Here is a 70,406-nt window from a genome sequence, read left to right as displayed (position 1 = left end):
CCCTTCTAAAGCAGGGATGATGGCAAAAGATGAAGAGTGAATGCTTATCCCTGAGGTCCTTATTATCCAGAAAAAAAATAAGTATGAAAATAGCTACACAAAATATAAGGAGGTAAATTGTATTCTCATAGGAGTTCATAGAAGAATCCCTCTTGGGTGAATAGATATTTTTCAGCGAATCTTCCCTGAGAGGACAACATCCAATAGGGTGTATCCCTTCAGGACATGCAGCCCCCAAAGCCAAGAAAACGTTGGCAGCCCCAAAAGCCCAAGAGAAGGATGTGAAACAATGTACGAGGTAGGGAAGAATATTTTTAATCTAGAAATGTAATAAGGAGAAAAACAAAGAGAGGATTGATCTAGTCAGGAGGTCAGGAATTTTGCTATATGTTCCCCTCCCCATTAATCCTTGGGATGGGTCAACTTTCCTGCAAAAAAACAGCGAACGAGCTAAGTCTTTTGTCTGGTTTGATGTCATGGGAAGATCACAGCCTAGGACCTATACAGAGCAAGGGGATCATGACAAGGTAATACCTCAGGAATGTGCAGAAATTGTCAAGAGGCTTTGGAGTGCCAATGCAGTGGAAATTAATGCCTAGGGTCTGTGAACTGCAATGACCATGGGAGGGTCTTCAATAGGATCTGGAAAAGAAGAAATCACTTCACTTTAAGACCTGTAGGGGCTTGTGCAATGGGGGCTGCATCAAGGAAATATTCACAAAGGAGGTAATCTTTGAGTTGAGGTTTGAAAGTTATTCCAAATGAAAAGAAAAAGAGAATGAACAGAAAAGAGTCGGATCCACACCTGTTAGAATGGCTTAATCCACATCAATGATGACACCCGATTCGGGTGAGGATGTGGAGCAGCAGGACCTCTGGTTCATGGCTGGTGGGAATGAAAAATGGCACAGCCGCTTTGCAAGACACGTCGACACTTTTTCACAAAACTAAACTTGCTCTTAGGTTGCGGGGAAATGACAGGCTAGAGGAACCCACCCTATAGTAACTGCTCCCCAAGATTCAATCATAATGGCATGTAGCTGCCTGATGGGGGAAAGCCTCAGAAGGTGACTCAGAGAGCCAGCAGCCAGGTGAGACCCAGAAATCCGGGTTTTTAGGATAGGAAGAGAATGAATCAAAGAAATGGACTGCTGCAGCATCAGGTGGGCAGTGAATGGCTCAGAGTGGGAGGGGAGGCTCCCCAGCAACCATCTGAAAGAACGTTTCCCAGCGAGTTTAAGAAAAGCAGGCTCTGCTGTCCAGAGAGACCACAAGGAGAGCAGAAAAACAGGCCCAGATACTTTGAAGTGTGGGAGTGTGTCCTGGCACTTCCCAGCGGATGCAGTGAAAATAGGGAATCAGTGCCAGCTGAAAAAGTCTTATTGTTCAAACTTTCTGTGTGGGAGATTTTTTAATTTTTTAATTTTTAATTTTTAATCTCCCACACAGCAAAGTGAAAGGCACCTTCCTATGAAATTGGCAATATGAACTCTGTGGTCAGGAGCCAGGACAACAGGGGTTTAAGTGAGCTAGGTCCGAGTGGGGTAGAAAGCTGCTATCTTCGCATCCCACCCTGGGCCTAGGCCTGTCCCCCACACTGGGAAGCCACTGGTGGATCTGCTGGTGAGACCTGGGCACTTCCCACATACCTCTCCCTAGCACATGGAGGGAGGCTCTCCAAACAAGGGGTATTGTGCAGTCCAAATCAGAATATAGGCTACCCAGGTGACAGGGCTGGCCTACTAGAGCCACACGAGCACGTCTAGATATCAAAACAGTGATACCCAGCCTGACTTCTCTGAAACACGGGTCTCTCCCCAACACTCGCTGGCAGGCAAGAGGAGGCACAGCTCAGCAAACAGACTCCACTAACACGTTTGGCCAGTTTGGGTCAGAGTTGAAAAAAAAATTACACAAATTATAATTGTATCTCACAAACCTCCTCATAGCTGGGGGACTCTAAAATCAAAGCCCTGGGGAAAAAAAAATAGAGTCTCCATTTTAAATACCTCAGCAAAGGGAAAACTGAATCTTTTTGATCGTTGCCTCACGTGCTATTTTGTGCACTATTCTGTTGTGTCTTCCCTCACTATTCGGTTTTTTTTTTTCATAATTTTATGGTTTTATTTTCAATTAACTGGATTTTTTTCTCTGTACCTCTCTTCTTTTTAACCTCCATGCCTTCCTTTCTCATTCATTCTTCTTTCCCCCTTTTATCTACTGTCTCCCTTCCCTCCCTTTTCTTCCTTTGTTTTTTTTTTTATTTCCCTCTTCTTCCAATATAATTTAGTATTAATATACCATCAGTAAGGCTTACCTTTTCAGCCTATTTTATGTTATTTCTTACCCACTCTCTCGTGGGTTAGTAGAGTTAAAGGGCAACCGGTGAATAAGTATTGTAAATATATGTTGGTTTATGGTTTGTCCAACAGATTAGATCAAGTAGAAGATACAACCTCAAACTTGAGTGCAAGATAGATAGACCTGAGCATTCAGACGACACTAAAGAGAAATATTGAAAACTATGATCAGAATATCCCAGAACTCTGGGACAACATTAAGGAATTTAAGGCTCATAGGTATTGTGGAAGGATCAGAGACCCTGGCTAATGCTATTGATAACCTACTCCATGACATAATAACAGAAAAACTTCCAAACCTTGGAAATGAAATGGACATTCAGATGCTGGAGGCATTCAGAAGCCCAAATAGACAAGACCAGAGAAGAATCTCTCCACGACACATTATAATTAAAATGCCAAAAATCCAGAACAAAGAAAATTTTTTAACTTACAAGAGACAAATGCCAGGTCATATTTAAAGGAAAACCCAATTAGAATATACAAAATTTTTCATCAGAAACCTAAATTCCAGGAGGGCTTGTCATGGTGTATTTTAAGCCCTGAAATAAAATAAATACCAAGATTTCTATATACAGCGAAGCTATCCTTCAGAATTGAACAAGAAATAAAAATCTTCCATGAACTAAAGGAATCCATGACTACTAATCCAGGATTGCAGAATATGCTTAAAGGAATTCTATTCACAGAAGAAGATAAAAACAACCAAGAGAGCTCGGAAAGGAATTAATCTCAGGAAAGATTAAAATTATTATACGAGTAGATAAGCAAATGAGAATCAGGATTGAAGCAAACATTGGAAATAAATCAAAATGACAGAAGAAAATAACACTGAATGTAAATGGCCTCAATTTATTCCAAGGATGCAGGGGATGATTCAACATATACTACTAGTCACTAAACATAATACACACATAAAAAGAACCAAAGTTACATAATCATCTCAATAGATGCAGGAAAAGCCTTTGGAAAAAATTCAACACTCTGATAAAAACCCTAAAGAAACCAGGGAGAGAAGGAAGCAACTTGCTTCAACCTCATAAAGGGTATATATGACAAATCCAGAAGCCAACATCATATTTAAAAGGGAAAAACTGAATGGGGAAAAGCTTTTCTTCTAAAATTAGAAACAAAATAAGGATGTCTATTCTCACCACTTCTACTCAATCTAGTACTTTAAATGTTAGCCAGAACAATTCGGGAAGAAAAGGAAATAGAAATGATACAAGTAAGAAAGAAAGAAATCAAATTGTCTTGTTTGTGGATGACATAATCCTATACACAGAAGACCCTAAAGCTCCAGAAAAAGACTTCTAGATCTGATAAATAAATTTTAAAAATTAACATACAAAAACTAAGAGATTTTCTATACACCAATAATAAATTTTCTGAGAAAGGTATCAAGATAATTCCATTCACAATACCTTTCAAAAATAAAATATTTAGGAATAAAGTAAACTAAAGAGGTAAAAGATCTGTATAAGAAAAAGTATAGAACACTGAAAAAAGAAGTAAAAGAAGACACCAGAATTAATATTGTTAAAAATGGCCATACTACCAAGAATGATCACCAGATTCAATGCAAGCTTTATCAAAATACCAATTATATTCTTCTTAGATCTAGGGAAAAAATTATAAAATTCCTGTGGAAGAACAAAATACCTAGACTAGCCAAATAAATACTGGACAAAAAGAGTAAAGTTAGAGTCCCTTATAATATCCAAGCTCAAATTATACTGCAGAACCATAGTAACAAAATACAGTTTGGTACTGGCATAAAAACAGACACATAGACCAATAGAATAGAAGACACACAGACAAGCCCACATAGGTATAATCATCTGAAATTTGCCAAAAACTTATTTTGGAGCAAAGGCAAAGGGTTCCAGGAAAACTGGATATCCATATATAAAAGAAGTTTGAAACTAGAGTCCTATCTCTCAACCTGCACAAAAGTCAAATCAAAATGGACCAAAGACCTAGGAACAAGAACAGAAATTTTGCAACTGCTGGAAGAGAACATAGGGGACACACTTCAACATTTAGGCATAGGCAGTGACTTACAAGGACTCCTCTAGCTCAGAAATTAATACAAGAATCAATAACTGGAGTGACATCAAATTAAAAGCTTCATCATAGCAAAAAAGAAACAATTAACAACACGAAGAGAGAACCTTCAGAATGGGAGAAAATGTTTACCAGTTACTCTTCCAACAGAATTCATGAACAACTCTAAAAACTCCATGCCAACCCATCCATCCATCAATCAATCAATCACTCAATCAAAAGAATTGGCAAATGATCCAAACACACATTTCTCAAAAGAGGAAATACAATGGCCGACAATTATTCAGGGGGGGAAAAACTACACATAGAGATGGGAGAAGACCACATGCCCACTGAGAGGTGGGACAAATGAAAAACAGAGTGTACAGACAATGGAATATTATTCACTCTCAAACAGGATGGAAATTCTGAAACATGCTACACCATGAATCTCCAGCATATTATGTTAAATTAAATGAGTCGGTTACCAAAAAAAAAAAAAAAAAAGAAACACTGTACGATTTCACTTATGTGATATTCTTAAATTCCTAGAGACACAAGTAGAATGTGATTTCCAGGGCCAGAGAGGGGGAAATGAGCAATTGTTGAATGGAAATAGATTTCAGTTTTGTAAGAAGAAAAGGTTCTGGGGGTGGAGTTATAGTCAGTGGTAGGAAAAAAAAAAACAAAACTAAACATACGCCTACCACACGATCCAGCAATCATGCTCCTGAGTATTGACCCACATAAGCTGAAAACTTAACGTCCACATAAAACCTTCATGTCAATGTTTATAGCAACTTAATCTGTAATTGCCCCAAAGTGGATAAATAAACCCCTTCAATAGGATAAATGGATAAATAAACTGTGGGACATCTATGCAATGGAATACTATTCAGTGCTAAGACTAAATGAGCTATTCAACTATGAAACACATGGGAGAATCTTAAATGTTATTGCTAAGTGAAAGAAACCAGTCTGAAAAGTCTACATACTATATAATTCAAACTACATGACATCCTATAAAAGCAAAATCATGGAGTCAGGCATAGTGGCTCATGATTATAGTGGCTCACAGTGGCCCATAATCCCAGCAGCTCAGGAGGCTGAGGCAAGAGGATCCCAAGTTCAAAGCCAGCCTCAGCAATTTAGGGAGGCCCTAAGCAACTTAGTGGGATCCCATCTCAAAAGACAACATATAAAGGGTCGGGGATGTAGTTCGATAGTTCAATCCCTGGTACCCCCCGCCAAAAAAAAAAAAATGGAAACAATAAAAAAAGTGCTTTGCCTACCATGCCCAAAGATGCCTGTAATCCAACACTGACATACAAGCTGATAAATTAAAAATAAGTAAAGTTGCAAAACTAGAGAGACACAGGACAATGCTGGAGACCTAAACAGCAGTCAGCTAGTTTCAGAGAAAAACCTTCCTTTTTAGATAAAAGGAACATGCATTGGTTCCACTTCCACTTCCTCTTCATGCTACAGATCTGATGCATAGAGCTACAACATACCAAGAGAATGGAAGAGACAATAATCTTGACATATCTGAACAGCATTTTAACCAATGTTAGTAGCTGCCTTTCTGCAAGAAGAGTAAGCTCTATTTAATCAAGCCAATATTCATTGAGGTTTCCAAAACTTGAAACCTAGAACATTTCTAGCTATCATGTGATGCAATAGACTGCAGTAAGCTCTTATATAGGCCACCCCAAAAGAGGTACATACATGGTTCATGGATGGCAAAAGGACATAAATTGCAAATTCCACAGTAAAAGTGGGAGCACTTCTTTAATCAAGGATCACTGACCTTGGATAGTTGGAATCTTAGTCCTCGTTTGAATCACAGTGGACCCCATAGGTTTGCAGACTTTCCTGTACTGGCTAGTTCTGTGATAACTTAGTCTTCTTTGTATTCTTTTGATTACCTAGTTAATAACTCTTGAGCTAGTTAATAACTCTTTATGTTAAATTTTTTCTATTCAAATAAATGGCATTTCTTTTTCTTTTTCTTACTGGACCTTTTTTTCTTCTTCTTACCTGATACAAAAGTTGGTGCCAGGAGTGGTCCCAGAAAGGAGACTTCCAAAAAAGGGATTTGGGGGCTGGGATTGTAGCTCAGTGGTAAAGCACTTACCAGGCATAGGTGAGGCCCTGGGTTCAATTCTCAGCACCACATACAAATAAATACAACAACTAATAAAAAAAAATTTTTTTTTAAAGGGGGATTTGGTGGTTGGGCATGGTGGTACATGCCTGTAATACCAGCAGCTCAGGAGACTGAGGCAGGAGGATCCCAAGTTCAAAGCCAGCCTCAGCAAAAGCAAGGCACTAAGCAACTCATTGAGACCCTGTCTCTAAATAAAATACAAAATAGGGCTGGGGATGTGGCTCAGTGGTTGAGTGCCCCTGAGTTCAATCCACAGTACCAATAAAAGTGGGGAGGGGATTTGGTGATTGCTTTGGTAGAGTCCCTGAGTTTGGACACAGTATTAAACAACCTGTCAAAAGGAAACAGGACACATTGCATGCAATTGCATCACAGTTGTGACTTTGGTTTTTAATAAATCACCTACTGAAACAAATGGCTTGGGAGCCCAGGTGGTTGCGTGACTCTTAGGACAGTCATGATGATTATCAGGGCCTCTAAGGAGGACACCTTCTCCTTCTACACTGTAGTGCTTTCAGACAGAAAATGATAAACTCAAGATCTTAACGTCTAAGGTAAAGTCATAATCAGAAACCTATAGAAGAGTTAATGAAAGCTGTAAACAAATCATTTATTTTCTGTATTCACTGGTTTGTATTGCCCCAAATGGGATATACTAGATGTAATTATAGGGTTGCACAATTAAAAAGTCAGTTAAATGATTCTCATCTGGGGGTCGGGTCTTCTTCCAAGCTCACTGTTCATTTTCTTCTCGTATTTTCCCCAAGCCCCCTCCATCTTCAATCCAGCAACGGCAGGTCATATCCTTTTTACATTTTGAATTTCTCCTACTTCTCCCTCTACAAACATCTCTCTAACTTCTTTCCTGCTCTCATCTTGGGAAAATGCTCTGCTTTTCTAGGGTTCAGGGGATTGTATTGGGTCCACCTTGATAATCCAGGATACTCTCCCTATCTTCATGTCAAATGGCTAGCAATTTTAATGATATTATGTCCCTTTTGTCATGCAACATAATATACTCATGGGTATGGTACCAGGGCTGGAGACCATGGAAGATGGTCTGCCAATCACAGTACTTATAAAACACTGAGTTGATTACTAACTCCTAGTGACACAAAATGCCATGGGTTTACCAACGAAAGTGGTGGCTTGCAGTGGCCAGGGAAGATTGGATTCAAATCCCCATTTGAATCATAGTGGACGCAGGCTGGTTACCTAATGTGTGAATTTCTAAATTGGAACATCCATATTTGACGAATGGCAGAATTCCCACACTGGCACTGTGGCCTGAAGAATAAAGTTCATATGGTAAGAAAGGCCAAGAAGAAACACCCCAGAAGTGCTCCTCAATACAAGGATAGTAAAGTCAAAATTATACTATAATTTGGGGGGAATTGTGAAGATGGATGCCATTAGAGGAGACCTGAAAACAGTCAGGATAATGATACCATCTTCCCATTTAGCTCAGTTGTTTGTCCCATAGAGAAATCACTCAGATCTTGGAGAATAATAGAATAATTGCATATCATTCACTTAAACTGATTCAGGTGGTGACCCCAATTGGCGTTGATGTTCCAAATGTAGCTTTTTTGTCGTGCGTTTGTGTTTCTGCAGCAGCCTCCTTGAGTAGCTGGGATTACAGGTGTGTGCCACCAAAGCCCAGCCAGGTGCAGTGTGTTTAATGGAACAAATTAATACAGCCCCTGACACCTGGTATGCAGTCATTAACATGAAGAATGCCTTTTTCTCCATCTCAGGACAACCAGGATACTTTGCTTTGACCTAGTTTGATCAATAGTACCCTTCCAAGTGATTGCCTCAGGACTACGTCAACTACCCTTCTCCGTCTTAATAGCCCTGGAAGAGATCTTAATCATTTTGACATTTCACACCACATGGTAATCCTTCTGCTACAGTGATGGCATCAGGCTGATTACATCTCATGAACAGGAAGTAGCAAGTACATCAAATGTCTTAGAAAAGCATATCTGAACTCCAGGATGAAAGAAAAAAAATTATAAAATTTAAGCTCACCACCTCAGTGAAGTTTCTTAAAAGCCCAGTTGTCTGGAAAATGTTATGACCTATTTCCAAAGACCAAAGAAAAGAATGCTGTCCCTTAGAAAGCACAACTCCTGCTGGTCTTTGGGTATTCTTGAGTGTGCTGTTTCAACCTATTTAAGGATGATTCAAAATGCTGCTGATTTTTAGGGGGAACAAGAGTTAAGGGAAGGCGCTGAGGACAAGCCCAGGTACAATGCAAACTGTTACTTCATTTTAGCCTTCCAGGCCAGCAGATCCAGTGATGCTCCAAGTGTCTTGAAAAATATAGTTACCATATGTAGCTTCTGGTAAGCACCAGGAGAAGAATTCCAGAGCAGACCTATGGGGCTTTCGAGAAAAGCCTCTTCTGAAAAGAACTACTCTCCTTTCAATAAACTACTTCTTGCTTACAAGATATCCAGAATTTCTGGAACAGACAGAATGACCCACAAGCTGAGCTTCTCATGATGAACTGGGTGTGCACAAGAGCAATGCATCCCAGTGGAAATATTATACAAGATGTGAAGCTCAAGCATATCCAAATGCTTCAAGTAAGTTGAATGAGCAGTGGCCCAAACTCTTTTGCCACCACCCTTAACCACATTGTCTCCCCTTCCTTGATTCACATACTTGGTTTCACAGGTAATTCCTTATGAGCAGTTTGTGGAGAAGGATAGTTTCTAGATGATAATACTGGAAACACCTGAAAATGGATAGCTTCATTATTACAAACTCATTCAAGAGTGGCCCTGAAGAGCAGTTGGGGAGGGAAATCCTCTCAGTGGGTAGGACTTCAAATGATATTTTGGTTTTCCAAATTGTCTGGATTAAAAGATTCCCAGAAATACAGAATTCACAGCAATTCTTAAGTAACTGCTAGTGGTTCTGTTGGACAACCAGAGACTCGGGAACAGGATTACCATCGTGGTGTCAAGGAGGTCTAGGGAAGACATTTGAAAATGGATGGTAAGGATATGGAAAACAACAACCCCCCAGGGGAGAAGAAGGACAATGAGTCCCAGGGAGAGAAGGAAAACAATGGGCTTTGAACTTTCACAACTACTCCCCTTGACCTGGGCTTTGAACTTGCACAACTGTTCTTCTCCCTGATTGCCCAACCCATGCATTCTGCTATGATTCAAGTCTCATTTAAACCCTATAAAAATCAGACCCCTCTTGTAACCAGTTGCCATATTCTCTCCTGAAAATGTGCCCCCCTGCCGCAGTGCTTAATAAAACATCATTGGTCTGTTGAGGTCTGTCCCCGTTTGTTTTTTGTTTTTTTTTTTTTTGCTTTCAAATGGTTCTCATGATGGACACAGAGTATGAAGGTACACTTGTTCCTAGTGAATGTTCTTAAAAGGCAGCCCCCAGCAGAAGAGGCTCCCAATAATCAGGTAGACAAAATGGCATGTTCTATATATTTCAATCAGCCCCTCCCAGTCATATCTATGCTTGCTCAGTGGACCGTGTACAAACTGGCTATGTTGGCAGTGATGAAGCTTATGCTAGGGCCTCACAACATAGATTCCCCCTCCTCATTGTTGACCTGGATTCTTCCATCAGTGAGTATCTGCCAAAGACCTCTGGGTGGACCAGCTACACAGCTTCTGGTAAGTTGATTACATTCACTCTCTGTCATTATAGAAGAAAGAGACACTTGACTTAATTGGAAGAGTCATTCTGGATACGGACGTGGGCTGAGAGCACCATCACTCCTAGGCTTAAGAGATGCTTTATCTTCCATGATGTGATTCCATATAGCATTGATTATGATCAAATAGTTTATTTCATAGCAAAAGAAATGCAGCCATAGGTCCATATCTGTGGAATTAACTTGTCTTAACACATCCATCTGTATCCCAAAGCGGCTATCCTCATGAAAAGGCCCAATGGCCTCTCAAAGACTGCTGCGGCACCTGTGGAGAGGTGACACACTGAAAGGATATGGTTCTTTGCAGGGTGTAGAATAGGCTCTGAATCCAAGACCAGCATAGGAGACCTTATTTGCCACAGCCAGATTGAAGGGTAGAAGTGAAAGTAACTGCTCTATTACATCTAGCAATCCAGAAGCAGATTTTATTTTTCTTTTTGCTTGCTTTTTTGCCCCACAACTTTGTGTTCTGCTGATTTTGAGGTCTCGGTTCCTAGGAAGGTAAGAGGCTTCCACCAAGAAGGAAAACAATGAGTTAGATGTTAAGACCTCCACCTAGCCATTTGGGGGCTCCTGGTGTCCCTGAACCACAGAGAAAGAAGGAGGTTACTCCACTGGCTTTTGATCCTGACTCCCAAAAGAAAGTTGGGGTTTCTGCTACACAATGGAGGAGAAAGGGCTGTATCTGGAAACCAGGGTACTAACTTGATGCTTGGTAAAAGTTAATGGGAAACTAACACCAAAACAGGCAGAGCTTTTTCAGGAGTGAAGGTTTACATCATCTACAAGGTTAAGAACCCCAACAGCAGGAGGTCCTGACTAAAGGTAAAGAAAGTATGAAATGGGTGTTAGAAGAGTTATAAATATGGAGGACAGCCTCAGAACCAACCATAGAAGCAAGGATTGGACAAACTGAATATATTCCTCCTTGTGCATTTTGTCTTCCCTTTGCTCCACATGCTGGATCACAGACTAAATTAACTTCCCTTGAGCCTAATGTTAATACTTACATGCATCCTGTGGAACAGGTTTTGTTATCTCGGTTTTGTAGAGGAGTAAATCAAACCTAAAAGAGGTTAAATAGTTTGTTTCTAGTCATTCAACACATAAGGAAAAACTGAAATATGAGCCAACACTGATCCCCAAACTCAGGTAGAGACAATGAAATTAAGGAACTGGAAGTCAAGACTAGTGTGGGGAGATTCAGATCTAGTGATGGCTCTTTGGGAAGCCGCAGGGTTGACATTTTTACTCTGTGCCCTTGGGTACTGAGCTTTGAAAACCCCATTGCAGCTCTGCAGCGGCTCTGCTCGGCTTTGCCGCTAGGGGGCGAGAGAGGAAAGCCGCAGGCCTGGAAGAGGACACAGGGACTTTTTCCTTCCTTTTTGCTTGGTTCTGCTTAACTCTAAGCCAGTGGGTTGTCATCCCAGTTACACTGCTTCACTCCAGCAAGTGCAGACTCTTGCCATGGTGACCCCGGGATTCAGTCTGCAGTTTTCTCAATACTCCTAGAACAGCTTTGTTGCGCCCTCTGTCACCAGCTCCAGCCAGCCTGTCCTCCTCTGTACAGGGCAACCCCTGTCCCTCTTGACGTTTGTGAAGCTTTACTGACTTTCCTCTTCCCTTGACAGGTCAGGCTTTGAAGCTTCCCTTTCAAACGACTACAGCTCCTACATTCGTGATACCTTAAGGTCCTTTCAACCCTTTCTATCACCTAGCTAACTAGCACTCTTCATATAAAATTCATTCAGACCCAATAATGGGTGTGGTACTTGTCTCCTCCCTGGGTCCTGTTATACTCTTATTACCTTTAAAATTGAAGATTATTCAGTGAACAATTTGTTTAGACTTTCTGCTTAGGGACTCTGATTAATTACGGTAGTTGGATATGGGTAGAAAATATGAATCTCTGGGGGCTTTGGAGGGTGAAAGCCAGAGAAGCGGAACATTTTGGGTCAGACAGAATCTGGTTGAGAAAGTAGGAAGCTCAGCACCTTGAGTTCTGTGATTACAAAAGTTCCATCAGTTCCCTCAGAATCCTCTTTGGGAAGTGGGCTATCCCAGGGAGACTTGATCACTAACATTCCCCCAAATCGTAATTCTAATAGAATCAATCTGCTTTCCATCATGATTATTCAACACTTTTTAATATTAGCAAAACTAATATTAAAAGCCCAAGGATACAAAGGGACTTGGAAAACTCTTGAGGAGAGAAAATGTGACTCATCACGTCACCTAAAGCATGAAAGCTTTGGGTCAGTCTGGAGATGTAAGAGGTAAATAAAATCATTTTGGTGAGATTGAAAGAGACTAATCCAAAGCAGTAAGTTTTAGTACATGTAGGGTGTATTCATTTCTAATTACATTCTTTTTTGGTTTTATCAGTACTTTATAGTTATATATAATAGTAGGGTTTGTGCTGACAAATCAAAAAAATGCATATAAGATACTTCATTCTTTTAAAATTCTGTTCCTGAATTACAAATATGAGACATAGAAATAGGATTGATACACTACATAACCCTAGAAGTCAAAGTTCCTGTCTTTTCATGGAGCTAATAGTTAAAATACAAATTTTAAGATTTTGGCCTTCTTGAATTTTTAACGTAGTATTTATTTTTGTTGGATGAGACAAATCAAATCTTTTCCCAAAAGGATGAGAGGCACTTTGGTCATAAGGGGGCCAGAGTAAAGAACTATAATTACATTTTCTATAATTGGTATTAACTTGTTCAAAAGATGTACACCTGGAAAAAATCCTAGTGGGTTAATAATATTGTGGGATGAAGAAGTGAAGTAACTCAGGATTTCCAGAGCAGTTGAGGTCAGGAAGCATTAGGAAGTTGGAGAAGAGTGAGGAATGACAGGGTTGGAGATCAAGAGCTTAAAGCAGAAAGAATTCAAGGTTCTCCACTGGGATGGGGGACAATATAGTAGAATTCTAAAAATAGCATCAGGAAACTCTGAGATTAGTGTTTTTACACTTTCCTGCAACACTTGTTGTTTTAGTGATCCAAAGAAATCAGAGTGAAAGAGAACTACACAGAGGTTCAGAACAGAAATGAGAGCTCAAAACGGAGGTAATAATAAACTCTCGTTTCATGCGTTAACATGATTACTAAGCAAAAATAAATCTATCTTGTTATGTTGTATTGAGTATAGCTTGTACACTCTGATCACCCTAAAGATGCTTTTCACTGAGGGAGGATGGAGGCAGGATTCGAAAAGTCATCAAAAGAACCAAATTTAAATCACTGGCAGACTGTGACCTTAAACAATTCTTGTGTCTTCTCCAGAGTTTTTGATTATTTATCAAATAAAGGGTTCCAGTACCTCCAGTAATGCTACATCAAATGAGATCATTAATAATCGTTTTCCTGACACGTAGTAGGTACTCAATAAATCATTTTTTCCTATACATCCTCTTCATTCAAATATGTCTTTTGGAGCAGAAAACCTTTGGGCTATTGAGAGGGTAGTAATAGCCAGATAATCATGTGTGGAAAATAGCTGAGGAAACAGGAAGGAGATGGCTCACAGGCACATTTCACTCCACTTGGAGGATTGGTCCATCTTTATCCCACACATCTACACTCCTAAAAACCCAAACAGTCAATATGTATGGGCCTTTTCCCTCATATCGTGCCCCTTCCTTTCTGCTGTCTTCTTTCTTTGCATACTTCTTCCCAACTGACCAAGAAGTCAAATTTCCTCTCAGGAACACAGACCAACTACATGCTGTTCCATTACCTCCTGTTCTCCAGTTAAAATGTCCAACTGCATTTAAAACATATTTCATCTCCATATAAATCACAGATATATATATACATATGTGTGTGTGTGTGTGTGTGTGTGTGTGTGTGTATTTTAGTGGCACTGGGGATTGAACCCAGGGCCTTGTGCCTTCGAGGCAAACACTCTACCAACTGAGCTATGTCCCCAGCCCTAAATCACAGATATTAATGAGAAATACAATATGGGGGGAAATTCTATCCTCAAGCTAATAGAGAAGTGCCTCCATAATAAATCCTACAGGGCATTTGTGATCCCCAAACAGGCCACAGATGGCAGAAGGTACTAGAGAAGGACAGAGTAATCATGAAGACTCTTTCCCAGGCAGAAGACTTTCCAGGTCTAAGAGATTGGAAAGCTAAATTCCTGAATTTAACCCCAGATCATCTCATTGTTGGAGAATACCTGGAAATGACAGAAGAGCTCCAGCTTCTGTTGGCTTATTTAAAATAACTACCACGCCTACTAGAACCTTTTACGGAGCCCTTACCATGTTCCAGGCACTGCATTAAACATTTTAATGCATAATTTAATAAATCCCTTAAACACCCTGTTGATGCGATCATCGCATTAGCCATATTCACAGCGGAGCTTCCTTGCTTTAGAAAAACATATTCCTTGACCACCCGGGGTTCAGAGTCCTCCTCTTGGGAGTCGAGCCCCTCTGTCTACCTTTAATCTCACGTGCTTGTTTTTCAGACACTATCCACTGCTTCTCGAAGACAATCTGTTCCTTTCTACTGTGTGTATTTATTGCTGCTGTTCCTTGCCACTGGACTCCCTTTCCCACTCCTCTGCCTTGTTTTGGAGACCTGTGTACCCTGTGAAAGCCAACAAATGCCAAGATATCTGTGTGAGCACCTGTGAGCTGCTTGTCCTTGCATGTCCTGAATCTCCTCCCAGTGCAAGGCAAATGGCAGGTGCTCGGTGAAGACTGGCTAAATGAACCAATATTCTCTCCTGAAAAGTAATCAACAATCGTGGGATGATAGGTTAACAGACAGTGATTCAGAACACAGACACCAAGGCCAGATGGCCTTGGTTCAAGACCAGTTTCACCATTTCCTGGCTATTGACCTTGAACAACTTACCCACTCTATGCCTCAGTTTCCCTTATCTATAAAATAGATGATAACTTTAATACCAGCCTCATAAAGTGGTTGTGAGATTTAAATGACATAATACATGTAAAGCACCGAGAACCATATCTTTTACATAAAAAATGTTATATGAATTTGCTGTTACTATAGAGCTAACTATATATTTAGTAAACTAAACTCAAAATATATTAAGTTATAATATCAGTTAATGTTTAAAAATATAGTCTCTTAAGTGTACTACAGAATAACTTTAAGTTTGTATATCTTGATATTAGATTTCACATAGTAAATAGCTAAAAATCCATTTTCCCAGTGCTGGGCATATATTAGGTACTTAAATTTTATTGAATGTCCACTTCCCACCAAGTTGACTTTACATATTTTTTAACTTTATTTAAATATATCATTCTTTGTTACAGTCTATATACTCTATAATGTACAATAATATGTAAGAACTAAAATGAAAACAGAGGGTTCCAGCCAGCAGAAGCTGCTAAGCAACAACTTGCAAAAGGATTCTATGTGTCATGTGACAGAACACAGGTTGCAAAGAGTTCCTGTAAGTCCACATGAGACAGGGTAAAAGAGTTACACACCTACTGCTATGGTGAATACAAGCTGTCCTCAAGTAGAAAACACCACTACTTCCATTTTAAAGGAATCCAACTTGAGGGTAATTTTCAGTGCAAGATAATAAGGTGGCCAGAGTCTTATCAGATTTGACTATATCTGCAAAACTGGAAAAACATGTTCTGACGCAAAGGGGGGAAAAATCCAAAGTCCACCCTTTAACCAAAGCCCAAGATTCTTTCCTTGCATGCCTGGCCAAGAGCAAAGTGGTCATTCTGCAATAGAGAGATGGATGTCAATGACAGCCTGATACCAGACATGCTTTCTTTCCATTATATAAAGGAATTCACCAGCAAGTTAAAAAAGATCATGTAATTCAGGAAATAAAGACCAAACGTTTTTACTCAAATGCACTTTTATTAGGATGACAAACTTGAAAGGTTTCTACATCCTGCTTGCGGGAAGGATGAAGCACTGTAACAGGCTTCAAAAACCTGGAGTGGCCTTGGAGTGGGAAGCCTCCTAACCTCCCCGCTGACTCAGGAGATGCTGCCGGGGGAGGGTTTGCCCAGCAGCAACCCAGAAATCCACTGAGTCATTGGGAGATGGGTGTCAGAAAGGCACAACAACAAGCCTGAGTCATGCACATAAAAGGGATCATCTCATTCTCAGCCCAGGAACCGCGCGGTAAGCAAAATCTCCATCTCCCTGTTGGAGCTTCCCAAGTCTCCACTGCAGCTCGGCTCCCCTGTGGGCTTCGGGTTGCTCACCTGGTAGGTTCCCAGGGGACTCATCATCAACACTGTCTTTCCCATCCCTGATGACAGCTTTATTTCTCAGGCCCCTCTCACCTCTGAGCAAATTGGACCTGGACTTGATCTGTGGGCTGTGTGGCCACACATCCCCTCCATCAGCATGACATCACCTCTAGGATCAATAAAGTCTCTGAGCTCTGCCACCTCTTATCAGTTCATGGACCACTGGCATCGCCACTCATCCTGTCACCTGGGCTCCTCCTATCTCTCGGCCTGTTTCCATATGGGCTCTGCTGCACTCCATTTTTCCTTACACTGTGAATCACATCACTCCCCACTTTAAGTCAACCAGGGTGGGAGGAATCACTTCCCATGTTCTGTGTTATAGTAGGATAACTAGAGTTGACCACAAGTCATTGGAGATGTCCAAATAACTAGGAGGGATGATTTAGAATAGTCCCAACACACATGAATGATGTATAATCCAAGGTGATAGATCTGCCAATTGCCCAAGTCTGATCACTACACATTGAAGACGTATTGAAACGATACACTGTAAGCCAGGCACAGTGACGCACACCTGTAAAACAAAGAGCTCAGGAGGCTGAAGCAGGAGGATCTCAAGTTCAAAGCCAGCAAGACCCTTTGCAACTTAGTGAGACCCTGTCTCAAAATAAATATAAAAAGGGGCTGGTGATGTGGCTTAGCAGTTACTCACCTTGGGGTTCAATCTATGGTACCTAAAAAAAAAATAATACACTGTACCCCCTACATATGTACAATTATTATGTTGATTTAAATATATATACATATATATATTTAAAATTTTTTTAAGCATCCAGTGGATTCTTGCCTTTAGAATAAAATCTAAACTATGTACAAAAACTACTTGCCATCTGCCAGCCTCTTTGACCTCACCTCCTTTCTTCCAGCCACCTGGCAAAGATACCCCCAGTCACCCTAACCAAAGTAGGCACATCCCTGCCCTACCTCCCTGTCACTTTGACACATTACCCTGTTTTATTTTATTCTAAAGCTCTTATGTACACCTTTGTTTATTATTGTTTTCCCCTCATCCTGACAATAAGGACCTTCTCTGAAGAGTTGATGCTCTATGCAGAGCAGCCTGGCATGCTACTGGGCATTTTGTTGAATGAAATAATAAATGAAAAAAGAAAAAGAATGAACATAATCTACAATTATATTTAATGGAATTCCAGTAAAATACTGATTTTATTTGTAAGCGTGAGCCCCTGCTGTTTGGAGAGCTGGCTGGGTGACTTTAGAATCAATTACTCAGCATCTTTACTTTCAGTTTCATCACCTGGGAAATGAGCATAGTAAGAGCATAGTAATCTTATAAGAGCATAGTAATCTTACAGAGTCCTGAGGCAGGAGGAAGGAGCAGTACCTAAATACTGAGCACTATACCCAGCACATGCTATATATTCATTTAGTGTTAAGTGTTAGTGGAGGATTGGTGTTCCAGTAATCTTAAAAACAAGAATATTAGTTTTATTATGGAAATTAATGTACCACCAGGTAGTGGTTCCCCAAAACTGAATGATGGGATGAAAAATCATAGCTAAGTTTTTCTTCTCATCCCCACCAAACTACACTACCCTCCAAGATACCATCACACCTGCCTCTTCAGTCCCCTAGAATACCCAAGAATCTTGTCAACATTATCTCTGTGTTTGGGTGTCTCCTTGGTACAGCAGATGGTTTTAATTAAGAAAAAGAGCACAAAGATCAACTTCCTTTATGGTCTCAAGACCTGGCCTCAACTTTCCCACCAACCTCATATTCAACTAAAAATGAATTAAGATTTCTCTCTATTCAGAAAAAAAAAAGTACAAGGGAGGATGAAATGATTGTGAACATGGAATCTGGAGTCACACTGACTGTGATTTCAAATGCTCGCTACTCACTCACTGGTCACTTGGCATCTGTCTCTGTGCTCAGGTTCCTGGTCTGCAAAATAGCAAGGATCACGCCATTGTGTGCATCACAGGCTTGTTGTAAATACTGTGTGAAAGCACTCAGCATGGTGGCTAAAGCCTAGGAAGTGACCATGATGATGACGATGAGCTTCAGCTCAAAACCTGTAGTATCTTTCCAAAGGGCAAGTCTACTCTTCACATATCTGCTCTAACAGCTTTAATGAATGCACATTGCCTGTGAGGGAAAGTTCAAAATCTTGAGTGAGGGATACTAGGCATGGTACAGATTCTTCATACCACACTTTTCCAACTTCATTTCACATCATTCCAAAGGCTCCCTTCACTCAGATCCAGAATCTGTGCTTCAAGCAATCAACACTTTTTAACCACCCCATGAGCAAACACCCATCCTATGGCCTTTTATTTCTCCAACTATTTCACTTACAAAATCCCCTTCCTGCTCCTTTCTACCTGATGATCAAGACACTTCACCCAAAATATGTTCCCTTTGGTTCCCTAAAGTTTTCAGGTAGTCAGTGGCTCCTACCTCTAAACTTTCACATCATAACGGAGAAAACCTGGATATACATACAATCCTTGGTTGTCATTTGCTGTCTTCTTGATGATGCCTTGAGGGCAGATTCTTGTTTCTTCTTTTTGCATAATCCCTGACTTCCAAGAGATGTTCAATCAAGGAGCATTTGATTGGACAAAGAGATAGTCAATTCCAGCATAGGATACCAAAACTGCAAAAATTATTCTGAAAGTCAGAATCCTAAATGAAATCAGTTGCATGATAACCATTTTTTGAACCACAGTCTTGACCATTTACATGTCTTTTGGCCTCTGGTTCCTCTATGTTGTATTATTTCTCTGCCCTTAGAGTTTGAGCCTTTTTATCCAAAGATAAATCAATATGTACATACTTTTAAGCTTTTCCAAGTAAATAGTTATAAAGGTTTTACTGGTTTAATAGTTTCCCTAGTCTAAAGGGATTCAAATACATCATACTAAGCTATGACTTTATTTATTTTTTAAAAAATTATTATTAAGGTTTTAGTAGATCAGATGTAATTTGGAAATGTCTCTTTTCTCCTGGACAGAAGAGCCTCTAAGATATCGCCAAATACCCCCAAGGTGCTCTAGAGAACACTTGAAATATGAAGCTAATCTATGAAAATAAACAAGTGACAAGGAGTCCATGACCAAGTAAGTTTAGGGGAAGACACATGCTCCATCTATTTATTGAAAAGTCACAGAGAATGTTTGCATAGTAAAGGCTTTGAGAGGGGGATAGTAGAGAATAGGATAGAGAGCAGAATTCATCAGACACTAGAATGGCAATATGTAAATCAATGGAAATGTAATTGATGTAACTGATGTGATTCAGCAATCTGTATACGGGGTAAAAATGGGAGTTCATAATCCTTTTGAATCAAACTGTGAAATATATCAAAATAGATGTAATGTTTTGAACTACCAACAATAAAAAAAAAAGGCTTTGAGAGACCCATCAATGAAAAACTCAGTATTTCCCAAGAAGTTAAAACAACCCTTTCATGTCCCTTGGAATAGAGTTCATGGAACTCACTCTGGCCAATACTGCACTATTTCACCTCTAAATGTCCCAATACAATTAGTCTTCTGATCATAAATAATCTTAATTCATACGTGGTTGAATGGAGGTTTAAAGGGCACTGGGCACTATCACCCATGCAGGTGTTCACGCCTATCCATGTGTCCCTGACATGTTATCACTAAAACATGTATAAAGGGGATAGAGAGGAGATGACCTGTTGCAGCTGGCAGGAGTGTCTCCTTTTGTAGAACCAAAATCTGTTTCTCTATAGATTCCATCCATTCGTCTTATTTCAGCTTCTTAGAGTTGCAAAGAAAAAAGCAAAAAAAAAAAAAAAATCATCACTTTTTTCAGTCAGAAGCTTAAACTATTACATAGAATCTTTGGTTGCGAATAGAATAGCAATCAAAAAACCTACTTCCCTCTCCATCTGAAAAGGAGACCTCCCCCCACCACCCAAAAAAAGAAAAGAAAGAAGAAAAAAAAAAAACTCACAGTGAAGATTTGCAGATACCTGGCATACCACGCCATTATTAGCAATGTGCAGTGATTAGGAGATAATGACCCAGAGCCTTTGAAGACTGAAATGAAGCTCCCTTGCAGTGACACCTGTCCAAGTGAAGAGTCCTAATTTGACAACAAAACAACCTAAATCCCTTTTATGAGGTGAGGAGTTTGTCTTAGGTAATAAACACTTAAGTAATTAGGTGGATTTTTATGGAGACAGCTATAAACTGAAGCATGGGGAAAAAATTTGGGTAATAGGCTAACGCCCATGAAGGTGGGTATATAAGAGCCAGGGCAGAGGAGAGGAGCATTGAGACACCAAGACACTTCTCAACAACCCAACAAAAACCCAACTCCCAACACCATGTCCTGCTGTATTGCCCGCTGCTGCAGCGTCCCCACCGGCCCTGCTACCACCATCTGCTCCTCAGACAAATCCTGCCGCTGTGGAGTCTGCCTGCCCAGCACCTGCCCCCACGAGCTCCACCTCCTTCGGCCCGTCTGCTGCGACAACTGTCCTCCACCCTGCTGTCAGCCTGATACCTATGTGCCAACCTGCTGGCTGCTCAACTCTTCCCACCAAACTCCCGGCCTGAGCGGGATCAACCTGATGACCCACGTTCAGCGTGGCTGTGAAAACCCCTGTGAGCCCTGCTAAGCAGCCAAGACTTCACAGGTGCAGTGACATGGCTGCTCAGCGGCATCCACCGCAGCTGGCCTTCAGCACTTGCTCCTGCCTGCATCAGAGCTACATCCATCCCCACTGCCAGGGCCGAGTCTTAAGGATTTGCCCGACTTCTTCCCACCTGGCTTCTCTGGTTTAGTGGGACACCTCCTTCTTTTAGGCGATTTCACTGCTCTTTGAGAAATGACCATTTTTGACTCTTCACTAATAAACTTCATTCTGGCTTAGCAAATGTCGCCTTGTGAGTGTCTATTTCTTGGTTTCCTCTCAGGGAAAGTGGAATGCCTATCTCTACCTGAAGAGCAGGTTATTATACTACCCAGGATTCACCCCAGAGAAATGTGAGCTTTAATGGTGGAATTTATTGAAAAAAAAAAAATGAGATACTGGTTCTTTTCGAATGGGCTGAAAAGTGAAAAATTCAGAAGGTCCTTCTAGAGGCTCTTTTCATTTCATAGATATTTTTGAAGACATCCACTGCGGGCTGGGGATGGGGCTCAAGCGGTAGCACGCTCGCCTCGCACTTGTCTGGCATGCATGCGTTCCAGGTTCGATCCTCAGCACCACATACAAAGATCCTCAGCACCACATACAAAGATGTTGTGTCTGCCAAAAACTAAAAAAATAAATATTAAAAAAAAAAAACATCCACTGTGCCCAGCACTATGCTAGAATCTAGAGATTAATATAATATTTTAAAAATATTTGATAAGTCTAGCTTCCATTGATTCTTCCATTGATTTTCTTTCTTCCTTAATTAACTAAACATGTTGATCATTGTGCTGGCATGCAGAAATAATTTTCACTCCCTTAGTCAAGAGTCCTCATAAAATTCCGAGATAAAAATACAAAACAATTTGAAGACACATATATATATACATCCTTTTCTTAATATATGCTGTCTTCCAGAAAAATCAGTTCTGAATGAACATGATTAACTGATTTTTGGACAAGTAGATTAAAACCATATATCACACTCCTGTGATAACTCTGCTGGCTAGACCTGGTGGGGCTCTGCTGCCCTCGGCTTCCCTTATGCCCTCAAATGACTTGCATTTGTCATAACTCTTCTTACAAGTTTACCAGTCCAAGTGACATTTACCAATCCTGTCATCGAAACAGATTTGAAATATCAGACCACAGTGCAGTATTCTGTTTATACCGGTCTCCTAATTCTGAAAGCAAAAACATACTGTTCCTCTTAGAATCAAATTTATATGATACAAAACTTTTAGTTGCCCCCCGCCCCCCCAAAAATCCAAATTCAGTGAGGTCTTCTCAGGAAGGACTCAGAGTGTAATGTAGTTGTATGTTTTCTTGAATTTACCCTAGGACTTTGGGGCAGCTGTTTTCTCTGAGTCTTGATGGCCTCATTATTACAGTAGTTTACTCTCTGTTCCTGGTTTCCCAGAGCCTCCGTTTTCTTATTATTATTCCCTGTCCTGCTTATTTCTCAGGATTATTGGGCAGCTCAAATGAGCAAAGAGTAGAAACCACCACCTCCACAGCATTGACTGAGACTCATGGTGAGAGCGCACGTCAGACTCTCACCCTCGTTGCACACAGTGGTTCCCAGCTTTGTCTCCAAAAGCCATCTTTTTTCGTTTTTGAAATATGTATTTTCCCAAATGTATTTCTTAAATAAAAATATATCAACTCCTTCATTTTGTTCATAAATACATTTATAAGTATCACTGTGGAATTTAGGATCAATGTAAGGTAGCCACTCTTAACCATGTCAAGCTTGTGAGGAATAACTCCTCCAAGTGTGCTATTACTACTACCTCTATGAACATTTTGCAGGCAAGAGCCCTTAGCTAGTTAAAAATTTTTTTTTTAAAAAAGAAAAGCCTGAACCCAAGAGATGTGTGTCTTAGTTCTAGTTCTGCCGTGGGCTGCCTCTGTGATCCTGAGCAAGTCACTTAAGCTGTCTGGGTCTCAGGTCTTAAATCAGTAAAATGGACAGGCTGATCACATCATCTCAGAAATCATTTTCTGTGTTAACATACTGGGTTCCAGATCACCCATAAGCACTCTAAATAACAAGTACCCCATGGCTCTAACCAACCCCATTCCACCTTGACACTTTTAGTGCTTTCAGTAGCAAAAACTGACATCTCCACTGGATGCCCCATAATGCCTTACGTGCAGAATCTCATCTGTCCTTAACAAAAATCACACAACTACCATTATTCTCCCCATCTTATAAGTGAAAAAAACAGGTTGAGAAAGACTATTCCTGGGCTAGGGTTGTGGCTCAGGAACTCAGGAGTGCAGTATTTGCCTAGCATGTGTGAAGCACTGGGTTTGATTCTCAGCACCACATATAAATAAAATAAAGATCCATCGACAACTAAAAAAAAAAAAAAATTAAAGAAAGACTATTCCTTCCAAAAGTTACATACATTCTAAGTGACAGAGAAAGAATTCTAAACTTAGAATGGCCTGAACCTGAAATTCCTTCTGTGTCTACTACCTCCTCTACAGACATCAACATATCAAAGAGAAATCTAATCACAAGTGACTCTTTATTCAGGAGAATTCAAGGCTCTCTATTCATATGCCACATGGCACATTCTCTGCTGTCCCTCCAAATTGTGTATTTGGTTGTACACAGTAACTTGGCTTGCTCTGAGTAATTATAGTGTAAGACAAGATGAGCGTAGTCAAGGAGTGTAAGAAAAACTCTTTGTGTTTCCAAAGTGAGAATAAATCATATTTAAATCATTTTAAAGCTAGACTTTAAATACTGACTGTCGATGTCAGACAGGAGCACTGGCTGGCTCATTGACCTTGAATTGAAAGGCAAAACATTTGGCCACCCAAACACATTTTCAGTTTTCTCAATGAGCATCAGTAAAACCTAGACCAAGGTAGAACAAACTACCCTTCAAGTTAATAATTGTTTATTCTTGACAATGGAATAGAAAATCTAGGCATTTCACTTTTCCTTCAAATTGTTCTTGGCATCCAGGACTTTCTTTTCATTCTACAATAATCTAGACCCTAGTTTCCCAGTTGACCTTGAGTTAAATATTCTATGCTCTTCCCTCTGCTCAATCTGTACCTTTGCCAGACCAAGGTTCTGGCCCGATAAATATTGGTTAAATGGAATTGCTCAAAACGTGATAACAATCCAAGATTTTTGTTTTTACTGAATCAAGGCTCAGCTCTTCAGGGTGGTTGTTAAGACCGTGAATAACGTGGAACGGTCATTATCACCCAATCTTACTTGCTACTGATCTTAAAGAAACACGTAGCTTACACTCTAGTCATAATAATGCCTTCGATACAATAGTCAAGAGCATGTTCTCTGCAAGTCTGTCTTGCTTTAGATCGTACCTCTATCATTTATGTGGCCAACTGTCAAATAAGATTAAAAACAAATCGTGCCTCATAAATCTGTAGGGCAGGTTAAATTAATTAAAACGTGTGCAGCCCTTAGGACAATGTGTGCTAATAATCAAACTCTCTAAGTCTACCTTTTTATACTCTGTGATGTTGGGATGAGGACTCCTTTGTCTGATTTTCTACAAGGTTCTACCTATAGAGGGCGCTAGAAGGAGCCTACAAGTTCCAAGGAAGGAAGAAGAGTCTTGTTGCCCCAGCAGCCATCATTTATCTGACAGCAGCAAAGGTTCTAGTCTCCAGCTTCTTTTGGAACTCTGAAAACCATTGTCATTGCACCTCAGAGAAACACCAACATCCACAAAATAGCGATGTTTCCCTGCAAAGGTCCAAAGCCCAGCCTCCCTATGAGCTTCAGAGGCAAGAGCAACACAAGGCAGTACCCAGAAGCCAGAGCCCAGCTCTGGAGGCCCACTTCCAAGCTTCTGGGTTCAAATAACCCTAACCTCTTCTCTTCGTTGTCCAACCCTCAAGCGGGTTGCTGCTTTCTGTGTTACCCCAGTTTTCCTTTTTTGGTATTTCAGATCTCCAATACCTAGCTAACAAATTCCCTATATTAAAATTCTCTCTGTTGAAATGTATGAGTTTATCTTGTTTGCATGTTTTCCTGAGTAAACTTGATCCAAAAATCATGTAGTAAATGCTAGCTGTAAGCATTTGACTGCCTTCCTTAAATATTAATTCTATGTATTCCAGTTTCCAGATTCCACCCCATAATCAAGGCACTATGCTAGCACTGGAGATACCAAAATGAATTAGATAATGTCCCTGTTTTACAGGGGATTGCAATCTAGCAAAGATAATCAACGTATGTACAAAGTGCTATGGGTGGAGATGGGGTTCACCAGAGTCACAACGGTAGGAGTAGCCAATTGTGTCTGGGGCAGGGGCTGAGAGTAGCAGGGTGGGATAGCATCATAGAAGATGTTATTGCTTTTCTTGCCTATAATGCACTTACTTACCTCTTTTCTAAGTATTTATGATCAAAAATAACTTAATCCAAATCTTCCATTAAGGTTTCTTTGATGACCTCAATCCTCTTTCATACTATCTTCTACTATGGGAATTCTTATAGTAGCCACAGAAGAACCTGCCATATATTGAATCACTTGTTCAGGCCACACAAAATGATTTACATAAGTAAATCTCATTTAATATTTATTTAACCCTGGCAATAAAACTATAATCTGTAATTATTATTTTTCCCAAAGTTGATATTTGAGAACACTGAATCCCAGGGGCTGGAGTTGTGGCTCAGTGGTAGAGCACTCACCTCTCACGTGTGATGCCCAGCCTGGGTTCGATCCTCAGCACCACATAAAAATAAACAAAATAAAGATATTGTGCCCATGTATAACTAAAAAAAATATTTTTTAAAAAAACTGAATCCCATAGAGATTAAAGAACTTGATCTTGGTCTTACAACTCATAATCAGAATTCAAACCTAGCTCCAAAACTCCCTCCATTTCCCTACCAAGTACTTAATTAAATGATGTTTGGATCATATGTTGGTGTATCTTCAATATTCATTTATTCCCTCAAATTTGTGAAAACACATGAACCTGGTAGAAAAAAGCACCGCAGGTTTTGACTTCCCACAAGTACCAAGGATACATAATCTGAGAAGGGTCATTCCTTATCTCAGAAATATCACTCTAGATTCTTCATCCTCTACAATGATCACCTGTAAGAAGAAATTCTGTTTGGTAGAACACGGGAAAGCCAGGGCAGATATGGATGTGTAAACGTGTCAATGAGTTCATGGAGAACCGTACTGACACCATTTTGAAATGGCAACAGGAAGTGAGTTTGAATGCAGCAATACAACCAAACAAATCTGAAGGAGAATTTGTCCCATGGCAGATACGTAACCTAGTTTGTTATTTGTGTAGGCTTATGCAAACAACAATAAGGAAACATTCAGATAGATAGAAGCCACGTCCCTGAAATAGGTGGATATAAAAGATCCACAAGAGACAACTTCGTAGAAGAAAAATCTTCCTTCCTTGGCAACGAAATACCAACCTGATCCACTGTCACCATGTCTTGCTCGGATTCCTGTCTCCAAGGATGCTGCAATGTCCCCACTAGCCCAGCCACCACCATCTGCTCCTCTGACATTTGCTGTCCATCTGAGATCTGTCTGCCCAGCACCTGCCCACACCAGATCAGCCTCCTTCAGCCCACCTGCTGTGACACCTGCCCCCCGCCCTGCTGCATGCCTGATGCCTACGTACCATCAAGTTGGCTGCTCAACAAGTGCCACCCTACCCCAAATTTGAATGGGATCTCTGTCATCACCTACGTCCAATCTTGTGAGTGTGAACCTTCTTGCTGCTAGCCAAAACTGTTTCAAAGGGCTTGCCCAGCTGAGCATAATGGTGCACACCTGTATTCCCAGAGACTGGGGAGGCCTAGGCTGGAGTTTCATAAGTTGGAGTCCAACCTCAGCAATTTAGTGAGGTCTAAGCAAGTCATTAAGACCCTGTCTCTAAATTAAAAAATAAAAAGAACTGGGAATGTAGCTCAGTGGTAAAACATCGCTGGATTCAATCCCCAGTATAAAAAGAAAGAAAAGAAGAATGAATTTGCCTACATTGCCCTAAGGAACTTCAATAATCATAAAGGCTGTTTAAGCAAATGTCCTTTAACTAAGCACTATGGAAGATGATCTGATCTTGTGCCTTTGGTTTTGAAGAAGTATTGTATCACAATTTTGAACAATGATCTCAAGGAAATGGGGGAAAAATGCTATCCTGATTGTCCTTACTTTAAAACTAAATAAACACCACTACTTGCCAAAACATGCACTGTCTTAGTGTTTAATGCTATAATTACCCAACGACTCTTGACACATGCATCATGAAGCCATAAATATACCCAGCAGAATTACACTTTCTGATGACATCAACATAAATCTCAGAGCCAAAAAGGAAATTGTACGGGGATATGTTGATATCTGAGGAAAACCACGTGGGTGACAAGATATGTGTTTTAAATTCCAAGGTCATGGCCTACTTTAAATTTTTATTTTTCTCCTGCCTATCTAAATAAACTCACATGTGTCCTTTAAAAGGCAGAGAAGTTCATCCACATGGACATCAACATACTCACATTCTGATCTGTAATATAATCCAATTCAATAAATATTTATCAAATGCCTCCTGTGATCCAAGGATGGGCTCAGGTACTTGAAAGAGACAAGCAAGATTAAGATACCATTCCCACTTTCAAGGATCTTGCAGTGGAGTAAGGCAAATGTAAGTGAGATTATGGTACAGAGCAGAATGAAATCGATCTAAGTGAAAAGATGGGCAGCACCGTGTGTGAGAACAGAGAAAAGAATGAGACCATCTGGAAGGATTTCATGAAAGAGATTTTCATGAAAGAGTTAACGTGAGCCGAAGCTTGAGGAATGAGTAGGATTTGAGAAACAGGATCAGAGAAGGACATTTTAAGCCAAAGAAACAATATCTGAGGAAGGTCGCAGAAGTAGGTACAAAGTACCTAAGAGACTCGCCTTCATTTCTATATGATGTGACTTGGGATAAATGTCAATATTTAAGCAAAACCTAAACCAACTTAATTAACATGGACAGGCTCTTCTTACAAGTAATGGATGACACTCACTTCCCAATGACATTTAGTATTTTCCACAGATATATTTTTGGTCATCTTCTCTTTTAAACTGATCATATACTGATCTCTTTTAAACTGATCATTTTGATAAGAGCCTCTCAGAAACAACTCACCAAAGAATCTCTACTTTGTGTTTATTCGATAAACATTTGCTATCCAAAAAAATTATATCATTTAGATTTCACTAACTGAATGGGTTTTGGGCTGATCACAAGGAGATGTGGGAGGATGTTGAATTCATAGAATATCACACACTGGAGATTATTCATTCCAACTACCTCACCTGCCAATCACTAGGAAGGCAAATCAAGGCCAATTGAACTGAAGAATGTTGTATAAGGAATTCCTTAAGGAATTTACAATCTCGTTGAAGATCCAAGAAATAAACCAGGCTGAACAGGAAGTCAGTCCTGTTTGACAAAATGATTTCTAGCAATACCATAGTTCTCAACTGCATGGGGTCAGATCCCCTTCTAAACCCACTGCCACTCTGTGAAATGTGTGGCTTCTTCTTTCATTCCCTGTATATATCTCACTAATGTAAAAGTCAATGAAAATCAACATAGTTTTCTTTTAATGAAAAGTACTTTTCACAGAGGATAGCAGCTGGCTGGATCTTTCCTTCCAACGATTTTATACTCTGACTCACTTCAAGACTGGTGTAACTTTGAAAACAGAGACACTATTTAAAAAAATAAAATAAAAACAGTAATACAATCTTTGGAAACTCAGTATAGATGTATTTAAAATAATGAAAGTGAATTTAACCCTATTTCATTCTGTCTTCATGCTTTATCACTAGAACCTGAATTATATCCTCAGTAAATAAAGCAACTATGTTTGAGATGCATACAGTCAGATGAAACATTCATCTATACGTAGCCATAGTCTTACTGATTTTATTGAGTTTAAAATGGCCCAATCAATTATTTGAATTGCTTATTCTAAAATTAGTAATTAGAAAGCACATTATGTAATGCATACTATGTGAACCTAAGGCAGAAAAAAACAAGAAGACTTTAACTCCTAAAACTGTAGCTGAATTCTTAGGTGCACTGATTACCCACGATCCATGCAAGGTTTAGCATACCAGAACCCTGTGAAGATAAAATGTGATAATCTTGTGACAAAAATGACAAGTCAATGAGTCAAAAACATGATTAATTTAATAAGGGCAGGAGCCCTTAATAGACAAGAAAATACCAAACAGATTACAGAATCTAAGTGGAAAAGAGTGACCCAAACAAAATTAAGGATACACAGCCTTCCCATTGGACCCATGCCTTCTGGGGAGGTATATAAGAGCCTCAAAGTGAGAGGAGACATTTGAACCTCAGAAACCTCACCTTCCTAAGAGACTCAAGGCACACCTGACCCCCAACGCCATGTCCTGCTGTATTGCCCGCTGCTGCAGCGTCCCCACCGGCCCTGCCACCACCATCTGCTCCTCAGACAAGTCCTGCCGCTGTGGAGTCTGCCTGCCCAGCACCTGCCCCCACACCATCTGGCAACTGGAGCCAACCTGCTGTGACAACTGCCCCCCACCCTGCCACATCCCTCAGCCCTGTGTGCCCACCTGCTTCCTGCTCAACTCCTCCTATCCCACCCCAGACCTGGAGACCATCAACCTCACCACCTACACTCAGCCCAGCTGTGACCCCTGCGTCCCAAGATGCTGCTGATCGATGGCCACTTTGCTCAGTGTCTGATACTGAAGGAAGCCCTCAGATGCTGCCCAGCCAGTTTTCACTTGCCTTGGTAGTTTAGCAGATGTTAAGGTAGACCAGATGGCCCAGATATGGAAGCCTTACTTTGACATTAATGGAAAGAAATCCAAGAAAATTAATTATGGTTATTTTGCCAGATAACCATTTGGTTCATTTGAGCATGTGAATGTCGTCTGTTATCAAAATGTTATTGAATTCTTTAAGACTTAAAACTATGTTTTCTTCGTCATGTTGCTTCCTAGATCTTATTTCCTGTATTGAGTATTTTCAAAGAGGCAAAGGAAACTACTGGTGGGTTTCTTAATAAACTTTATTTCCCTGGCCACATGTGTTCTTTATTTATGTTAGAGGCTTTGGTATATTTCTTCCACTAAAAAAAAAATAGTAAAAATAAAGATAAGATGGTTATTTTAATTTTAAAAAAGTTACAATTTAAGGAATGTTTGGAACTAGCTTGCTAATATGGCTTACTAACTTTTAATTGGCTGTCTTTTATGTTTGCCTTCTCTTACTCAGATAAAAATAATTTTGGGGTGAGCCAAAATTACCTTATTTTTACTAGATGAATCACGTGTATTAATTCATTGAATCTAAAAAAAACTGCATTAATAGATGAGAAAAATGAAGCTTTAAGAGTTATTCACCATTCTTATGAAGTTAGTTACTAAAAAAAACCCAGAATTTAACCCCTGGTTTATCTGACTCTAAAGCAGAATTCCTTCTACCACATACATCTTAAAGACTCTAATACCAAAGAAAGTTATGACATCAATTTAAAATATGCAAGAGAAATAAAAAGTGTAAGATTCTTTAACAAAATCTCATCCAACTGAAATAGAAAAATCTATATTGGCTCATAGATTAAAATGGGCTGCTTGGAAGCTGAGGCAGGAGGATTGCAAGTTCAGAGCAGCTTCAGCAACTTAGTGAGACTCTAAGCAACTTAGCAAGTCCTTTTCTCAAAATAAAACACAAAAAGGGGATAGGAATGTGGCTCGGTGCTTAAGCACTCCTGGGTTCAATCCTGGGTACCAAATAAATAAATAAAAGGGCAGGCATTCTGGGTGATTTAATGGACATATCTATTTCAGTTTCATTCTCCATTAGAGAGAACTTAAAGGGATCAACTCTAGTAGCAGTGCACTAGAAGCACATCTCTATTTGCTACCATATAAGCACAGAAGTTCTGTCAAAGTTATCGCTAGAATGTCAGTGCTTGTGAGATGGACATCTAGAGCTAAAACATTGGTGTAATGCCTTAACTGATTTCATCAGCCTACTTTAATTTTTTTTCTCATGCATATTATCTTTCTCTGAAACTAGAAAGTACACACACACACACACACACACATGATGTATGTATAGATATAAAATATTTATATGCAATACATAAGTAACATATATGTAAAATAATAGATGTAGTGAATATATAATTCAACATACACACACACACACACATACACACACACACACAACAAACATATAAGGACACAAGCCAAAATCTGAAAAAGCATTGAGGAAAAAAATCAAAAAATGTTTGTGGGGAGAAACAAAGATAAGGCAAGGAAGAGGCAAAGCAAATACTTTTAAATAAACACATTTTTAAATGTCCTTGAAGTGACTGTCAATCTTTCCAGAGACGGATTACTCTGAGGGTCTCATAGGTTCTTTGTAGCTCAACTTTGAATGAATGGAACTTAGAAGCCGTGGGGTAGAGGAGACACAACCTGGGAAACTGCCCACAAAATGCGAAAAATCTAGGTTCAGTTCATTTGCTCAGTCTTTTGGCCGATGTTTCTTGAGTGCTTTCTCTACGCCAGTCCTGCATTCATGCTAGGAGTATAAACACAAAAGAAATGCTATCACCTAAAGTGCCTTTAACTTTCTCCCAAATCTGGTGCGGACTGATAAGTTCCTATAAGCACAACACACGTGGACTGTATAGGTCATACGAGTGCAGTCACCATGTTCTGTGATTCCTGATGAGACAAGGACGCAGCGGGCCATGACAGCACACAGGAAGAGTAACCCAAACCCAGATTTGGTGATTCAGTGTGGGATGAGCAGTAGCAGGCAGGGAAATCCTCCAAGATCTCTCCAGGAAAAGCCTGAAAAGGTGAATAAGCAGTGGGGGGCGGGGCAGGAGCCTCTGATCCGGAAAGAAGAGCCCCTCAATGAATCACAGAGGCCCTGAGAGCTTGGTCTTAAAGTACAGGAGCTGGGAATGCATCGAAGGGGAGAAGACAGTGAGGCACAAAAGAGAGACAAAGACCCCCAGAGCCAGGGGTTTTGAGCTGAAACCTCGAAATGATGAAAGATGTGAAAGCAAAAGATTACCAGTTGTATTTTCGCTTCTGTTTCTTTTCATAATCAATCTTTGATTTGTCCTCACTGTCACAGATACCACTACTGACTATAGGAAAGCCTAATTGAAACTGCACAAGGTATGAGAGAGAGAGAGAGAGAGAGAGAGAGAGAGAGAGAAATTGATTTTCAAAGTGCTAAAAATCTACCATTTACTCCAGAATCACTGTGTTTCTCTTATATTAGCTTAAAGAAAAAGGAGAACTTTTGGTTTTAGAAACAAAATATGTTTTGTATCTCTGACACATTGTTCAAACTTCCATTGTTAACCACCTAAAAATTAGCTCAGTCCTGATAGATCCTATATTTAGCTTTTAACAAGTTAGTCAGCAGGCCATGAAAAGCCAATTTCCTTGCCTTTCTGAACTCCCTATCTTCATTTATAAACAAAGAAGAGTAATTCCCAGGTCTCTTAGACCACTGCAGAGAAAATGCATCTCTTTTTTTTTTTGAAGTTCCATGCATTTTTTATTTGACAAATGCATAATGTCATGTATCCACCATTCCAGCATCCTACAGAATAGTGTCACTGCCTTAAAACCCCCCCTGAACTTCATATCTTATTTATTTATTTATTTTCACATATGAGAAAACACATCTTAATAAACCCTGAAAGTCTTTTCAATAAAAGAGATGAATTGATCAGACTACACTTATTAGCTTTATAACTGTTTCTATCCTACAATCTTCAGTCTTACTTATAATTAGAGAAGCTTGATGTTCTACATAAACAATCACAATGCTTTTAACCTTTTATGGTGAGCCTGAAGTCATGTTGCATTCTGAATAGGAGATTGATATCTTTATCCCATGAAATGCTAATTGTGTCTGCAGGTCACTTTGCCTTTGCAATGTTTCCTTAAAATATCAAAATTAATTCCTTTTTTGTTATTGTTCGTGTTTTTTATTTTATAATGTATAATAGCAGCAATTTATAATAATACATTATATGTGGTAAACCTTTAAATCAGACTATAAATTCCATGAGAGTGGGGATAATGTTTATTTTGTTCATTGCTGAATTGCCAGCATTTATCACAGGACCTGGTGCATGGTAATCACTCAATAAATGCTTATTGAATTAATTTTCAAATAGTGAGTGAAATATTTATCAGTCCTGAGTAATAGGGTATGCAACTTGGCAGATATCTATGCAAAAATAAATTGGGGAAATGCCACCAGGAAAGTCACGAATCTTCTCTTTCAAGTAGAGCCATAGGGAAGTTTTTCAATTTTTTTTTTCAATTCATTAATTTATATGCTAACCACTTTCTTTTCTTGTAGGCAAGAATATTAATCGATTCATTTAGTTGATGTGCATTTTTTAGGTTAATGTTTCTTATTTCTTATAAGACTGTTCTCTTTGTTTTTTGGTTTCTGTTTGGTTGTTTTGTTTTTATAGTCCTGGGGATTAAGCCCAGGGCTGCTCTTTAGCTCTTTTTTTCTCTTCTTCTTTTGACTGTTCCTTTCATCTTTACTTTGCCTTGAATTTGATCTGCAACTGACTTCACTGATGGTGATGATTTATTTTTCGCATTATGCTTTATGGTTATCCATGGACCTTAACACTTTTTATCTTATGTGAACCTCACAGTAATCTTCAAAGTGGAGGAATATAGATATTATTGCCATTACTTTGCAGAGGGGTGGGGGGAGAGATGAGCTTTTAAAAAGTGAAATACTTGTCATAACAAGATGCGGGGAGAGGACCAGTAGCACTAGGACTATCGAAGAGGTCTTGTGGCTCCTAAAGCAATCCTCTTGGGTCTATGGCTCCAATTGCAAAACATACAGACATGCTCACCTTCAGACCCTCACAGGTAGACTTAATGGAGAAGAACCAGGGCTGGGGATGTGGCTCAAGCGGTAGCGCACTCGCCTGGCATGCGTGTGGCCCGGGTTCGATCCTCAGCACCACATACCAACAAAGATGTTGTGTCCGCCGAGAACTAAAAAGTAAATATTAAAAATTCTCTCTCTCTCTAAAAAAAAAAAAAAAAAAAAAAAAAAAAAAATGGAGAAGAACCATGGCTGGGAGGGCAAGTGAGTCCAAGCTGAGTGGAAATGGCTTGCGATGTCAGGGTAATACTATCCAGGACCTCATGCTCACTCTTAAACACTGAATTATGACTAAAGTCTAAATAATGTACTGGCACTAAAATCCAGGTCTTTCTTCTATAGCTGCCTGTGATCTGGGGAGAAAAATGCATTACATTGGAGAAAAAAAGAGAATGAAAATCAAATGTCAACCTATTAATCTAGGTCAGGCCCATAAGTTTGCTTTCCCTTCATCTCAATTTTACTTGAGTGTTAGCATTGTGGTCTTAAGTTATTCTTTCACTTAGTGTACATAGACATAAGCCAAAAATTCAGTTTCCCCTCAAGGCAATTCAGTCCTCCGTAGAAAGTGAAATGACCTTATGAAGGGTGTTTGAACCTACCTAGGTATGAAAAAGATACAAATACAATGATGGAATTTCATTTTTTACCCATACATTGACAAACACTTTAAAAATATTAAAGATATAGGGAAACAATATTCTCAAACACAGGTGATGGGAAAAGATAAATAGGAAAGAACAGATTTTCAGAGCCATGGTGGAGAGCAGAATGGCAATGACTATCAGGGGTCAGTCTTTAAAATAGTGTGAATTAACATTTGCCCCTAGAGTTCTGCCTAGTAATTGTATCTGTTTCTGAAATAATCAGAAATGTACACCAAGATTTATATACCTGGTCATTCTCTATTGCCACAATTATCATAGAGGAGACTTGAAAATAACCTAAGGGTTTAATAAAATGAAATTCTTAAAGAAACTTAGAAGTACAATGATATGATGAATATCAGGAAGTATTAAAAGTAACATCAAATATACATGTAAATAGAAAATATTGAAAATATACATGTTTACATGTATATTTTCAATACAATACGCTTCCAGTCATGCAATAAAAGGATAAATACACATAAACAGAAATGATCTGCTTCATATATGTGTATGAAACATTAACAGGTAATTTCTCCTGATGATAAGATTGTGGATGAGCTGTTATCTTTATTGTTTATTTATGTTTTCCAAATTTTGATATGATATAATATTTTATGTTTAAAAAAACTGAAATGATGAGTATTTTTTTAAAGTTTTCTCATATTTCTCAGTAACCTATCTCTCCATGTTAAGACAATTTTGATCTCCAAAGCCTCAAAGGTAAAAGAAAGTGACTAAAATTAAGTTTATCTCTTTAAAACAATAATTCTTCATTAAATCAGTTGATACTGATAAAGGTACAGAAAATAAAAATTTAATAGCAGCACAGAAAAAAACACACATGCTGCAGATTACGATCATGCCATGTCCTCAGCAGGCGGGTGTTGGAATTATAGTACTGAAGCATCTGGTGAGACCTCATAAAGCTGTGTTTGAGTGACAAATAGCAAGAGTAATCAGTTCATATTTAGCAATGAACTCAAATAAAAGTTAATTAAGACAATAGAGACTCTTTACCGGCATTTAAACGTCAAACCAATTACTAGATAATGGGAACACTAACATAAGCAAGAATCAGGAAAGAAGCCTTCCCATTGGACCCACACCCTCTGGGAAGGGTATATAAGAGCCTCAAAATGAGAGGAGACATTTGAACCTCAGAAACCTCACCTTCCTAAGAGACCCAAGGCACACCTGATCCCCAACGCCATGTCCTGCTGTATTGCCCGCTGCTGCAGCGTCCCCACCGGCCCTGCCACCACCATCTGCTCCTCAGACAAGTCCTGCCGCTGTGGAGTCTGCCTGCCCAGCACCTGCCCCCACACCATCTGGCAACTGGAGCCAACCTGCTGTGACAACTGCCCCCCACCCTGCCACATCCCTCAGCCCTGTGTGCCCACCTGCTTCCTGCTCAACTCCTCCTATCCCACCCCAGACCTGGAGACCATCAACCTCACCACCTACACTCAGCCCAGCTGTGACCCCTGCGTCCCAAGATGCTGCTGACCGGTGTCTGCTTTGCTCAGTGCCTGTCATTCAGAGAGTCAACCCAGAAGCTCTAGCATTCACCTGTCTCAGCACCTGCAACTAGCTCACTCTGCTTTAAAAACTGGAACGGGGGTGGCACGATCACTGATGACACTGCCACCCCATCACCACCAAAAAAAAAAAAAAAAGTCAAGGACTTTCAATAACCATGTAGCTACCATCCGGAGCCAAGGGCAGGGTGAATAGGTGGAAGCCTATAGCTTCCCAAAGTTGTGTGATTCCTCCATATTGAAGTGTACCTTTCTTTGGGTGTTTGGGAATTCTGTTTCCAGTCTTGGGTGGTGTCTTTCTGTAAATTGAAGGACTCCCTCATGATCATGCTAATAAATTTTTTGTCTCTCGCATAGCATAAATGTCTAGAGTTACTTTTGTTTGTTTCTGTGAACTTATTAAATGTGTTCCCCAACTCCCAGTGTTGGCATTTGAAGAAAAACTGGGAACATCAGTAAAACTCAGAATGGTGGTAGTACGGACATATTTCATGCTTTTGTTGTCCTTTCTATTTTAAGAAAACTAAAGATGCATCTAAGATGGTCTGGTTGATGGGCATACTTTAGAGTCTACTTTTCTTTTTTTTAAAATTTTTATTGTTGGTTGTTCAAAACCTTACATAGTTCTTTTATTTATTTATTTATTTATTTGTATTTTATTTTATTTTTTTTTTATTGGTCGTTCATAACATTACATAGTTCTTAATACATCATATTACACGGTTTGATTCAAGTGGATTATGAACTCCCGCTTTTACCCCGTATACAAATTGCCTTACATAGTTCTTGACATATCATATTTCACACATTTGATTCAAGTGGGTTAGGAACTCCCATTTTTACCCCGTATACAGATTGCAGAATCACATCGGTTACACATCCACTGTTTTACATATTGCCATACTAGTGTCTGTTGTATTCTGCTGCCTTTCCTATCCTCTCCTATCCCCCCTCCCCTCCCATCTTCTCTGTCTACCCCATCTATAGAGTATACTTTTCTTGACTTGTCCTTTCTCCCCCCAAAAAATGTTTTACAATAGGTTGGGAAATACTGAGCATGACCTGGTGACCAATTATGACAAACCACATCAACTAATCCAGGTAACTTGATGTAATTATGAGGAAACATTCACAATATGGCCACGTTATTCTTTCAATTCACATTTCTCAAATATCTCTCATGTATCCTGTGCTTAATTGTCCCTGCCAAAAAATGAGCTCACTATCGAGCAGGTTTGCAGGATACACCATGACCATTTATTCCTTCACACAGTTTACAATTATTTATTAACTGACTGTTGCTGTATAATAATGAAAAGTTTGGTGTTCTGTCTAGCAGTTGCATTAGTAAAGTGCTGTGGGACCACATAGTTGAGAACAATCAAGACTGCTGCCATGGAGAGAAAAGGGAAGGACACAATCAAGGGCAAATTAATGTGAAGATGTGATCAAAGAATTTTGGAGAAGAGGGTATCAAAGAGAGACTAGATAATGGGGTTATGTCACCACCTAAGCCTGGAGCAGAGAAAGAAGAAAGAATTCAAAAGGGAACACTGAGCTCTCTGCTCCACATAAGTCAAGTTGGATAAGTACATCTAATCTAGATGGAGTTTGGACAGCTGTTGTGAGGAGGAAGATGTCTGTTGGTAGGTGCAGAAGTCTGTGTAAAAGGTCTTGTGCAGAGGACTGAGTTGCATGTGGGCAGGATGAAATTCCATGTGCAAAACAGAGAGCGCTGCTATGGATTAGAAACTGAATGGAGATACCAGAGGTCATTTTCTATTAATAAACATTGAGGTTCCAGCCTAACTAGAATGGGAAAAGCTCTCCAGGTACCTCAAGCATCAACTGATGTTCCAGAAGGAACACACCAAAAGAATAGGATGACTATCTTGAATAAGGAACACACCAAATCACACCCACCTAAGTCTAATTAACACCAAGCCTGAGAGGATCTCCATGTCTGTTTGTTTGTTTGTTGTGTACCAGGGATGGAACCCAGGGACACTTAATCATGAGCCATATCCCCAGCCCTGTTTATATTTTATTTTGAGACAGGGTCTTGCTAAGCTGCTAAGGCTGGCCTCCAACTTGGGATCCCCCTGCCTTAGCATCCAGAGCCACTGGGATTAGAGATGTAGCTCTTGAGCTTGGTCTCAGTGTAGTTTTGATTTGCATCTCCCTGATTGCTAGAGATATTGAACTTTCTTTTCCATATAATTGTTGGCCATTGTACTTCTCCTTTTGAGAATTGTCTGTAGAGGTCATTTGCCCATTAATTGGTTGGGTTATTTTTGTTGTTGTTTGTTTGTTTTTGTTTTTGGTGTTGTGATTTTAGAATTCTTTATGTATGCTGGAGATTAATTCTTACTTGGAAAAGTCACTGGCTAACATTTTCTCCCATTCTGTAGGTTTTATCTTCATCCTAACGTTTCCTTTGTTGTGCAGAAGGTTTTTAATTTGATGCCGTCCCATTGATTCTGTCCTGAGCTATAGGAGCGTAATGCCAGATTTGAGGGACCCCAATAGACCTCCAGGAGCCGAATCGGATGCAATCACACAAGAGTCTTTATTGAAAGCTTGAGCCTGGACTCACAACCGTTTCCGACACAGTGGTCCCAGGGAATGAGTCCCGGTCCTTTGTTCAGTGAGATTTTATAGGTTTGGGGGGGATACTCTATGCGTCACAACATCAAACAGCAAATCATTCCATACTGCTGGAAAATCAAACAACAACTCTTAACATTGATTAGCACATTCACTGGCGGAAACAAGTTGGGTAGGGGTGATTGGTTAGTACAAGAGGGGGATTCCTTTGAACTGATTGGTTTGGGCCACAAGGGGTGTTCGTGCTAAACTCCATGGTTTCCCAACATGCTATCAACCACCATAAACTATTGGAGGGTCATCTGGCATCCCAGGTATTTCCCTGTCTCATGCTGACTGGTGGTTGCTAGGGGGGTTGCTATGGGTCCTCACCTAGCCTGACTGAGTCAGGGACACCTGGCGCTGCAGACCTCTCCTGTTATTTGTAGATAAACAACTCAACAGGGTGGGTATGTGCCTAGGAGTGCTCTGTGGGTTTTTCCAAGGACGGTCACGCTCCCTTCCTTAGGACAGGCTTTGCTCTGAGGTAGAGGCTGGCTTCTCAAAAATGGAGTCACATCAGTTTCTCAGGAGTCCTGTTGAGGAAGCCCTGGCCTGCCCCGACCCATTGGAAGGTTTTTCCCCTGTTTCTTTCTATCAGTTGCAAAGTTCCTGATCTTATTCTTAGGTCTTTGATCCATTTTGAGTTGACCTTTTTTTTTCAGGGTAAAAGATGAGGACCTAGTTTTATTCTTCTCTCTGTGGCTATCAGTCTACCCTGCACCATTTGTTAAAAAGACTGACCAAAGTACATTTTTGATACCTTTTGTGGACAGTGTTTTTTTGTCCTACACCAATTTTCCTTGTCCTCTACTGTCCGTTTCTGTGGGAAAAAAAATTATATATATATATATATCTCAAAACAGAAGCCTCTATTAAGCTAAGTGGATATATTTTTAGCCAACATTTATCTATTATATCCCACATATATTATGTCCCATGCTTAGGACAAAAAGGCAAATAAGATACACCTGTCTTAAAAGAAAACTTGTTTTAAAAAAAATGCATCAGGATTTTAAAAGTAACATGACTACTGCTATAGTAGAGGCCTGTGCAGAGTGATCTGGGGACAGCCTCCGGCTCACCAGGCAGCACCTCAGCTGAGCCTTGACATGCATGTTCATCCAGCAAACTGACAGCAGGAGAAAAGTGCCTACAAGCCTGAAGAGTGGCTGGAGCTTAGGTTCGTGAGATGGTCAGGAAATGAGCCTGGAGAGGTCAACTGGCCCCACGTTAAGGAAGGTCCTATTTGCTTTGATAGAAAGTTTTGACCTCCTAGGCAGAGAGTAACCAAAACTAGATTTATGTTTTAGAATAACAATTCTGCTAGCAGTAATTGGAGGTGTTCTGAGATGAGAGCCTATTACAAAATGAAACAACCGTTTCTTTTTATCATGACCTTTCATGGCATCTACTTATCTTCCTCTGTTCCCAGTGTTCTCCTCCTCCAAGGGAATTATGCTCGAGAAACGAATCCTGGCCAATTTCCACTTTGCAAGATGAGCCTGCCACTATTGATCATTACCCAACACGACCAAATTAATCAAGACCAAAATAAGTAGTCCTACTCTGTTTTTATACACATACAACAACTAGTAACCACATTTTCTAATTAGAAATTAGCTCGACAAAGGGAAATATTTCTTATTTTTGCCTGAAGTTATTTTAAAATAATACTTTACATATGATGGACAGACAATACATGGGCTCTCTTCAAAGGTATTTTTCTTTTGACTCATTAGGTTACTATACAATTATTATTTTCTTTCAGAGATTTGTGATTTTCAAATGTTTTTGAATCCTCAAACTCACATCCTTTACAGAACAACATGAATATACCATGAGGCCCTGTAAAAAAAACTTTAGCATGTGTTGAAATGTAAAGAGAGTCACTACATTCAAACCCATCTCTGCCCAGTGAGTAATAAATTCTAAGAGACTAGTTTAAGCTACCTATGTATGTTCATTGGCTTTCATTGCTCCATTTCCAGTAGTGGCCTCAGAGAAATAGTGCTCAGAGTTAGGGTGAAAATTAAATTTATTTTGGCTCATAAAATTTTAACCTTGTCAGATTATTGGGGTTTGTTTTACCCCCCCGAATAAAAGTCTTAGAGCCAAGTGTGATGATGCATTCTTGTAATCCCAGTGGCTCGGGAAGCTGAGGCAGGAAGATTACAAGTTTGAGGCCAGCCTCAGCAATTTAAGAAAGGCCTTAAGCAACTTAGTGAGACCATGTCTCAAAATAAAAATTGTTAGAAAGGGCTGGGGATATGGCTCAATGGTAGTTAAATGCCCCTGGGTTCACTCCCCAGTACCACAAAAAAAAAAAAAAAAAAAAGTCTTACAGATTCCAGAGGTAATTTTCCCTGTGGACTTTTGAAAATGAAATAAATCCACAACTGAAGCCAAGCAAAGTGAAATCAATTATGCTTTACGAAGATAAAATTCAAGAAAGAATGCAAAAAATTGACATCTCAAGTCTCCCTACTGCCTAATCCCTCTAGATCAGAGATTTTATCCAATAGAATTGCTAGTTTGAGGAATTTTATCTAATTTACAGATTTCATTCCTAAGTTCCAGTATTTTTAATTTTCATAAAATCAAGGCCTTCGTGTGTAAAGAAAACGGACTCCACATCTCAGCACATAAGACTTCTGTGATTTCCTTAACTCTGCTTGGAAGTATAAGCAGTGAGGTTTTCCCAGGACACTAAAAGATGGTAACTTAGAATTTATGTTTCACTCTTGATAGAAACGCAGGTAAGGGCTGGGGTAATAGCTTAGTGATTGAGCACGTGCTTAGCACAAGCGAGTCCCTGGGTTTGATCCCCAGCCACAAAGAAAGAAAGAAACACAGTAAAAATTAGTATAACCCATCTAAAAATGAGAATGTAGGAAATGGAGAGAAGGCAAGTTCCGGGAAATCAAAGATTTATCAAGACTACATGTCTTGATAACAATTTGTTCCCCTTAGTCATGTAAAGTGACATTTCAATTTTCATACACAGAGTTGTGGTTCACACACACACACACACACACACACACACATACACACACTTGAAATCCATGCTCTTCTACCATGTAAAGGACACACTTTATGATCACAAAAAGCATTTCAAGGTAACTGGTAAGAGTGATCATCTTCATGGTGGTAGCACAAATAAATGTCATTTAGTGAGTTATAAAATAGGTTTTAAAAGTAAACACCAGCCATCAATGCACAGAATCAAAATCTGTGGAAATATTATTTTCCTTGTTGGAAACAAGTTGTCTCTCTAATTACTGATTGGCCAAATTTTCTTTTTTTGTTCCTTATTCTGTCAAAAGAACAATGCCTCCTATATCCACTTACTGAAATAAGTATTTTATCCTAGCAGCACGTGGGGTAAGTCCTGATTTAGTAACCTGAGCTTATCCCTCTTTTATGAGGCATAAAACTCTTCCTCAGTAAATAAACAGCATAATGAAACGTTAGTATGAAAACTGGCACCAACAGCGATAAAGAAAACACCCGCTGCGGTCAGTAAATACCCATTTGGGGGGGACTCTATAAAGGCCTTAGGAGGGAAGAAGGAGATGTTTGGAGTCAAGGTCACCAGAGTATTGCAACCCATCTCTGTTCTTCACTTCTGAAAGGATGACCTCCGATGGTTCTGAAGCTTCCCCCAAGAGCTGCTCTTCTGAGTCCTGTGGCTGGGCTTCCAGCGGTGCATCTGCTTCCCCCTGTGTCCCCACTGCCACTGCTGGGGCTACATCCAGATGTCAGACGCCAGGCTTCCTGTCCAGGTCTCACCTGCCCAGCGGTTGCTATTTTGCTGGGAGCTGTAGCAGCCCGTGCCTGGTGGGGAACTGTGCTTGGTGTGAGGACGGGGCGTTCAACAGCAATGAGAAGGAGACGATGCAGTTCCTGAACGACAGACTTGCCAACTACCTGGAGAAGGTTCGCAGCCTGGAGGAGACCAACGCGGAGCTGGAATGCAGGATCCGAGAGCAATGCGAGCCAGATATGCCCCTGGTGTGCCCGGATTATCAGTGTTACTTCAACACCATTGAAGACCTCCAGCAGAAGGTTTGGGGTTGCAAATCTCTCATGCTCCATCTTTCCAAACTCTTCTTTGCTCTATCCCTGCACTAGAAGAGGCTGTTTTATGGAAGTCAACCAAGGGAAGGCAGAATTCCAAGAGCTAATGGAGTACAGACACCAGGACACTGGACTAAGTCAGCACACCTAGCTCCCAGCCCCGTGCAGTCACCAAAATTGAGTGACTATTAAAAAAAAAAAAAAAAAAAAGCCACATCTATAGATTTGACCTTTATCATCTACAGGATGGGGGGAGAACAGTATATCTAAAATCACTTCTGTCTATAACACCGTACGACGGACACTGTGTATGTATATTCTTTTTCACACAGATGTCAAATGATGTCACCTAGTTGAATTTCATCTAGCAATCATGTTCTTCTTTTATAGATGAATTTCTATCATCACGGATGGGGACAGAGTCATGATACAAACTACTAATAAAAAAAAAACTATAAGTTTTCAACTAGCAAGGAATATTGCAGAAAGTCTTAGATCGTTTAAAAAAGATAAAACTTTGTATTTCTACATTTTGTTGCTGAATTGGCCCTGTGGGTTTTTTTTTCTCCATAAAGTCACATGGTTAATAAGAAAAGCAGGCCAATCAATCGGATACCTTCTTACAAAGACTTTTATAAGATAATGAAAGGCATGATTGTTAAAGGAGTAGATACGCAGGTTTCAAAGAAGCATTGACTTTCATAACAACTTACTTCTCAGATCTTATGCACAAAGGCGGAGAATTCTCGACTTGCGGTACAGCTTGACAACTGCAAACTGGCCACTGATGATTTTAGGTCAAAGTAAGTGGAATTTTAATTTGATAATAATAGAAGGATCTCCCTCCCCACCTGCCTTCTACCTCTATCTAGCTTTCCCCCCAAATGTTCTCTGCATAATATTTTTAAGCTGAGAATGCTTTAAAATCTTGAACGTACCATTATTTGGGATGTGAAGGACATCATGGCATGTGGCTCCTGGGTCCCCTGCCTCACTCTCTGGTGTACCCTACACTGTTCAGTGCATAGCAAGGTAAGTGCTCATGTTTTTCTCTTGCCGTAACAGGTATGAGAGTGAGCTGTCTCTTCGCCAGCTGGTAGAGACGGACATCAGTGGCCTGCGTGGAATCCTGAATGAGCTGAACCTGTGCAAATCTGATCTGGAGGCCCATGTGGAGTCTTTGAAGGATGATCTCCTTTGCCTTAAGAAAAGTCACGAAGAGGTGAGAAAAATGGCCATATCACTAGGAGTAACAAAGTTAAACTGATAACTTTCGTATATCTAAATTTTTATTTTATTTTATTTTTATTTATTTATTTTTGATACCGAGGCACTTAACCACAGAGCCACATCCCCAGCCCTTTTTTTATATTTTACTTAGAGACAGGGTTTCCCTCGATAAGTTGCTGAGGATGACTTTGAATTGTGATCCACCTGCCTCAGCCTCGAGAGCCACTGGGATTACAGGCGTGCACTAACGCACCCAGCTTTATGTATCTAAGTGGAACTTGGGCAGATGTTGCTTAAACTGGACTAAAGCTCCTTGAGGCTCTCTCTTAGGCATCTGATCATTCCAGGTCTGAATGTAGATGTGCATCACTACATGCAGCATGACCCCTGGCCAGTGTCAGAGATAAAGACCAACTCCTCCTCTCCATTGCTTTTCTGGAGAGAGTGAATAACCCCAACCCCACAAGCAGCAGCTAGATGCCACCCCTAACTCCAATCCACTTGGTATGAAAATTGGGCTGATAAATATAGACTGTGAAGTCCCATTCTGAAAAGGGGATCAAGAGACATGCAATATTTGGACCCGTGGTTTTCAATATTCTGTGTTTTAAAACTTTTTTAAATTATAAAATAAATTATAAAAGAGTATGTTACCCCATATTGATGAAGTTTAAAAATGAAAAACTGATGTAACAAAATATATTTTCTCTTTGAACACTGGTTGGTGATTAAGAACTAACCCTTATTGAGGGGCTGGGGTTGTGGCTTAGCGACAGAGCGCTCGCCTGGCACTGTGAGACCCTGGGTCCGATCCTCAACACCACATACAAAAATAAACAAGTGAAATAAAGGTGTTGTGTCCAACTACAACTAAAAAATAAATATTAAAAAAAAATTTTAAAAAGGAAGAACTAACCCTTATTGAGACCTTTCTATGTGCCAGGATTTTTAGAAGTTATTTATATGTATTTTAACGCTTCCATATCTCACAATAACCCTCTGGAAAGGAGATAATTGTTACAGCTATTTTATAGATGAAGAAACAGAGGTACTTATAAGCAAAAAGAGAGTCAGCCCAGGCAACCCGATTCAAAAGCCCACACCTTCATCCACAAAAGCAAAAACCGAGATGGGATGGCATTAGTTGTCCAATTAACTTTTTCCTCCCCCACCACTCCGTGACATCCTTTATTCCACCTCCGCTTTCAGGAGGTCAACCTGCTTCGAGGACAGCTCGGAGACCGACTCAATGTGGAGCTGGACACTGCCCCCACCGTCGACCTCAACAGGGTCCTGGATGAGATGCGAAGTCAGTATGAAACGGTGCTGGCCAACAACCGCAGAGACGCGGAAGAATGGTTCGCGGTTCAGGTCAGCACCCGCAGCATTACAAGGTCAGCTTCCAGAGCTGTGCCTTGCTGGAGTTCTCTAACCCGCCCTGTGTTTCAGACAGAAGAGCTGAATCAGCAGCAGCAGTCCAGCGTGGAGCAGCTTCAGGGCTATTAAAAACGGAGATACTGGAGCTGAAACGCACGGCCAACACCCTGGAAATTGAGCTGCAAGCCCAGCAAAACCTGGTGCGTAAGGCAAACACAGGGTCAGTTTTGCCCTAAGAAATTATGTCCTCTACCCAACCCCAGGGAGAGACAAACAGTGTGTGGGGCAGTCTGGATCTCCAATTTACAAGAATAGCATTTCCTGGCCTTTCCTAAGTACCACTGTCAACCCAGTTGGAAGCAAAGGTCATCAGCTTGTATTGCCCCACTAGTGTACCTGCCCTTCCTTTCTGGGCCTGTGCACAATCCTACAGCACCTCCAGAGATAGGAAGAGAAGGGAGTCAGGGCAGAGTGAGCAATTAACCAATTAAGCCTGACAATGGACAATGGATTTTTACTCTTTTAATCAAGGACAATTCTTCAGGCTCTCCACCACATCTAAAACAAAGAATAGTTTTCTAACTTTTCTTCCTTCAACTGTGGCAAAGTTTCCTGGGATCCACACCTCAACCTGACCCTTTGCTGCACCCGCCCCACCCCACCCAAGCCACAAGATTACCATGCAGTCAAGGTCACATGCACCGTTCCAGTCAAGTACCAACCGCAGTGTGTGCTACATTAAGCCCCAAGAGAATGCCCACGTGGATAATAGCAAGCATTCATTTGATGACAGACACAGTGTGACTTACACCTCACCATAATGTTATAGGGTACAAACCTTCACTAACCCAATCTCAGATGAGGAAAACTGAGGCTCAAATTAAATAATTTGCAGAAGTTTCTGCAATTCTTCTTTTTTTTTTTAAACCAGCAATTGAACCCAGGGGTCCTTAATCATTGACCCACATCCCCAGTCATTGTTTATATTTTATTTAGAGACAGAGTCTTGCTAAGTTGCTTAGGGCCTTGGCTAAATTTCTGAGGCTGATCTCAATTTGCAATCCTCCTGCCTCAGCCTCCCAAGCCGCTGGGATTACAGGCATGTGTGAGTTCCTGCACTTCCACTTCTAAGAGAAAGCTAAATCCAAGGGTTTCAAACCCAGAGCCTCTTCTCTTGTAACCACATTATACCATCCCTCCCTGCCAGGAGTCCAAACTCAAGGTTTTCCTCCCAAATCCTGTCAATCCTCCTTAAAGCTACACAAATAGGTCATAGGTGGCAGTAGTCATAGAGGTAGAATTCATAGCTGATGCTTCTATAGGCCCTAGGTACTTCTACAGGTTCCAGGTACTGATCTAAGTGCTCTCCACATATTATCTCATGTAATCCTCACAACCTTCCCATGAGGTAGGAACTTCACATTCCCCGTTTTAGACAGAATAAAACTTAGGCTCCACGAAGCTGACGAATTTTCCTAAAGTCATAAAACTAGAAGAGGGCATAGCAAGGACTTGAAAACAGTGCCCCTGGCCCCAGAGACTGTAGACAGGATCCTCTTGACAATATTTTCCTTCTGCAGACAGAATCTCTGGAATGCACTATGGCAGAAACCGAGGCCCAGTACAGCAGCCAGCTGGCCCAGATGCAAGGCCTGATTGATACCGTGGAGAACCAGCTGGCAGAGATTCGCTGCGACCTCGAGCGGCAGAACCAGGAGTACGAGGTGCTGCTGGACACGAAGGCCAGGCTGGAGTGTGAGATCAACACGTACCGGGGCCTGCTGGACAGCGAGGACAGCAGGCAAGTTCCACAGTCACTCATGAACTCCCCCTGAGTCAAAAGAGGTCAAAATAGACAATCCTGTTTCCCCCAAGGTCAGGCCAAGGTCAAACCTCCTTAATCTATTAAGGGTTCTTCTTTTTGAGGGGGGGGCAGGGATAACGAGGGATTGAACTCAGGGGCACCCAACCACTGAGCCACATCCCTAGCCCTATTTTGTATTCTATATAGAGACAGGGTCTCACTGAGTTGCTTAGCACCTCGCTTTTGCTGAGGCTGGCTTTGAACTCACAATCCTTCTGCATCAGCCTCAAGAGCCCAGAGCCACTGGGATTACAGGGCACGTACCACAGGGCCAGCCAAGGGTTCTTTGAGGAAAAGTGCCTGAAGCTCAGCACATGACAGTGGATATGTCCTAAAACATTTGGATGTTCTAAAGCAGGATAATTTTCATGTATGACATTTCATGCTGGGGGTATTTCTTTGCTGCTGTTTTCCACTAAAGGGAAATCTGGAACATGCATTCAAAGACCTTTGCAAAATAAAGAAAATATATTAAATACTCTTCAACAACCACTGCTGTGGTGAAGGTGAAGTACCATTCTGGGTCTTGCCATGAAACAGGTTTAAGCCACAAGGAATTTTCTACAGAACGTAATTCATGGAGCAAAATGTAACATGTCTAAGTTACATTTTACCAAGATTTCCTTGTTAAGCCCAGTTTAAAATTGATTTTCCCCAGGCTGGCCTGTAACCCCTGTTCTACAATATCCACCGCAAACAACACTTGTGAGCCGTGCTCAGCATATCTCATTTGTACAGTTGAAAACTGTTGTGTTTGAACGTTAAACACCCAACATGGTGGATGGAAGAATGGAAGCCAGCAGTGTCCGAGGAAGGAGATGGGCCATCCAGACCAGGAACACAAGGTCAGAAGGCTCCCAAATCCTCTGAGCAGCGTTGGTGTAAATTTATCATTTCCTCTCCTTCAAGCGATTTGTGGTATTCTTAGAGCTCATAAAGCTTTCTTGCTAATCTCCAAATAAAATGTGTCTCATTCCTTTAACATGTAAGTACAGTTCGGTGGCTTATTGCCATGGATATAATCACCACTAGATGGCAAGGGAATTGTCTAAACCCAGGACTGTGGTTTGAATTTGCATAAAACCAGGCTGAAAATATGTTTAACTCTGTCAAATACAAATAGATTAATCAATGTGAAGTATTGCATGTCCTCAAAGACAGTTGTATGTCTCTGTCTCAAAGGGAATTTAGAAATAAAATATAATAAATTATATTTATTTTATTTTTAGTTGTAAAAGTACTAGGTTCTCCTTTTTTTAATTTGGCATATTAAGCTGGATGCAGTGGTGCACACCTGTAATCCCAGGGGCCCTGGAGGCTGAGGCAGGAGAATCTCAAGTTCAAAACCCAGCCTCAGAAACTTAGTGAGGCCCTAAGTAACTCAGCAAGACCCTTTCTCTAAATAAAAAATGCAAAAGAGGGCTGGGGATGTGGCTCACTAATTAAGCACCCCTGGGTTCAATCCCCGGTATCAAAAAAAATTTTTTTGGGCAGGGCATATTAATGGGTAAAACATTCACAATTCCATTCCCTAAACATCCATTGTCAATATTTTGGGGAACTTCCAGTCCATCCTTATAATTGGTTTTTCCACTTAGTTGTAATCTTATTTACATATGCATACAGTTTTTTTCACTTATGTTATCTAAGTATTTTTCAATCCTAATAAAAAAATAAAATTGTCTTGAGGCCATCATTTTGGTAGGCACATAACATACCATACAGTACACTGCTGTGTTATTGGACATTTAGGTTTTTAAGAATAATTATTCTCATACATTTAAAAAGCAAAGAAGAGAACTTTCACTTCCAGAAAGATGAAGTAGATACACATATATTTCTTTAGTCCTCTTCCTAAATACAACTAAAAAAGAAAAAAAAAACCTCAACAATACATATAAAAAAAAGAATTCTGGAAAGTAAATAATTTTGAGGTTCAAGAAACCACACTTATGATGTGATCCCTGGATTTCCTTCTGGCTTCTTCTATCCCAAAGTGGGAACTACAGAGACCAACCACCCAGAACCATCAAAGGTACAGATAAAGAAAAAAAACATGCCCAAGAAGAGCTTTCTCTCACTAGCTAAAGAACCAGAAAAGGGGTCACCTAGCAAAGCAGAAAACCTTTAGATTATTGCCACAACCAAATACCACATACTCCAAAAAAAAAAAAAAATCATTTTGCCCATGCAACCCCCACCAGGAAAGGCCAAGGAAGAAGTGTAGGTTTCCATCCTTACCAGGCTGTAGCAGGGCACCCACTACAGTGGAGACAGAGAAGGCTGAGTGGAGAGATTCAGGACTTTCACTCCCACTACAAGATTCTGAGACCCACTGCCACCAAGGTGTAGTGGAGACTCTCTGGGGACCTTGGACTTAATACTACCTCACAGCAATGAGGCACTTCTTCCCCCGAGAGGTGTCAAAGGAGGCCTATTGGAAAGTCACAGTAACAAGGCCACACCATGCAGTATCAGTGGAAGCCACATCTAAAGCAGTAATGAAACACCCTGTCCAGCCCATCCAGGTACAGTATCCAAGGAGACCAGGTAAGGAGCCTGAAGTCCTATACCTCCCCGCAATAGTGCAGAGCACTCCCCTTGGATGTCAAAGGAGGTGAAGTGGAGGACCTGGACTTCTACTCCCACCTGCCAGTGTGAAGCAGCATCCACCTTCCCTTACCAAAGCAATGTCAGTGAGACCTGCTGCAACAGAAGACCAAAAGCAACAGCCAGAGTCTCAAAACCTGACACCCCAATGTGCAGGTTTCTATCAAAACTCACTCTTCATGCTAGGAATCAGGAAACTTAGCTTTAAAAGGGAAAAATAAAAACGATCAATAGAGTCCAATACCAGGATGACAAAGATGTTAGAATTATCTGGCAAGAATGTTTAAATAGCCATCATAAAAATACTTCAATAAGTAATATCTCAATGAACTCTTGTAGCAAATGAAAAAGTAGAAAATTCTCAGCAAAGAGGTAGAAGATATAAAGAGCCAAATGGAAGTTTCTTAACTGAAAAACACCATAAAACCCAGTCAATAGACTCAAGAACAGAATGGAAATATCGGTGGGGTAAAAATATCAGTGAACTTTATAATAGAATAATAGATATCATCCAATATGAAAAACAGAGATAAAACAGTCTGAAAAAAATAAACTGAAGCATCTCAGGCAACTCCGGGTATATCTTAAGATCTTATATTCATGTCATCAGAAACTTTAAGAGGAGGAGAAAGAGAGTAAAGCACAAAATGGATTAGAAGAAATAAAGCCTAATATTTTTCCAAATTTGACAAAAGACAAAAACCTACAGATGCAAGAAACTAAGCCAACCTCCAAAAGGAGAAATCCAAAGAAACCCACACCAAGATATACCAGGACAATTATCTGAAAACTAAAGCTAATTAGAAAAAAAAATCCTGAAAGGAGTAAGAGAGAAATGACAACTTACCATAGAAGGTGACAAGTTAAATGATGGCAGATTTGTCACCATAATCCTGAAAACCAATAGGATGGGCCACAACATTATTCAAGTGCTGAAAGAAAACATCCTTCAGAAAAGAATGATAAAAAAGATATTCTCAGGTGAAGAAAAGTCACAAGAAGTTGCCACCAGCAGACCCACCCTAAAAGAATAAATAAGAAGAGTCCTCTGGACACAAATGCAATGATGAAATAAAGAATATTAGAATATCAGGAGAAAAAATAATAGTTAAAATATGAATAATATAAATACATCTCCTTCTCTTCTGAGGTTTCTAAATTGTGTTTCATAGTTGAGGCAAAAGTATAGCAGCCTGAAGTGGTTCTCAATATATGTATAGAAAAATGTTAAGATGTTTGTATTAAGATGGGGTACAGTAAAGGTTTCTACATTTAAACTGATAAAAATACCAACAATAGTACACTGTGATAAGTTATACGTATATCATATATTATCTACAGCAACTACTTAAAAACTCTATTCAAAGAGATATGCTCAAAAATACTGTAGATAAATCAAACTGGAATCCTAAAACATTCAACCCCAAAGGTAGGCAGAAAAAAGAAAACAGAGAAACAAAACCAGAAAAAAATAGAGAACAAAAACAAAAATGTAAGCATAAGCCCTAAATAACAGAAATTACAATAAATAGAAATGGCCTAAACACATCAATTAGAAGGCAGAGATTGGCAGAATAGATGAAAAAGCATAACCAAACTGCATGAAACTTTGCACAAGAAACCCATTTCCAATGTAAAGATGCAGGTTAGATGGAAAGCAAAGAGTTTGAAAAGCTACCTAGTTGTTCATGATTAGCTTTATTCATAATAGAAGAGCCCCAAACTGGAAACAACTGAAATGTCCATTAGGCTGAGTGAAAAGGGGCAATCTTAAAGAGTCAATACAGTATGGTGCTATTTCTATAACATTCTCAAATGGCAAAATCATAGGGATGGAAATGAACTGGGTGTAGAACGAAAGAGGTCTTTGTACAACTGACTAGCTCTATATCTTGATTGCTGTGAAACTACATGAATCTACAAATATGAAGACAATTATATAGAACTAAGCACACAGTGTTTCAATGTCCATCTTCTGATTTTACAATTGTGCTATAATTGAATAAGATTTAACTATTGGGAGAAATCAGGTATATGTGACATTTTGCTGTACCTTCTTTGCAACTTCTTATAAATCTTTATTTCAAAATTTAAAAAAATATATTTTAAAAAAATCAGTAGCAAACTAAAGAAAAATTCTCTTCATTTTTCTATCTTCTGAGTACTCAGAAATAAAGCATCTAATAAGTTAATACAGTTTTAAAGCAAATTTAAGCTTCAGACCTAAAATTTTATGTTAGATATTTTTACATATCATTCTGTTGCTCTAAAAAGTTGTGAAAATACTCTAAATAAATTTTTTCCAGATAAATAAGCCCATGAAATACTGTTCAAACACTATTATTCCACTGATAATTAAATTGGGAAAAATATGATAGTACAGTGCTGTAAAAATCACAAAACCCAGTCACTTGAAAGGTTCCACCACATAAATCTCACAGGCATCTCTGCCACCTGTTCTCTTTTTAAAATAATTTTTATTTGTTCTTTTCAGATACATGATAGTAGAATGTATTTTGACATATCATACATACATGGACTTAAACTTTCCATTTTGGGGATTGTACATGATGTGGACTTACACTCATCATGTATTCATATATGAACATAGGAAAGTTAGTCTAATTCATTCTACTATCTTTCCTATTCCCATCTTCCTTCCCTTCCCTTCATTCCCCTTTGTCTAATCCAGTGAATCTCTATTCTTCCCTCCTCCTCACTTATTTTGAGTTAGTATCCACATGTCAGAGAGAACATTCAGCCTTTGGTATTTGGGGATGGGCTTATTGTACTTAGCATGATAGTCTTCAGCTCCACCCATTTACCAGCAAATGCCATAATTTCATTCTTCTTTATGGCTAAGTAATATTTCATTGTGTATATCTGCCACATTTTTTATCCCACTTATCAGTTGATAGGTACATAGGTTGGTTCCATAGTTTGGCTATTGAACTGCTATGAACATTGATGTGGTTGTGTCACTATAGTATGTTGATTTTAAATCCTTCAGGTATAAACTGAGGAGTGGGATAACTGGGTCAAATGGTGGTTTCATACCAAGTTTTCTAAAAAATCTCCATACTGCTTTTCAGAGTGGTTGTACCATTTTGCAGTCCCATTACCAATTTATGAGTGGACCTTTTCCCCTACATCCTTGCCAACATTTATTTTTGCTTGTAGCCTTGATAATTGCCATTATGACTGGAGTGAGATGAAATTTCAGTGTAGTTTTAATTTGCATTTATCTAACTGATAGAGATATTTACATTTTTTTCCATATATTTGTTGATCAATTGTATTTCTTCTTCTGTGAAGTGTCTGTTCAGTTCCTTTGCCCATTTATTAATTGGGTTACTTGGTTTTTTTGTTGTTAATTTTTTTGAGTTCTCTATGTATCCTGGAGATTAATGCTCTATCTGAGGTACAGTCTACTACCAGCTCTCTGCCTTTGTCATGGTTTATGTTGGTGTTAAGATTGTAGCAAAAGTATTTCTTTAACAGTTTTTCAGCACATATAGCCATTTCCAATAAACTTTATTCAAGCTTCTTATCAAAAAATACCACAGCTACCGTCCATTATGTATGATATTTTGCACAGTCAATTTATCTTTTTGTACATAGTCAGTCAGAGTTATTTTCAGCCTAGGTTTATGTAAAGTCAAAGTGGAATCAAAATAGGAAAATTTCTTTAATATTAGATGACCATTTAGGGACCTCTCATGTTTCCTTACAGCTATCTTTGCATAGTATTATAATAAAGATTACATTAAAGACAGGTTAATTCCAAATCTGACATGTTCTTGGGTTATGCACCCACTCTAATGATTTTAAGGTTGGGGGCAAAACTGTGTTGATCATACTTCACTTGGACAAGCCAAATGACCTTTCCTTTCTACCTTCCAGCAGTAATTTAAAACTTCTAAAATACTAAGGCCATTATATATATTTCTACTTTAATAGTGTTATAATGTGTTTATATTTATTGGAAAAATATGGATCAAAATTATTATTGATATGAATCTGCATCACTGTATACTATGTAGTTTTTTACCTCTTTTATTGATGCATATAATTATACTTAATAGTGGGATTCATTATGCCATATTCATTCATGCATATAACATAATGTGATCAATCTCATTCCCCATACTTTAGTTTTAACCAATCTACAACAAAGCAATTGATGACAATGGCAAACAAAGAATAAATTATAAGTAGAGCAAGAGTTTCAATCATTGAAAGCTTTCCAGGTTGCAGAAATTTCAATTTTTTCCATGTGGATATATATAGTAGGCATTCCTCTGAGTTGTCAAGTGTTGAAATGGCAATTGCACTTCCTGGTAGAGTAATGAGATCTCATTCAGTAGAATCTAGGAAAATCCTAATCTTTGGTTAAGAATATAATATTTTCATGGCACTAATAATTCACCTAACAAGACGCCAATAATTTTAGCACTTAGTGTTATATAAAAATTATAATCATCACTCACAGCCAACAACAACAACAACAAAAGCGTTATATTCTAGGTTTGTGTACAGCTCACCATGAGAAATGGGCCTTGAGCCTTACCTGCAAGAAGCATCCATGACTTATGGGACTCTTGCTCCTCATAGTGTGTATCGCCATGTGCTACTTAACGACAGGAATACATTCTGAGTAATGCGTCATTAGGAGATTTTGTCATTGCATGGACATCATAGAGGGTGCTTACACAAATTTAGGGGATATTGGGCAATCACTCATCGTGGTCCCTTGATGCAATGAAGAGTTGCAGTCAATGCGAGATCTGAGGCTGCTTCCAATGCAGCACAGTATACTGCTGTACAGTAAACTTTTTTTTTTGTAAGTAGAAGGAGCATATTTTAAAATAATGATAAAATGTAAGCATAGTACATAAAATCGGCAACAGCAGTTTATTATATTATACATAATTGTATGTGATATAATTTATAAGGCTAACAATGGAGTAGGTCTTTTACACTAGCATCATCAAAACACAAGAGGAACACTCTGTGCTCTGACATTTCAAAGGCAGCAACGTCAGTAGGCAATAGACCTTTTCAGATCCAGTATAATCTTGCAGGACCACCATCACACATTCAGTGCATCATTGGCTGAAATCTCCTTTTTTGCAGCACATGGCTTTATTTGCCATTCATGGAGCCCTTGCTAGACCTTCGGAGGCAGATTCCCTCTCTAACCCTCAGCCCAAAAGCCCTCTTCCTCTGTCCTGCACAGCCCCTTTCCCAGAAGGCTCTGCCCAGGCCAAAGGCAGAGAGAGACTTCACAGAAGAAGAAATACAACTGATCAACAAACACATGAAAAAGTGTTCAACATCTCAAACAATTAGAGAAATGCAAATCAAAACTACACTAAGATTTCATCTCAAGCCTGTCAGAATGGCAATCATCAAGAATATAGGCAACAATAAATGTTGGCAAGGATGTGGGAAAAAAGTACACTGATACATTGCAAGTGGGACTGAAAATTGGTGCAACCACTATGGAAAGCAGTATGGAGATTCCTCAGAAAACATGTAATGGAACCACCATTTGACCCAGCTATCCCACTCCTCAGTTTATACCAAAAGGACTTAAAATCAGCATACTACAGTAATACAGTCACATCAATGTTTATACAGCTCAATTCACAATAACTAAACTATGCAACCAACCTCAGTGTCCTTCAATAGATGAATGGATAAAGAAAATGTGGAATATATATATATTTCCAATGGAATATTACTCAGCTTTAAAGAAGAATGAAATTATGGCATTTGCCAGTAAATGGATGGAGTTGGAGAATATCATGCTGAGTGAAATAAGCCAATCCCAAAAAACCAAAGACCAAATATTTTTCTGTAATATACAGATGCTTATTCACAATAAGGAGGGGGGCACTAGAGAAGAATAGAATTATCTTAGATTAGGTAGAGGGAAGTGATGGGAGGGGAGGGGATGTAGGTATAAGAAAGACAGTAGAGTGAAACAGACAATACTGTATGTATGTATATATGTGACTGTGAGATATATATATATATGATTCTGCAACACGTACACTCAGAAAAATGAGAAAGTGTAGAATGATATATCAAAGTATATCATTCTATTGTCATGTATAACTAACTAAAACAAATTTAAAAATAAAAAAGACCATGTGCAATGGCCACAGGATAGCCAGATTGCCAAAAAATTAACAAATGAGTGGGCAGTGGAAAAATAAAGGTCACCCACTGCTCTATCAAAAAGTTAAGTAATGAAAAGAAGGCAAAAGCTGTCTTCATGCAGAAAGTGTTTCATAGTTATAGATAATACATATTTTAGGGGAAAACATGCTTATAGAGAAATGAACGTTGATTGAAAGTAAATAAGAAATGAAAGAGGCAAGAAAAGGGGAGTGATTCATTAAACATACCAGCCACAGTGGTCCATGACTGTAATCCCAAGGCCTCAGGAAGCTGAGGCAGGAGGATCACAAGTTCAAAACCAGCCTCAGCAATATAGTAAGGCCATAAGCAACTTAGCAAGAACCTGTCTCAAAAATAAAATATTAAAAGGGGAGGTGGGGCTGGGGATGTGGCTCAGTGGTTAGGTTCAATCCCCGGTATCAAATAAAAATAACAGTAATAATAATTCATGAATCGTGGCCCTGAAGGAATCATAAGGAATCAAATCAATGGTACAAATAAAGAAGTTGGTAGCAAAAGAAAGAAACAACCCTACCTGTGAGATGCCAGAGGAGAAGAAAAGTGAAAAGACAGAAAAATACAGGAATACGAATGATTTTCAGCCTTCCCCCACCCCTGATTCTGAAAATGATCCAATCAATTTCTGGAACACATAAAGACATACAGAAGAAAATAGCCATCATTATTAATAACTATAAAATGTAAAACATTTGACATTTAACATTATTACATATATCCTTCCAGTCTTTTTTGTACATTTTTGAGATTATGAACTATTTCAAACACTATTACTTTATTGAGTCAAATTCATCAATTTTTATGGTTCCTTAATTTTGAATTGCTGTTGAAAAGACATCCCTCTTTCTGCAATTTTAAGAGAATTCCACATTTTCTCTTAGCACATACATGATTTTCCCATTTTTCATGACAATGTTTAATCAATTTAGAATTTAAGCATAGGAACAAAGTAGTGAAGCTTCACGTAGCTACACAGTTGCATTAAATCTTAATTTTAAGGTTAACTATACTTTATTAAGGCTTAATTTTTATACAATAAAATGCATCAATTGAAAGTACACAGTCCTGTGAGGTTTGAAGCCCACCTGCACTCCTATAATCATCACACAGATCAAGACAGAATAGAAGGTCAAGATGTAGAACATCAGCCTTCAACCTTCCTTCCCACTCTCCCAGCCAACCCACCTCCCCCACTGTTCTGATGCCCAACACTGCAGATAAGTCTTGTCTGCCCTTGAGGTTGGTGTAAGTGAAGACAATACTGTTTGTATTTCCTGTGCCTGGCTTCTCTAGCTCAGTACATTCCTGAGATTCTTCCATGCTGTTGTGAGCAGCAGTGGTTCATTCTTTACTGTTGTTGAGTCCACATTAAATAAATATGTCACAGCTTGTTGATCCACTGTCTTGTTTATAAGCATTTGAGTTAGCTCCATGTTAGTGCTATTAAGAATGTAGTTGCCATAAACATTCTTGTATGAGTCTTTTGGGGTACAAACATACTCATTTCTTTTGGCCAGATACCTGGGAATAAAATTGCTGGGTCCTGGGAAAAGTCCTCTGTTATCAGGTGTGTGTGTTCAGATAGACAGACAGGTAGGAAATGTATATATATATTATATATAAATATTTATAAATTAAGTCCTTGCTTTCACTTCTAAAGAGATTAAAACTCTCAATATAAATATACTGAGAGGCTCAGAAGAGGTTTAAATCAATTTTTATATAATAACTTTATTATATTCTATGTTAATAATACAGATAGAGAGAAAGAATACTTTCACCCAGTCTGTGCCTTGACTTTTTGCTTTCTTACCTATTTATTTTGATCAGCAAAAGTTTTCCGTTTTGATGATGTCTAATCTGTTTTTAACAGTGTCCTCCGTGTGCTAAGAAGTCTTTGCCTAGCGTGAGGTTATAAATATAGTCATCTATACTTTCTTATAAAAACTTTAAACTTGCAAACTTCACATGTAAGTGATCAATCTTGAATTAGAAGAATTATTAAATACTGGTGAGGTCAAGATCAAGATGTGATTTTTCCTATGCGATTGATCACCTATTTGATTCAGCAACATTTGTTGAAACGGCTTTCTCATTCTCATGGTCCTGCTTTGAGGAACTTGTCAAAAATCAACTCACCCAATGTATACAACACACCTATAATCCCAGGTACTCAGAAGGCTAAAGCTGGAGGATCCACAGGTTTGAGGTCAAGGCAAATGAGACCCTGCCTCAAAATTTAAAAAAATAAAATAAAAAGGGCTGAGAATGTAACTCAGTGGTAGACACTTGCCTAACTTGCCCTAGGCCCATTCTCACTGTTAAAAAAAAAAAAAAAATCAACTAGACCCTATATTCTTTTTCTTTGATCTATTTGCCAATCTTTATGTCTATATCACACTGTCTTAATTTTACTAACATTATAGTAATTGCATGAATTTATGCACAGGCAATACATTTGTTACCAAACTTTGATTTTTCCCAAACATTTTGATTGTTGACAACCTTTTATTTTTCTCTAATATGAAAGGTGTAAAATAAAATCATACCTCTGTATAGTTTAAATTCACATCTTCCTGCCTACAAGTGACATCAAGCACTTTTTCTTATTTTAAGTGTCTTTTGTATTTTCTTTCCGGTTACTCACTATAATATCATTGCAAATATTCTTTCCCGGGTTTTCATCTTGTGTTCTAATTTTATTGGTTGTGTTCAATCACTATTATTTTATGTAGTCAAATTTGTCCGGTTTTTATAATTTCTTATTTTTGAGTCATTGTTGGAAAGTCTGTCTGCAAATTTATAAAATAACTATCCTGTGTTTTCTCTGAAAACATTCATTTTATTTTCACATCTGAGTCTTGGATCCACCTGTAATTTGTCCTGCTATGAGGCATGAGGTATTATTCCTACATTCCCTGCACCCTGGAGAGTGGTATGGAATCATCCCCAGAACGCAGATGATGGTCTACATTTTTCCCTTTGTATGTAAGTGTTCTGTTTATCGTATACTAAATCCCAATCTGTTCGGGAGTCTTTTTCTAGACCTCTAAGTCTATTCTTTTGGTCTGGTCTGCCCAACAATTTATGCATCAATATCACACTATCTTAGTTATCGAAGTTTCCAAAAATATGTTAATATTTTGAAAGGACTATTTTTTCAGAATTTTCCTAATTATTCATATTTTTCAGTTTTCCTCATAAAATTTCAGAATGATCTTATCTAGTTGAAAAAATGACATCTATTTTGGGAAGATCTTAATATATTATTGAGACTTAAGTTAACAGAGATAATTGATATTTTTATAATGATGAATACTATATTTCCATATTAGATCATGAAGTATCTTTCCATTTATTCTAGGTTTCTGTCCTTCAGTCTAGGTTAACATAGTATTTACATAAATCTTATACCTTTCTAACTACATTTATTCCTACGTATTTCATATGTGTGGATGCTATTGAAAATTAGGGGGCTACATGGCAAAGAGGAAATAAAGTTGCTAATCAGTGGACAACAGAGGAAGATTGGACTGGAGTATCTGGGTGGCCCCATGTGGTCACAGGGGACTTTAAATGTGTAAGAGGGAAGCAGAAGTGTCTGAATGATGTGATGTGAGAAGGACGAGAGGAGTCCTGACTGGCTTTGGAGATGGAAGTGGGTCACAAGCCAAAGATGTTGTGTATACTTTCCATCACTGTCCAAAAAAACATGGGAGATAAACAACTCATAAGAAGGAAAAGTCTATTTTTGGCTCATGGTTTCAGTCTGTGGTCAACCAGCTCCATTGCTTTGGGACCCATGGTGAGGTAGTACATCGTGGTGGGAGAATCTGGCCAAGGAAACTACTTGTCTCATAGCAGCCAGGAGGCAAAGAAAGAGGGGGTGGATGGGGTTGGGTCCAATATCCTTTCCAGTGGATGGCCCCCTGTGACCTAGCTTTTTCTCAGGAGGCCCCACCTCTTACAGGTGCCATTTTGAGTCACTATTGGAAAAGCCTTCTGACTGCATATTCATAAAATAATTATCTTGCATTTTCTCTGAACACATTTATGATTCATTTTTTTCGTATCTGAATCACCTCCCACTAGCACCAAAGGCTGACCTTTGGAAGACACCTGTCTGAACCCCAGCACAGACATGGACAGTCCCTAGAAGCTGAAAAAGACAAGAGAAGGATTCTCCCCTCCAGCCCCCATAAAGGATCAGAATCAAGTAACTTTTTAAAGAAAATACTCAGAAAGAGCACATATACCTCCCTACAGATCATATTTAAACATCAAATATAAACCAACAGCATGATAACTGTAAGCTAATGGTAGACCCCAGCAAACACTGAGCACTAAAAGTGCTATAAAGTGTGGGCTTTGGACAATCAAAAAGTAATTAGTCTCTTCCAAGAAATACCTTGTTAACATTCAAACTCTACCTAGAAAGCTAAAACACTAATTTGCCAATGACCTTTAAAAAGAGCCTGATTTAAAGGCTGGCCATGTCACTCAGTGATCAAGTGCTTGCTTGGTATGTGCGAGTCTCTGGGTTCAATCCCCAGCACTGAAAGAAAAGAAAAAAATGAAGAGCCTATCTAAGACTAACATTTTAATCCACGTTTACCATGTCCTAACAAGGAAAGTGGAAAAATCAGCTGGACAGAACAAGATAAAATCCTATTTTCTAAGTTCACTAATTATTATTAGATATTCATCGTTTCCCTTTTTCTGCTGAAGAAAGGAAAAGAAGGAAGGACTTCTTCCCGGTCGATTCCAGGGGGTGAGGTCAACGAGGATTTAATGAACTTAATAGACTCACACCTGCTTAATAATGGATGCTGTGAGGACTGTGACGACAGTTCCTTTTGAAGACACCATGTGAAGCTCTGGATCCAATGACACGTAGTAGTTGCGATGGGTAATAACTTAGTAACCGCCTAAATGCACCATTTTATGAGGCAAGTAACTCTTCTCAGGCAAGTAAAAAGCAGACTAATGAGGTGTTCCTATGGGATTTGATATAAACATTAGAAAGCAAAACATCCCACCTATTGTGACACCACCTCTAGGGAAGGCTATATAAGCACTTCAAAGAGGAGACAGCCAACAGCTTGGGATTTAGACTCAGTGGAGGGTGCTTGAGCCGGTGACCACAGACGAGGAGACCAACTGAAGCTGGACACACGCTGTGGATACCGAGGGCTCTAGAACAACTATTTCTTCTTCAACCCCACTCCAAAACTGCTCTGGGATTACAAATTTTAGGACCATGTCTGCTAACAACAGCTGCCAATCAACTGGCCACGTACCAAGAACTCCCCAGAGTCGGGTCTGCCAATCCACTCATCGCCTTTGTCGCACCCCCATCCACCTCATAAGCAACTTCTGTGTCCATCCCTCTCTGGATGACTGCAGCTGGATGGGTGAAGGTATCAACAGTAACGAGAAGGAGACCATGCAGATCTTGAACGACCGCCTTGCTAACTTCCTGGAAAAGGTACGAATGCTGGAACGAGAGAACGCTGAACTGGAGTGCAGAATCCAGGAAGAGGATAACAAAGAGCTCCCTGTCCTGTGTCCTAATTACCTGTCCTACTACACCACCATCGAGGAGCTCCAGCAGAAGGTGAGATCCAGCAATCTGTTTAATCCAGTTGTGAATCGATAGTCTCCAAGCAATGGCTATTTGCTAAGCTTTAGCGGTTTTAGTTCTTTTTATGCTGAAAAAAAAAAAGTTTATTGAAGAATAAGAAAAGCTCTTGAGTTAATTGTCAACTTGAGGTAACATTCGGATTTTAGAGTTTTTCCTATTGCCAGAGATAGGCTTTACCATTATAACTAGATAGCTCAGGACCAAATCAGGTTCACAACCAGTGGTTACCATTTCTTTGATACAAATAAGAAAGCAGGGCTCTTAAAAGAGAAATTTTTCCTTTAGGCATAATAACTAAAGTATGATAGTAAGTTTCTAAACAGTTTAGTTTTTAATCCGTGTTGGAACCATTCCACCTTTTTCTCCTCTTATGCTCATTTTATCATCTTTACATTATTCAAATCATTTGTTCCTATACCTAAGTTTCTTATTCGGAGTGATATGCAGCTGTTACTACACATCTGGGTTCATTCAGTTTTATTTGTTCAACAAATATTTTCAGAGCACCTAGACATTGCTCTAGGTTCTGAAAAAAATATAGGTGAACTAAAAATATCCCTTCCTTCATGGAATTTTTAGTCTAATGGGTTGTAGGCATATTGGGGATAGATTTTATATTTTTAACAGAAAAACATATGCAAAAGTTTTTACTTATGTAATTTTTTGCTGACCTTTTAGGAAAATAACAAAACCTCTGGTTTTCCAAAATCTCCCAAGCTTCTTGAACATAGCTCTGGAGATTTATAAAAAGTTTAACTTGCCTTCCCCTAATTCACTGAAACACACACAACCTCTTTAGTTCTTAAAAGAAGGAGATCCTGGTGTTTGTCTCATTTGTGTGTACAATTTCTTAATTCTAGATCTTGTGTACCAAGGCTGAGAATTCCAGGCTGGTCTCACAAATTGACAACACCAAACTGGCTGCAGATGACTTGAGAGCCAAGTAAGCCCACCCAGCACTGTCACAATGACAAAATTTACCCCTGAGTCGGACCTAAGCAATCCCAGTACGATTATTCCCATGTCTACTAAGCCTCCTACTCCAGAGCACGTTGGCACTAGCTCCAAAGAGACCTGAAAATTCAGTAAATAATTAAGATTGGTAACCCTCACCTGTATATGTAGGACCTACAGTTCTAACATAAGAGCTATCTGATTACATGCTTAACAGCTGGTTACATGATAACAGCTTAGTCAAATAGCTTAGTAAAAACGTAACAGCTTAGTAAAACAGCTTAGTAAAATAGATAATATGCTGTACAGCTTAGTAAAACAGCTTAGTAAAATAGATAATATGCTGTTATTCAGTTTAAGGTAAGAAAACTGGTGTAATGAGGAAGTTACCTATCCAAAAGCATACAACCAATGGAAGACACAGCCAAAATGTAGACGCAAGTCCCTGACCCCTAACCCTAATACTCTTCTTACTAACACTGCATTGCCTCTAGGGGCAGAGGAAGAAGGATAAATTCCCTCATCTCCAAGAATAGCACTGTAGCATCACTCTGGCCAACTAATGTAGGCATAATAATTAAGTATGATATGTATCAAATGATATTTATCAGATGGTTTCACTTCTAAAGAGAATAAAACTCTCCATAGCAATAGAATGAATGAGAAGCCCAGAGAGAAACATGGAAGGGAGTTCTGCCTGGCTGGATTGGCACCATCTTCTTTTTAAAGCCTTTCTTTTCATGTCTGGCTTTTGAAGCTATGAAGCTGAGGTGTCCCTACGCCAGCTCATGGAGGCCGACGCCAACAGCCTACGGAAGATCCTGGATGCACTGACCCTGAGTAAGGCTGACCTGGAGGCGCGAGTGCAGTCTCTGAAGGAGGAGCTCCTCTGCCTCAAGAACAGTCACCAAGAGGTTAGAAAAAGAGCAAGAGGGTCAATACATGCTAAGCCTCCAAAATGAGCATGAGTTCCTTTGAATTGTGCTTGACAAAGGACATTCCCATTAGATATTACTCAGGCTTATAGCCCTGATAATACCAACTGCTTCTTCATGTACTATGGATTCACTGTATCTCAAACTCATTGGCTGCTACACAATATCTGGAGCCACTTGGATAGAAAATCCTCTAATGTTACAATTTCCCTATAATTGGTACAAGTCAAACTCCTACAAGCCCATATATGTATCATAGAGACCATGGGCTCTCGTTATCAATTCACCTCTATGTTGCTACCTCCATTACCCATCCCTAGAATTTATCAAGATTTTTTTTGAAACTCTAATCTTATTAGTCAATTCCTTTTAATTTTGCACATATTTGAGTACATAGTCATGTTTGAAATAGCTGTAAATCGTTTTATGGCATGTGGATACTACCTATAAGTCATTGATTCCTTTATTGTGGACTGTAATTTAGATCAATGTGGTTAAGCTGAATTCTTGCTGTTGAAAAAGACATCAGAAGGTCATCTATTCACCAAGTAACTTCACATTCTTTTTCTTTTCATAGGATATCAACTCCTTATGGGGGCAGCTTGGGGACAGACTCAACATTGAAGTAACCACAGCCCCTTCTGTCGACATAAACCAGATTCTACAAGAAATGAGATGTCAGTATGAGTCCATCATGGAGACAAACCGTAAAGATGTGGAACAATGGTTCAACACCCAGGTAGGCAGAGTAGAAAAGTCAAAAAGCAATAAGCTGATGTGTTTCCAAGGGCCCTTCGTGGGTCATGTTTTCCTTCCAAAATCCCCGTGGACTTTGTGTTTCAGATGGAGGAGCTGAACCAACAAGTGGTGACCAGCTCTCAACAGCAGCAGTGCTCCCAGAAGGAAATCGCAGAACTGAGACGTACCGTGAATGCTCTGGAGGTGGAACTACAGGCCCAGCACCGAATGGTACCCAGCATGCTAACCAAGCCTAGCTCAGCAAGGATGGCAGCACCACCTGTGTGTCTGCCACAGTGCTTCCCAAACTCTGCCCCTCGGAACAGCTCCTCCGTTGGTTAAAGGGTCTATGGCTAAGAAAGGACTTCATAGTCAAAAAAGGGGGAAATGCTCAATTAAACAAAGGTTAAACATACTGGCTTCCCACAAGCCTTTAATAAGCTGATATATACCATGAATCTCCAAAAAGGTGGTATATGGTATTGGGCACTCCAAAACTTGTTTTACTATGGACCCTCTTTTTTTTTTTAAGTTTTTCATGGTAATAATGGAGTACACTTTGGAAAACACTAGGAAAGCATTTTATATATGCAAAGCATTTTTATAAGCTTTCATATTAGAATTATAAAACAATCTTATGAGGGAGGTGGTATAATTATTATCCAACTTGACGGATGAGGTTCTAAGAGCTAAGGTGATTTTCCCAAGGAGAATCTAAAATAAATGTCCTCTCTCCTATTTGACACATTAAGACATTGAGATTGTAAGGCAGCAAGTAATCTGTCCAAAGTCACAGAAGAAATGAGTCTGAGCCACAATTCAGATTCCACAGCCAATACCACTTCCGCCTCATTACAGTGCTTCTCTGATGTAAGAAATTACTGAAATGACCAACTATGAAAGGTATTACAAAGACTTGGCCCTTCGCTGGTTTTGTAACCTGCAAGTCATATGATCTTAGGCAACTTGTTTAACCTCTCGAACCTCAGTTTTCTCAACTAAAAACAAAACAAAACAAAAAAACAACTGGGGTATAAATATTTGGTTACTAAAACTGAAAAATCCCATCATTATTCATAGGTTTACACAATCAAAGAACTTTACTCATCCAACTTTCAACTTCTACGTTTTACATAAAGGAATTGATCCAGTGAGGGAAATGTCTATGGTTAAACATTGTTCACTGCCTTTTTCAGTATAAGAATTATTGAATGAGATTTCATAATAATGCTTTTTTTTTTTTTTTTTTTTTTTTTTTTTTTTGGTCCTGGAGATTGAACACAGGGGCATTTAACCACTGGCCACATCTCCAGCCCTTTTTATTTTTTATTTTGGGAAAGGGCCTTGCTAAGTTGCTGAGGATGGCTTTGAACTTGTGACCCTACTGCCTTAGCCTCCCAAGTCACTGGGAGGTGATGCATTTTTAATGCCTGGGTGTGCAATGCGTTGCATTTGTTTTTTCTATTACAAGTAGCAGAATGTGGTAGGAGATTATCAGGTGGTCCAAAAATAAGAGGAAGAGAAATAAATACAAAGAGTATGTGTGGGGGGATGATAAAGGAAAACAAGCTTTAATATAATTGGTCATTTTGCTTTTAGATTTATGTGGCTAGGAGGTAATAAAAGGGCTTGGAGATCCATTACCAGTATCACAAAGAAATCATTGGTTTCAATGACTTAAACAATGACCTGGGCTCAAAGGAGTCGTCATTGTAAATCCTACCTTTCTTTTCCTCCTCCCTGGTAGAGAGATGCGCAGGAATGCATCCTGACAGAGACTGAGGCCCGCTACACCACCCTGCTGGCCCAGATCCAAAGTCTGGTCCATAACCTGGAAGCTCAGCTGGCAGAGATCCGCAGTGCCCTGGAAAGACAGAACCAGGAATATGACATTCTCCTGGATATTAAGTCCCGGCTGGAGTGTGAGATTGCCACATACCGCAGCCTTCTGGAGAGCTCAGACTGCAAGTAAGTAAAATGAAAACAACTTGTATGAGAAAAAATGCTAAGATGCACACATGTATGTACTGCCACAGGTATCCAGGGGACTGCGCTTTGAGCTTCTTGCGTGTGCTGGGAAGCTCTGAATGGAGACTGTCTTAAGCTGTACCCTGGGAGACTACAATTGTAACCTAGTCCAAACTTGAGGTATAGACTGAACTGAGTTGCTTTGAAGAGCCAGTATACAAGTTAATTCCTTAGGTTCTTAGAGTTTAAAAAATTATTAGATAAAAAGGGATTTTCCCAAAGATGTACATTGTTAGCCACTGTTACAGACTTCCCCCTCCACCCCGCCCACCGAGATGAATGTCTGACTTCGCCAAGTTGAAACAAGACAACCCTGGTCTCTTTGGGGAAACTCCGCCCCAGCTGAAACCCCTACTGCATCCAGCTGCTGGTTCTTGATGCCAATAGCAGTACATTCACAGGTGTGTTTCAGCATCTTTTTTTTAAGTTGTATTTTTAAAACGACGATAAGCTAACAAACCCATTAACAACTCACCTGGAATATGAACACTTTGAAGTCACTCGGTTCAGACGAACACAAATGCATGCTTAGATGCAACTGCAAAGGACACCAACCTGCCCCAACTCATCACAGCAGTGAGCTCTGTTCACTGTGTTTTTGTTTTTGTTTTTTGGGGGGTGGTTACTGGGCTCTTTTTATTTTTATTTTTTATTTTGAGACAGGGTCTCACTAAGTTGCTTAGGGCCTAAGTGGCTAAGACTGGCTTTGAACTTGTCATCCTCATGCCTCAGCCCCGCAAGCTGCTGGGATTATAGGCATGCGCTACTGCAGCCAGCTCACAGCATTCTCCAAACAGGCATGTCCCCATCAAGCTAGCACAATGTTCACTGATTTCATCACCTTAATATTTCAAAGTGCCTCCTGTTATCAAAGTAAGATCATGTATTACAAAAGGTGTTTACTGTTCGTTGTTTACTACTCCAATTCTCTAAAAGCTATTCATTTATAGAGGCCCAGAAGGCACTTTGAAGATTCCACATCTAAAGATTCCATAGATGGGATGCAAATCACCACTAGCAATGTGACTAGCTTCCCAGGAGAAAAATATCTGATTCATTTCTGTTCCTCAACTTGTTCCTTATCTGTTGATCCTTAACTGTTGATCCTGTGAGGTTAGTTTTCATTATGTCCATTCTGCAGATGAAAAGCTAAAGCTCAGGAGCGTTAACTGAGCTCCCTGAGGTCACCAGCTGGTAAGTGACAGAGCTGGACTCCACCGCAGTTTTTGACTCCCTTGCAGTATGAGTCCTGTGATGCTCTGACATTGGCCATATTGGAAGCTTACTTAGCATAATATTTCTCAAGCTAGGATGCTGTTTTCCCCAGTGGATCTGACCTGATTCTTTTTTTCTTCCACTGACTACAACACGAAATGAATAAACACTCGGAAGCACTTATTTTGAGGGACAAGTTGTTGAAAACTTTGCCCACCTCCATTTTTCTTAATAGCCATCATTGCTCTTCCTCAATCATAGGTAAAACTCTGTTTTCTCCTCAGGCTTCCCTGTAACCCGTGTGCCACCCAATGCAAGCCTTCCACTTGCATACCCTCCAAGCCCAGCACCGTGGAATGCAGCGCCCCGGTTTTCACATCCTCAGCCCCCAATGGGATACTCAAGCGGTACAACATCTGTGGACCCCCGTCCCGGATACTGGTTAAAATATGCACCATCACCAAGGAGATTCAGGACGGGAAGGTCATTTCTTCTCATGAACATGTGCAGCCTTGCTTCATCCCCAGACTTGCCAAAGTCTAACGGCCCAAGGTGATGCGAAGGACCCCCATTCATGAGAGAAAGGCCAATACATGCTCCTGCCAGAGAGGTTTAAGAACTCCCCAGGCCCTTAAGGTACTTAGTCTCTTACTACTACAGCGGGTCCCCATCACTAGATAGAGTGTCTTTTATTCCACTCCTTCCCTGAGTCGCTGCTGCCAACGTGATAATAAATTACATTTCTCTGGTAGGACATTTTGCATTCATCTGAAGGATGGGAATGGATTAGCCAGTTCCCCGGGGAAGATGGCCTATGATGCTTGACTCCCCAGGTGTTGAACTGGCAGGTTTTTCTTTTGTTTACTCAGGCCTTATTTACTTATGTGCCTCCTTGGAGCCAGTCAGACAAGTTCCAGGATTGTTTTTGGCCATGGGCACACTAAGGTGAAAAGCTACAACCTTCCCTTCCAAGCTCCTTTTGTGGCTATAGAAAGAAGCCTATACAGAAACAGAGTAAATAAGGAAAAAGATCTTTGATGTTTAGTTTCCTTGAATAGATAATCACAGGTCCTGTTGAACTCTGCTGCCTCATTTTTTTGTTTATAGGTACTGACATACTTGACCCTCCCCAGGAGATTTTTGAAGATGTCCATGTTCTCTAAAACCTTTGTGAACCATTAGGCTCTTCTCCAAATATTTTCTTTTGAGAATCAGAAATAGTTATGGGGAATGAATCTAGAGCTATTTCTTCAAAAAATAATTTTGAAGAAACTGGGTCCTTTCGTTAAATGTTTACTCTTTGTCTTTCTATTCTTTAGGGAATGGGAGTTTGATCTGATTGTTTGAGAAGGGCCATGTAGCTGGATCTCTCAAGACATAACCCCCGATGGGTGACCATGAAAAAATAGCTTAGATTCCTGCTTCAATCTATCCATCAGAGAGAAATGGACTTGATATTCACAAGCTTTGCAGAAAATCAATAGTGAATCATTGCTACTTGAAAGCACCAGGGAACCCCACTGTGAGAAGGTATTATTTATGTACTAGCCAGTACCATAGCTTCTTAAGAGCAGAGCTCAGAGTATGTAAATCATTCCCTGCAAAAATGAGACATTTCTGGAGGTTTTAGCAAATAATTCCAAATCAAACATATAATGGGGAGCCCAAAACCCTTGTGTTCTAGACTTGCCATTTCCCAACTGTGACCCTGCACAGTTTAGATTCATTTCCTAGAGAAAGAAATTGCCTACTTCACAGGGCTGTTGTGAAGAGCAAATGAAATTGTTTATGTAATACTGCTGTTTGATGAAAAGCACTAGACAAATGTGATCTTAAATAAGCTTTGCTATTAGCTACAGCTCTGGACATAATTTTATTCATTATTATCTTCTTAAAATTGTTTCTTCATGAATTATTTATCCAGTCATGATTTGGGAGTTTTAATAGTGTTTAGCTTTGGAGGGTGGGGGACAAAACAAGATGTCTTGTGATCATTCCTACAATTCTACTCAATAAAGCATTTTTTAAATTCTTAGGGTAAGTATCAGATGTCAGTTGATGCCTGGTGCCCACATCAAAGATGTTTACAGTAACTCACAGCTCAGAGATTTACTTCCTCCAGACAAGTAGCAACTCACACTAACCTAGTGGAATGCAGAATTCCCAGAATGGACTCTTTTCTATTGATGATTTCTCATCTAAATGAGCAAAGTACCTCCAGTCAGCACTTAAGTGCATATGATCTCAGACTACAGGATGGAAATATGGAAAAGAGCCAAGAACTTGAACTAGAAACCATGGTACAGAGTCTCAACCCATTTTGTATGTGTGTGATCTTGAGTAAAATGGACTTTACAACCTGGGACCCATCTAAAAAGTGGCTGGTAGGATTAAATGGGATAATGATAGAATCTTGCAAAGTGGTGGTGCTATGCAGAAAGCAGTCCTTATTCCCTAAATTAAAAGCCAGACATATGTCATTTCCATCCATCTTCCTCCTTTCTAATT

General features: G+C 39.6%; 6 protein-coding genes and 1 non-coding gene across 7 annotated transcripts; 6 read left to right on the top strand and 1 right to left on the bottom strand.

Moving 5' to 3' along the window:
* Positions 1 to 14,141: 14,141 nt before the first annotated feature.
* On the bottom strand, positions 14,142 to 14,214 carry Trnas-cga (transfer RNA serine (anticodon CGA)). Its single transcript has one exon. It is a non-coding gene; the product is annotated as a tRNA-Ser (tRNA).
* Positions 14,215 to 20,883: 6,669 nt separating this feature from the next.
* On the top strand, positions 20,884 to 21,177 carry LOC113181520 (keratin-associated protein 3-1). The gene has a single exon (XM_026387114.1). It carries the CDS (start codon positions 20,884 to 20,886, stop codon positions 21,175 to 21,177), a length of 294 nt encoding a protein of 97 aa, XP_026242899.1.
* Positions 21,178 to 26,654: 5,477 nt separating this feature from the next.
* Positions 26,655 to 26,954, top strand: LOC113181523 (keratin-associated protein 3-1-like). The gene has a single exon (XM_026387116.2). It carries the CDS (start codon positions 26,655 to 26,657, stop codon positions 26,952 to 26,954), a length of 300 nt encoding a protein of 99 aa, XP_026242901.2.
* Positions 26,955 to 29,637: 2,683 nt separating this feature from the next.
* LOC113181522 (keratin-associated protein 3-2) lies at positions 29,638 to 29,934 on the top strand. The gene has a single exon (XM_026387115.2). It carries the CDS (start codon positions 29,638 to 29,640, stop codon positions 29,932 to 29,934), a length of 297 nt encoding a protein of 98 aa, XP_026242900.1.
* A 6,107-nt stretch (positions 29,935 to 36,041) lies between these two features.
* On the top strand, positions 36,042 to 36,338 carry LOC113181516 (keratin-associated protein 3-2). The gene has a single exon (XM_026387109.2). The coding sequence runs from the start codon at positions 36,042 to 36,044 to the stop codon at positions 36,336 to 36,338; it is 297 nt and encodes a 98-aa protein (XP_026242894.1).
* A 6,314-nt stretch (positions 36,339 to 42,652) lies between these two features.
* On the top strand, positions 42,653 to 48,325 carry Krt40 (keratin 40). Its single transcript, XM_026386814.2, is given in 8 exon segments — positions 42,653 to 43,084; positions 43,817 to 43,899; positions 44,162 to 44,318; positions 45,536 to 45,697; positions 45,776 to 45,829; positions 45,832 to 45,903; positions 47,284 to 47,504; positions 48,226 to 48,325. Coding segments are annotated over 8 exon segments (1,281 nt in total).
* Positions 48,326 to 48,341: 16 nt separating this feature from the next.
* Krt39 (keratin 39) lies at positions 48,342 to 68,441 on the top strand. The gene is made up of 8 exons (XM_026386813.2): positions 48,342 to 48,412; positions 61,551 to 62,001; positions 62,889 to 62,971; positions 63,740 to 63,896; positions 64,495 to 64,656; positions 64,761 to 64,886; positions 66,403 to 66,623; positions 68,183 to 68,441. Exons 1-8 carry the CDS (start codon positions 48,342 to 48,344, stop codon positions 68,439 to 68,441), a joined length of 1,530 nt encoding a protein of 509 aa, XP_026242598.2.
* The last annotated feature ends 1,965 nt before the right edge of the window (positions 68,442 to 70,406 follow it).

The sequence above is a fragment of the Urocitellus parryii genome, chromosome 7 (genome assembly GCF_045843805.1).
Source record: "Urocitellus parryii isolate mUroPar1 chromosome 7, mUroPar1.hap1, whole genome shotgun sequence".
Classification (NCBI taxonomy): Eukaryota; Metazoa; Chordata; class Mammalia; order Rodentia; family Sciuridae; genus Urocitellus; species Urocitellus parryii.
This window is presented reverse-complemented; position numbering and strand designations above follow the sequence as displayed.

Coding starts and splice junctions, on each gene's coding strand:
- LOC113181520 (XM_026387114.1), top strand. CDS start 20,884: ATGTCCTGCTGTATTGCCCGCTGCTGCAGCGTCCCCACCGGCCCTGCT.
- LOC113181523 (XM_026387116.2), top strand. CDS start 26,655: ATGTCTTGCTCGGATTCCTGTCTCCAAGGATGCTGCAATGTCCCCACT.
- LOC113181522 (XM_026387115.2), top strand. CDS start 29,638: ATGTCCTGCTGTATTGCCCGCTGCTGCAGCGTCCCCACCGGCCCTGCC.
- LOC113181516 (XM_026387109.2), top strand. CDS start 36,042: ATGTCCTGCTGTATTGCCCGCTGCTGCAGCGTCCCCACCGGCCCTGCC.
- Krt39 (XM_026386813.2), top strand. CDS start 48,342: ATGGTGGATGGAAGAATGGAAGCCAGCAGTGTCCGAGGAAGGAGATGG. Junction 64,657..64,760: donor AACAATGGTTCAACACCCAG/GTAGGCAGAGTA, acceptor TTTGTGTTTCAG/ATGGAGGAGCTGAACCAACA. Junction 64,887..66,402: donor TACAGGCCCAGCACCGAATG/GTACCCAGCATG, acceptor CCTCCCTGGTAG/AGAGATGCGCAGGAATGCAT.